Source organism: Mytilus trossulus, chromosome 7 (assembly GCF_036588685.1).
Source record: "Mytilus trossulus isolate FHL-02 chromosome 7, PNRI_Mtr1.1.1.hap1, whole genome shotgun sequence".
NCBI classification, from domain to species: domain Eukaryota; kingdom Metazoa; phylum Mollusca; class Bivalvia; order Mytilida; family Mytilidae; genus Mytilus; species Mytilus trossulus.
The window spans coordinates 16073165-16145253 of NC_086379.1; the positions used below are offsets into that span (position 1 = coordinate 16073165).

General features: G+C 30.5%; 4 protein-coding genes across 5 annotated transcripts; 2 read left to right on the plus strand and 2 right to left on the minus strand.

Moving 5' to 3' along the window:
- Positions 1–4477: 4477 nt before the first annotated feature.
- On the minus strand, positions 4478–9659 carry LOC134726858 (uncharacterized). Its single transcript, XM_063591257.1, has 2 exons — positions 9514–9659; positions 4478–5989 (listed from the first exon to the last, which is right to left on the minus strand). Exon 2 carries the CDS (start codon positions 5978–5980, stop codon positions 5396–5398), a length of 585 nt encoding a protein of 194 aa, XP_063447327.1. The 5' UTR covers positions 5981–5989; positions 9514–9659; the 3' UTR covers positions 4478–5395.
- Positions 9660–11114: 1455 nt separating this feature from the next.
- LOC134724700 (WD repeat domain phosphoinositide-interacting protein 4-like) lies at positions 11115–34855 on the plus strand. Its single transcript, XM_063587875.1, has 11 exons — positions 11115–11220; positions 11872–11946; positions 12453–12557; positions 13003–13102; positions 15301–15395; positions 15993–16066; positions 16389–16511; positions 18304–18389; positions 18816–18917; positions 32172–32290; positions 33312–34855. Exons 1-11 carry the CDS (start codon positions 11175–11177, stop codon positions 33416–33418), a joined length of 1032 nt encoding a protein of 343 aa, XP_063443945.1. The 5' UTR covers positions 11115–11174; the 3' UTR covers positions 33419–34855.
- Positions 34856–37528: 2673 nt separating this feature from the next.
- On the minus strand, positions 37529–52805 carry LOC134724701 (dnaJ homolog subfamily B member 12-like). 2 transcript variants are annotated; one of them, XM_063587876.1, is made up of 10 exons: positions 52654–52805; positions 50549–50729; positions 49732–49877; positions 49191–49301; positions 48603–48659; positions 46747–46770; positions 45459–45538; positions 41801–41910; positions 41295–41458; positions 37529–40405 (listed from the first exon to the last, which is right to left on the minus strand). In XM_063587876.1, exons 1-10 carry the CDS (start codon positions 52784–52786, stop codon positions 40296–40298), a joined length of 1116 nt encoding a protein of 371 aa, XP_063443946.1. In that variant the 5' UTR covers positions 52787–52805; the 3' UTR covers positions 37529–40295. The 2 variants fall into 2 exon arrangements, with proteins under 2 accessions (XP_063443946.1, XP_063443947.1); XM_063587877.1 differs by lacking the exon at positions 46747–46770.
- A 3741-nt stretch (positions 52806–56546) lies between these two features.
- LOC134724702 (alpha-(1,3)-fucosyltransferase 10-like) lies at positions 56547–66025 on the plus strand. The gene is made up of 6 exons (XM_063587878.1): positions 56547–56655; positions 59510–59570; positions 60963–61135; positions 61489–61892; positions 62440–62614; positions 64134–66025. Exons 1-6 carry the CDS (start codon positions 56572–56574, stop codon positions 64647–64649), a joined length of 1413 nt encoding a protein of 470 aa, XP_063443948.1. The 5' UTR covers positions 56547–56571; the 3' UTR covers positions 64650–66025.
- Positions 66026–72089: the final 6064 nt, after the last annotated feature.

Sequence of the window (72089 nt, forward strand, 5' to 3'; positions counted from 1 at the left end):
AAAAATGGTTTTCTTGTCGCTGCTGGACGATTTTTGTCGCTAAAAATCCTTCTTGTCTCCAATTAGTGAGACCGTTTTAATCACTAAAATGTTTGATCAAGGCAGTAATAATGGTAAAGTCAAAGAACAAATTTGACCCAGCTTTGTTTATTTTGAGAAAATACACACACAGAGAACCAAAGAAAAGTAATCTTTTTGGATCAATTTGCTGATCATTTGTTATAAATTTACAAATGTACATTTAGGTAAATAATTGACGTATTTTTAGTTAGAAACAAGTTCGTTCGAAAATACACCAGATGGTGGTCTGAAGTTCTGAACTGATAATTGTTAAATTGATGCTTGGACATATACATGTATAATATGAGGCAGGAATTACCTGTGAATGGGGACGAAGTCTATGATTTTTTTTTTTAATCAACAATGTTAAAAACAGAAACAGAAATACCATAACAATAGATTTATTTACACTTGTATGCAAATTTGTCCGCCATTACATAACATCACACAGGTTCCCGTAAACTTTGACTTCATAATTCAAAACATATGACGTCACAACTAAAAAGTGATTGTTGCTTGACGTCAAAAGGTTATTTGGAGGTGATGTAAGGTCATTTGGAGGCAAGATACAGCTAAATACCAAAAGTGTAAATACGTTTATTCCGATTTGGGTTCTGTTGTTAAGGAGTTTAGTTGTGACGTTATTTAAGTTATGACGTCATATTCAATGTAAACAAAGAAACGCTGTCATCAGGTAATGTTTTTTTAATAACAAACATTTTTTTTAAAATGAATTAGTATGAGTTCCTTTCTTAGACTGATAAAAATATACATTTTGTTCAAAGTCTCATGTAAACAAGACTGGAAACTGAAGTAGATTTCTGCGCCAATCCGGAAATTCAAAAGCCTGACAAAAAAAATTGAACGATTTTGAGTTTATTAGTACAATGAAAAATTTGGGAAATTTTCCCAATTTAAGAAAAATAAAAAATTATTGAATTTTCTACTGTAATAGGGGACTTCGTCCCCATATTAACAGGACTTGACACTACCTGATTTAAGTCGATTTTTTTGTCAGAGCCAAAGTTAATAATGATTCGATACCGAAACAAACATGTGTTTATAACTTCTAATAATATCAATAAAATATAATTCAATCTAGTTTTATCATGTTGCAATATTTGCAAATGTATCAAACTTGTATTCTGCCACTTTAGATTTGATAAAATCGCCAGCATTTCATCACAGATTTGTGTAAAATGCAAACAAGGTAATAAATAAATGGCGGCCATTGCCGTGATCATTTACAAATTCCGAAACTATTAGAAAGCACTTCACATCAAATAAATCAAACTTTTTTTGGTATTTTATATGACAAAATACATCTACTGAATGATTAAAGTTGAACATGTATTTATTTCCGATCAGAGTTATGTGGTTATTTAATGAGCAGTTCCGATAAAATTTCAGTACCTTAAGTAGAAGGTTGGGATATCTTTTTGTGGGTTATTGGGCAAACAGTCTAGGAATAAAGGGCCAAACAAGGGCCAAAAACAAGCATTTTTGTAGTCTCAAGGCAATTAATTGGAGTTATCTTTCTTTTTCCAGAATGGTTGTTGAATCACCTCAAACGAATGCTTTTTTGAAAATTAGAGTTATCTTTCTTTGTCCAGAATAGTAGTTGTATCAACTTAAATCAATGCTATATACAATATACAATGCAATTTTCACTTTACTACCAACTGATAAATTAAAGCAGTCTTTTAGCATTCAGTGATTACAAGTACTTTGATTACCATTCTAGGGTTATGTCCCTTTATAAATGGAAAAATTGAAGAATTTTTTAGTTTCTGTTCTCTTAACTTAAGTTTGTCTCAACTAAATTCAAACTTAAGTTTGTCTCAACTAAATTCAATGAAATATGTTTACAATGCTTATTACCTCTAAACTCAGTTTAAGTTCAATTTTTGGCAGCTTCACTTTTACAGTTCTTGAGTCATGTCCCTTTATACCATTATATGCTAGCAGGGGCATCATTTGTGTCCCCATTTATTTTTTGGCACAATTAACTGTATGATGTGTGTCTCCTTTTTTGAAAACAGGTGTTACATTTTCGAAATTCCAATTAACCATGAGGTACTTTTCCTGTTAGTATTGATTTTGTAAAGATTACAGTGAGTATATCTGTATGTGTGGTAGTGTTGTCTTTTAGCATGTTTAGTACTAATCCAGTAACTGAGTTTCAGCTATGATTTTGAGGGCTTTAGTCACTTTTGAACTTGTTAAAAATCAGCCTTATCTTTTATAATAGCAAGGGGTCTAGGATGTATATTATACTAGCTATACATATATCCAAGTCCTTCAAGGGCTTGTCTAGGATCATTGAAGACTTTTGGACTGCTAATGTAGGCAGTTATTGGCAATATTGCATGAATTGACTGATGTGATGCTTAGATATGAAGATAAGAACAGGGATCTGGTAATATGGTTCACAACTTCACTTCACTTGAAAAAAACACCTGAGGCGAATTCCACACAGAAATGTACTGAGTAATGTTATCTAGCAGGTCCTGTTTTAGGATTAAAATATATTTTTTAATGTTCATCATCATACATGTACATTTTTTTGTAATAACTAATGACTCTAATATTCACATGTATAGTTGCATCAGCAATTCAGCATCCATGTAATTGTTAAGTTGTGATAAAGTACAGTGTTCATGGCATATAATCTTGCCGTCACAAATTCAATGATGATATAAGTTGCAGTTTGGAAATCACTTCCAGGCCAACTGAGAGGGTCATAATGTGGGTACTTCCATGACCATTAATGGTAAGAAATCATGCCAAATTATGTTAAAGATAATTTTTTATAATGCATGCATGACGGGTAAATGCATAAAAGTCATTGTACATTTTAGTGAATTGAATAAAAATATTTGTTATGCCCTACCTACATGACCTATGGCAATATGTTTTTTGGTCTGTGTGTCTTCTGACATCAGACTCAGACTTCTCCTGAACTGAAATAAAAGTGTGTATTGTTATGTGTTTACTTTTCTACATTGGCTAGAAGAAAGAGGGTTGAGATCTCATAATCATGTCAGTCAGGAGCCTCTGGCCTTTGTTAGTCTTGTATTATTTTTAATTTTTGTTTCTTGTGTGCATGTACAATTTGGAATTGGTATGTCGTTCATTATCACTGAACTAGTATATATGTATTTGTTTTGGGGCCAGCTAAAGGATAGTCTGGGTGCTGGAATTTCTTGCTGCATTGAAGACCTATCGGTGACATTCTGCTGTTGTCTGTTCTATGGTCGGGTTGTTGTCTCTTTGACACATTCCCCATTTCCATTCTCAATTTTATGTCTGTTTGCCTGTCCTTCTGACATTTTTCATTCTTCTGTTCTGCTTTAGGTTAAAGTTTTTGGTGAAGATAGTTTTTGATAGAGTTTTAAGTCCAATCAACTTGAAAATTAGTACTTATTTTTCCTATGATGTGATCTTTCTAACTTTAATACCAAATCAGAGTTTTGACCCCAGATTCACTTTTCATTCAACAATGATAAAATTGAGAATGGAAATGGGGAATGTGTCAAAGAGACAACAACCCGACCAAATAAAAAACAACAGCAGAAGGTCACCAACAGGTCTTCAATGTAGCGAGAAATTCCCGCACTGGGAGGCGTCCTTCAGCTGGACCCTAAACAAATATATACTAGTTCAGTGATGATGAACGCCATACTAATTTATACTAACATAGATCTATAATGATAGTGTGAGTGAGGCATCTGTGTACTCAAGTATTTTTCATTTATTTTTAATAAACATGCAAACATTTCTGCAAACAAATAAATCAAAAATGTGTATTATTTATAAAACATATCCCATCATCACCAATTAATAATACAATTTCATTAACACTTCTTAATTTATTTGTTTTGATTATAAATTCCAGATGTTAAAGCCAGTTTACAGTTACAACTGATAAGACAGTTTTCTAAATTATTTTTTTATAAAATCAACATGTGTTTGGAAGTCAATATTACATATTTCTGCCAGATAATTCTTTCTAGCTCTGAATAATCAATTGAATTGACAATGATTTGATATGACCAGATAACAGAAACAACTTATATACATGAATTTGGTTTTAAGAAAATGATTAAGAAAAATTACCTTAGAATTGCAAAATAAAATGTTGTGAATGTAAAATCTTTTATCATTTTTATAAAATAGAAAAATTAACTACCATTTTGCATTATGTTAAAGATACAATTTATTTAGCTATATAGGTCAAGAATAAAATAAATGGTATTTAAATTTCATATTATCTCAGTAAGATAAAAAATAAATGAAAGCATTATCATGATTATGGGAAAGTGTAAAAATGACTATGAATAATGAAAAAAAGTATATAAAACAAATTTATGTATGAAAGATGATAAGATTTGATAAATGTTCATGATGTAAAGTATTGATTTTAATGAAAACAATGTTTCTTGTATGATTTAATTAGTATATTGTTATAGATTTCCTATTTGCATAAGACTAAAACAATTCTAATTTCATCCGTAAAATTTTTACAGAATCTTAAAAAACAATCTGTCAACATCTCAAACATAAAAATTTGAAAAATCTGTTGCAGCCATCATTGAAACAGAGATTTAGCATCCTGATTCAACTTTAAAAAATTCAGTGTCATTGAAATTGTCTATCTAACATGTCTTATTCTGGTAAGATTATTTCTTAATCCACATCAGTTTTGGCAAGATTGTCTGTCACATTTATGTTGGCTGGTAATGATTTGTTATACTCATGGTTTTCAGACGCAAGTTTGAGATACAAATATTTCTTTTCTTTTTGGCAAATTCAATCAATTAACTCTATAATATCCTTTTTCTTTTCTTCTGCAGCTGCAAGTTTTTATGCTTGATGTTTATTATATCCTTTATTGTTTCGTTGGTGGTACTGGTAGTTTGATCAAACTACATAGTCCTTTTTGGTACATGAATAGAAAAGTTTATATTCGTCATTGAAAATTTTCCTATACACAGCCTGACTGACAATGTCTTTCTCTGGAATTAGATCTTTACAGTGTTCTATGTACAATTCATACATTTTTTTCATATTCACGTCTGCTCCAAAATACTTCCTGTTTGAAATTTTGCAAGTGTAATGGCCATCTCCTAACGGACTGGACTCTATGTGGTGTCTTACCAAATCCATTGCAGTATTGGTTGTTTTGTTGTAGGGCACATGTTTACCACGTTTATCTTCTCCAATATAAATGCCATCTTGTTCATTTTTAAACGCATGGTTTGCAAAGGCCTCACCAATCCCTAAAGTTGCCAAAAAAAAACTCTTGCATATTTTGACAGGGTTCCCATCAACGTTAAATGAGTATGATCTGTGAACATTTCTCTTTTTTTTTAACAGGTTCATCATTATCATCTAAATATGTTCTAGTTTTCTTTTGCGTTGCATTAGCAATGATAAAATCTTTCTTTCTGGCGTCTGTATCTAGAGACCAAAATGTTGTGAAAATTTGCTGCCTATGTTCGTCATCTATACCTAAATTACATTTATAAGTGCATTTTGAACAGTCTACAGATTTTACTTTTTTTTCTTCAACAACTTTTCCTTTTGCTGAAATATACTCCTTTCCTGAAAGTCTCAGTTTTTTCCTAATATTCTTCTTCCATGTTTCAGGGTTAGCTTTCCGATTTCTTATTAAAGACTTTTTTGGTGGTGTCATAAAATTCGAAGCTTTTCTCTGTGGTCTTCCTTTTGGTCTGCCTTTTTTCTTTGGTTTAAGTGGAGTGTTACAAGACTCATTAATTCTATCCTCTTTACCTTCTTTTCCCTTTATGAAATTTTCATCAGGAACGGTCAAACCTTCTTGTTGTTTTTTATCATCTTTTAATAGGGGTTCACCTAGGTTTGAGTTTGGAATCTGGACAATATCATTGGACGACATCTTGAGAATCTGAAGAAAAAAAAGAATATGAATGAGATTAATAACTTTAGTACCTCAAACTAATGCTTGCACTTATTTACTTGAGATACAACACCTGAGAGCTCAAACATATCTTGACAAATTGATACTAGTATATAGCATTAAAGGGAGGTAACATTCTATTGAAATGGAAATATCATGCATCTCAATGCTCAAAATAAGTGTTTGTCAAACTGCTTTATATCAAATGAAATTTTTCTGATAATAGGTGTGGTTCAAGTATTTTTAAAAAGTTTTATATTTTTGTCAAAGGGGCAACGTATATATTTTGTCAAAGTTTTATGAAAATTAAACAACCAAATTAATTTAAGGAGGCTCGCGGGTATAAGATTTTCAGAAAAAAATTAAACATTTAATTTTCATTACAAATTTTATAAATTACCTTAAGTAGTTGTTACCTTATCATATGGCACAAAAATCATTTCAAAAAATCAATTCGTGTTGGCCCCAGCTGACTTTTAAAATGTAGATATCATTGAAAAAGCTCGAAATTATCTCCCTTTGGTGCAAAAATGACCTTTTTTGGCATTAAGATTGAAATATCTTTTTTTACTTATCGGTGACCGATATTTTTTATTATTGTTTTCAAATAAGCTATACATAAACTAAATAATTGTAAAATTTAAGCGATTTCTGTAATTAGGTTCTTTTTTTATTTCAATATTACCTTTTTTTCTCCTATTAGTTCAACAGAAAAAGAGTACCTTTTCAAAAATGTATGTTTCTTTCGATCGCAGATTGTGAGCGTAAATGATCGGTGACCCCTCTTTTTTATTTCATTTTTCTAAAAGGTATAAGATAAAGTTCATTTATAGAAAAAATTAGGGAAATCTTATATTAAATAAAAAAAAAATGATTTAGACCCGCGAGCCCCCTTAAGTCAAGGTGTTATGCACCACCTTAACCAGTCAGGGGACTTACTTAATTGAGAGATTTTTTAAATCACTGATTCAAATAACATTGTGTCCTGAAATGTTGGAAGTAAGAGTTGTACTTCTTCAATAATCACCTATTTAAGAGATTTAATTGCTTCAAATATACAATACCAATGATACAGGGACAAAAATTATATAACTCAAACAGTGAAATTTGGATTGCGAACATAATCTGTAAGACAGTCATGTAAGATGAAACCTTGAATTTTACAGGAAAATTACTCCCACTGCTGGGAAAAAAGTATCAGTTCATTAATTAAAGCCTTTATTTTAGCATATTTTTTTTAACAAATAAAGGCACACATCTTGCTATTTATGCTATTTAAATGAAGGAAAGGGTTATTTTTTCCAATTTTATTATCAATAAGATAATATTTTAACTTATAAGTTTAGAATTTTGGTTAAAACTAAAAAGTCACAATTAGTGACAATATTTCGAATTTGCTGCTTGAATTTAATTTTAAAATTTTAATTCACTAATTTCTGTAAATCACCTGACTGTTAATTGTGCATGAATAACAGAAATATCTTTGTACAAGAGTTTGATAACTAGGTCTGCTTAAAAAGGGTATGTTTTTTCGTTCTTTTATTTTACATGATAAATAAGATTATTATACTTCACGTTAAAATGCCATATTTTGATTGGCTAATACAAGGGTGTCATTTTACTCTATCACATAGCTGAGAGGGTGACAATTTTTTTGAATGTTACCCTCTCGTCTCAACCAATCAAAAATCGACAATTTAAAGGACAATGGATTGAATTAACATCAAGTAGATGAATACAATGCTTAAGTTTTACGTTTTGGATCCAATTTTATTATTTAAGGGGGCTCGCGGGTCTAAATCATTTTTTTAATTTAATATAGGATATACCTATATTTTTCTATAAACGAACTTTAACTTATTCTAAATAGAAAAATGAAATAAAAAAATGGGGTCACCGTTCATTTACGCTCACTATCTGCCTTCGAAAGAATCATACATTTTTGTTAATGTCCTTTTTTTCTGTTGAACTAATAGGAGAAATATCGGTAATATCGAAATAAAAAAAGAACTAAATTACAGAAATCGCTTAAATTTTACAATTATTTAGTTTATGTACAGCTTATTCGTAAACAACAATAAAAAATATAGGTCACCGATGAGTAAACAAAGATATTTCAATTTTAATGCCAAAAAATGGCATTTTTGCACCAAAGGGAGATAATTTGGAGCTTTTTCAGTGATATCAACATTTAAAAAGTCACCTAGGGACAACACAAATTAATTTTTCTGAATGAATTTTGGATCATATGATAAAGTAACAACTACTCAAGGTAGGGAATAAAATTTGTAATGAAAAATTAAAGTTTTTTTTTTTTTGGAAAATCTTATACCCCCGAGCCTCCTTAACTGTCAAAATAAAAAAAAAAACATCTTGTTGTTTATTTCTAATACTCGTAACGTTGTTATGTACGTGACGTCATAGAAAATCCTTTTGATATAAAATTAATCTGTAAAAGACAAAAATGGTAGGACATTCAGTATAATAAATTAAATAACACATAGCTGAGAGGGTGATAGAGCAGATTGGTACCCCTTGAAAAAGCATTGTCAACCTTGGCTTCGCCGCGGTTGACAATGTTTTCTCGGGGTACCAATCTGCCCTATCACCCTTTCAGCTATGTGTTATTTATATATTGTTAATTTTCTCGTTTGAATTGTTTTACATTGTCATTTCAGGGCCTTTTAAAAAACTATGCAGTATGGGCTTTGCTAATTGTTGAAAGCTGTACGGTGGCCTATCTTTTAAATTATTGTGACATGTTTATTAATTTTAAGGTTACACAACTAGTATATAGAAACAAAGATAATGTTACAGTAGGCTAACTGTATATGTATTTCAATGTTTTAATGGGAAATAAAAAGCAACACATGAACAAAGAAAATGTGTTGTTGATTATATAATATTCAGACATGGTCATTAATGTCAAAAGTTATTTGGCCTTATAACATTGCTTTATCATGAAATTTATTTAAGGAATGACTGTAATATTTTTTTCGGTCTATGAAGAAATAAAATAGCGTAGCGGGTTATTTAACAGTTTGCACCACATTTTTTATGTTATTTCGAATAGACAGAAAAATATTACAGTCATTTCTTATAATTTAATTATAAATTCCATTTTAAACCGTAGAAAACCATGAAAAAACGTTGATGACGTCATGGTCACATGACCAAATTATTTCTATGGGCTCATAACAAAAAAACGTCAGCCAATCAGAAGACGTGTACGTTACATCCAAAATTAAATTATTAGTGTATATTGCTCAATTATTTAGCATCATATCAAATAAATATAAATTTACATTGTATCATAAAGATTAACAAGCAGAAAAAACAGACAATTAGATTTGACGAGAAATCTTAATTGGATTATTCATTTGATAAAATACAATTACAATTTGATTAGATAATTTTTTTAAAATAACAAAAGCAGTGCATACCATTTTCAGTTCTTCTGTCAGTATTAAGATCAAGAATTTTTATTATAAATATATATCTTCAAAACTTACCACAATAGTTTCTATTTTATGTCAAATATAATTTCAGTTCTAAAACCACTTAAATTTGCTTACACTTCTTTTCACTTTACACATGTATTTAAAATACACATCTGGAACATATCATCTGCTGATATGACCTGAAAGTTCAATTTGCATCAAAATGAATAATGTACAATGAATCATGCAGAGCCAAACACACTTATCAGTTCATACTGGTATATAGTGCAAAATATATATAAAGGCCAAATAAAATAGAATGTGTGGTTCCAGTTACATCTAAAAAAAGTTATGGATTTTATTGTTTTCCACTGAGTCTATGGAAGCAACATTCTTAATTTAACAGTGTTTAAAGAAAAAAGGAAGAAAATCTTTATGAGAGTTAGACTAAAATTAAGGAGCTCAGGTAGGATAACTGAAACCACTCACATCATACCCGGACGAACCCCCCTAATGTAAACAAATAAGCACTGTTAAAGTCAATATTGTTCTGTTCGAATTGTGACTGTTCAAGTTGAGTTTGTGAGTCCAACAAACCCCCCTGGAAATTCCTGGCTACAGGCCTGCATATATATTTTTATTAGACCTTAATTAATCAGAAAAGTTTTTCTAAATCTTAAAAATGATTTATTTCAAGCATTTGACATATAATTTCAATTCAGATAAGACATTTGTATGATATAAAAAATCAATGTGAACATTATCTGATTGATCTGTAATTTGTAGAAATTATTTATAATGCAGTTTTTCCAACAATAAGCACATTATTAACCCATTTTGAGTACATGTGCTGATACAACTCTTTGGCATTAACCCCTAGACAGTGTCTTTCTGACAATAAATAAAATTACTGGTTGTGACCAATCACGTTAATTTCTTTCCAAAAATAACGTTTCGGTATAATTTTTTGAGATCTCAGTGAATCACAATAAGGATAAATTAACAAATTACGTTAAAAGGAGAAGGTTCAGTAAGACCCCTTAATTTTTGGCCCAAAATATAACAGTTTTACAAAATAGTGAAAATGAAATCTTAAGCTATTTATTGGAAAGTAGAATTCTTCTGCTACATAAATATGGGCTGTTTTTACAATACAACGCACATATATCGGGTACTGGCATCATTAACTCATGCTAAATTACTGAAATCTTCACAATTTTAGCATTTTAGTTAAATTTTAGACGTTTTTTTGGTGAAGCTGCATGTCATTTTCACTCAGCTGATTTGTTTTTAATTTTCATTTATAACAAGCTTATATAACCATGCAGTTGAAATATTCCGTATTTGATTATTTAGGTGTAAATTAATTTTATTTACTAAAAAACTTTTCCCTTAATGAATTTTTCTTAATAGGAGTAATTTTGATCACAGGATCATGATGATTTCAATAACATTGACATCGCAGTGAAAATTAAAAAAAATTAGATAAAATTGATATTGAATAACTAGAGTTAAATCTGCACAGCTTTTCATTGTCCTGTCTGGCTGTCATTATAAACTTATATTATTTATTTATGTTGCAAATCATTTACAATTTATATATGACAATAAGTTAGGATATTGCATTATCCACAATATGCTGTTGAATAAAAAAAATATGTCTTCTTTTTTCCAGGCTAGGCTTATAGTGTGAAGTATTAAAACTTAACAGTACATGGATCTGTGAAACAGTGATGTCATCCAATGGAATTCTTTCCTTACACTTTAATCAAGACCATGGTAATTATAAATCAAAAATGATAAGGGAGATACCATTTGACCAGAGATTACAGCTTTAAAAAAAAGCAGGACAAATTATTTCATTGTAGCCCCTAGAATCAGTTTAATTCACTTTAAATTATTGATATATGTGAAAGCAGGAAATTTAACTGTGGTAAGATAAAATAAGATTTATTTATTGGTTTAAAATACAAAATTATAGTATAGCTTAAGTAAGACAATAAACACTGCTTAAACATAAACATACAAACATATACATGTATCCTTTAGTTGAAGCAATAATGTAACTGAAAAAAGAACCTGTATTATTTGCATAAGGGACATATACTTGCTTCCCCATGCTGCTAAAGTTATATTTGCTTAAGAGCAACAAAAAAAACATCTATTTCCAAAGGACGTTAATTTCAAAGAGACAGATAACATACACATGACAAATATGCAGCATCATCATACAAAGGGACACAACTCTCACGACTTAAGTACAAAACACATATGATCATACAATGCATATGCATAACACCAGAAACAAAAATGCCATTAACAAAATAATGTATTGGAGACAACAACGCTTACAAGTTAGAAGACATCTTAGAGTGGAAATTTTGAGTGCAGATTACACATGACTTGTAAATATATCTTTTGTATTTTCAGGTTGTTTTACTGTTTCAACAGAGTCTGGTTTGAGAATTTACAATGTTGAACCATTGACACAAAAGCTCTATTTAGGTAAGACTTTTTTTTTTTTCAAATTAAACTTAAAGACATCCATTCATTTATTTATGTATTTTTAGTGATGTGTTAGTATTGTATTAATGTTAGATGTCTTATGATATTAATACCAATCAAAATAGATACTAAACACTATTTATACATTATGAATATAACCAACACTAAATTAAAAAAAAAACAGGTTTTACTGATATATGCTGATATGGAACATTCTCATTTACTGTGACAACATACAGGGGTTAATTCTGCCAATTTGTTTTTAAATCTTGGATAAAATGGGGGTTCCAACCATAATACATGTGTATGTTCCACATTCAAAAACATTGATCCTAAAAAAAGTGGGAGGTGGTTCCATACACACTGGATCCGCCACAGACATTACATCAACAGATCAGCACTAAGATTACAACCTTTCTTTAATGTTTGCCAACAATATTGACATTTTGATTAGATTTTCATATGCTTTATGCTACAGCCTTGTAACTGTTTTATTTATTTTACAGGCCATGAACAAGTTGGGAGTGTTGCACATGTGGAAATGTTATATAGAACAAACCTCCTGGCAATCATAGGAGGAGGTAGTCTCCCGAGGTTTGATGAAAAAGCAGGTAAAGGAATACATTTTTTGTATAATGATTATTATTTTACTTCATTTGGAAATAGAGAAATAACCTAATTTGTTTTGAAATATCAGTTCTGTGTTGACTAGAAATTTAATGTATTTCAAAAACATGTAGAAATGATATTGTTATACAGTGTACTTAATAAATATTTGATAACTTGTTAAACATATGTTATTTCTATAATACTGAAAAGGAATGGTTGCAGTCTTAACAATTCACATATTCATTACTCTATACAAGCAATAGGACAATTTAATTCTATATACCAAGAAACATTTACTGAAAAATCATCCTACCTAGCTAGAAGAATTCAATAATCTTCAGAATGTAATTATACAACTAATATTGATGTCTTCACAAAAGTCACTTACAATGGGTTTGGATTACTTTTCAAACATGTGTGTATATTAGTTATCTATATTTATTGTAGTTTTAATATGGGATGAATCACAGAAAGATGTACAGAAGAAAGCAGTAATGGATATCACTTTCTCACAGCCTGTTGTTAATGTTAAAATGAAAACAGACAGGTAAAATACATAAAAATGAAAAAAAAAAAAAATTATTTATTGGTACCTCCTTTAGTTTATAAAGTGATTTAATTCACTACATAAAATCTCTCCATGAACTTTGCTGGTACACATTACACAAAACTCGTAGCAATGGAATAGTAATGTAACTGCTGTTCTTTTACTCGATGTTAAAATTTCTATGATCACTTTTTAAGAAAACTTTGTAAATATGTATAAAATGAGGTTCCACTATTGTTGAGGATAATTACAAATACAGTGCAAATGTAGACAAAAAACCAGTGCTTGTTTTCTGGATCAATTGAAGATAATAACAAAAATACTGCTTTTAATTTATGTCAGTAATTATTTTGCAACCTTCTGTATTCATAATGTTCATTCCTGAGATTATATTAAGAATTTACTTCATTTTATCAAATATGTAACTCAACTAAAAACATTGACATTAGATATGCATAACCTCCCCTTATCTTATAAGTATTTATTTTTTTGGCAGTACCTATATATTATATGATATTTCATGCCTGCTTAAGACCTTTAAAAATATTAAATTGACTCAGACCATTTGAAATACTATTTTTTTGCTCAACTTCAGACTTCTTTAACCCAGTCCAATTTGTTCATTTGTTTAATCATAGTAAACTGGTTTTTGGGAAAAGACGGCTTCAAGCAGTCAATCCCCTATGTGGTTGACCAGAGTGACACTCCCTCACATCATTCATTTTGTTTTTATACATGTTATAGTGTGGAAAAAACCCAACAAATCTTACTTAGATTGAAGTGAAGGAGACCCAGAAATGAATAGTTTGACTTTAAACACTTTTTTACACATTTCCCTTCTGTTTCTCACGAAATTATCGTATCTTGAACTCTCCTTTACACTATTTACGTTTATTTTACAATCCGGAAAAATTAGTATGACGAGATATTCTAAATATATCCAACCTACATTGTATTTTATAGTGACGTCATTCTTGGAAGAAGCAGGGATATCCTTCACCAGTTCACTGGTTATTTAAATCATTCTTAGAGATCGTGCACTAATTACAAATTTGTATTTGTTAAATCTAAACATAATATTGTTTACTGTAGATGATTTAAACATCAACATGCAATACTTTAATTTGTAGGTCAACAACTTTCAAAATAAACAAAGATCGTGGGTTTACATGAGACAGGGGAAAGAAACGATTTTATTACTTTTATTGGGTCTCACTAATTAGAGACAAGAAGCGTCAAAAAGTGACACGAAGCGTCAAGAAGACTATTTAGCGACAAGAAAAAAATATTCTTCTTGTCGCTTCTTGTCGCCAAAATTCTTCTTGTCGCTAATTAGTGAGACCACTTTTTTCTGTAAAAATTCTGAGAATCTTCCTCCAATTCAGGAGCATCTCAATTGATGAGGAATTATCCACTAAATAAAAGTTAATGTATTTAAACACTTCAAATGTGACATTTCATTGGATTAGTAGTCTTCTATTAAAACTAAATTTTTGTGTACCTACATAATCATTGTAATGGTAAAAAAAAAAATAATAAAAATTTGCATTTTGTAGTTTAAACATATTTATTATTTACAAATATTTCAAAATTAAGATTTGGAAACCAGCTTCACACAGTTTACATCACTCATATTGTTTTTATTAGTACCTGTTTCCCTGTGATGAGAGTTGTAACTCAGAACTTTAACAATGGAAATTTAAAACTGAATAGATTTTTCAGTCCAAACTTTCTAAAGAAAAAACTTTAAAATCCAAGAGTACTGTCACAAAAAATGGAAAATGGCCCTAGCCTGCAGTTCAGTGGTACACAATCAAGATTTCAAAAAAAATTGTAGTTGTTGTGAAATGACAGAATTCAGTTGAGTTTTAGATAATTAGCTATCAACTTTAATCAAATGTTTAGATTTAGAAGATGCAAATCTCTTCCATTGGTCCAAATTGAATCCTAAACTAAGGAAAGGAAATTACATAAACAACAATTGATTTCAATATTGTCAACCTTTCTACATGTTCTAGCTGTTCTATTTTTCATTCTTCATATGAAAACTATCAAAAGATACCCCCCCCCCCCCCTTTCCAAAAACATAATTAAATAGAAACAAGGTCCGTCTTTCTCCTCAGAGCTATTCAGCTCTTTGATTTTTCACATTCTGTTGAGCAACTTGGTATTGTTCTAACAAAATACTTTTATTGTAGGTTAATAGTGGTTCTGAGGAACCAAGTTCATGTGTTTACTTTCCCTAATAATCCTCATAAACTGGATTCTTTTGATACCAGAGATAATCCTAAAGGTTTGTTCTTTAAATTAATATTGAATAGACAGAATTGTACTAGAAATACATAGTAGAAGTGTTATCCACTTAAACCAGAAAGTAACTCTTAGCTCTCAGCTTATTATGTATTTATTGAACTGAATTTGTTCCTCAACAGTATTATATAATGCTCAGAAACCTGTTAGTATTTAGCTTCTGATATCAACCAATTTAAAATACTGGATTTGGTGTTTCAAGCACACATTTTGTACTCGAAGTACTGAATTAAGCTTCATGACCAAGAGCCTAGGTTTGCTAAAATGCAAGTGATCCTTAATAAGCTTTTTCATCACACAAAATATTTTTGTATAATATGCAGTGGCAAATGTTTCATGAATATTGAAGATGAAAATTGATTGGTTAGTAACTATGAAAAAAATGACTTTTATACGTTTTCCATTTCGATGTTTTGTGTTAATTAAAAACGCATTGATGAAAACTATAATTCACAAAAATTAAACAATAACATCAATTAAAAAGGGGCATTACCATCATATATAGATAAGGTATCCATGGTAAATGAATTACAGTATTCCTGTTTGTGTAAACCTCACATTTAATTGTGTTCTATTGTAGGTCTGTGTGAAGTTAGTTCATTAGGACAGACTCTTGCATTTCCTGGACCAAAATGTGGAAGTGTTCAAATTGTGGTTTGTACTTTAGATATATATAATGACGCTTTGGTGTCTTCTCATGGATAAATTTAAGTATTTCATTCAAATATTGTTTTTATATACAAACTGTGTCCATGCTAAATAGAAAAATGCTAAGATGCTGTATTATTGCCAATTCTGCACAAGACCAGATGAGACCTTTAACAATGAGTAAGACACATAAGTAAAGTATGTATTGTTTTTATTAGAATTGAAATCAAACAGGAATGCAACAATGTGAATTTTCTTGTTTGTTATATATCTTTGTCCATGGAAGTTTTTGTTCAGATCATGATCAGGTCATTGTTTATATTTTCAGAATCTAGACACAGCCCAGCCAGGTCAGTCTACAGCACCTGTGATTATCAGTACCCATCAGACAGAACTGGCATGTTTAGCTCTCAATCAGAGAGGTACTTTACTAGCAACAGCTTCCAAAAAGGTAAAGAAAACTTATATTTACACCTGTGATAATCAGTACCCATCAGACAGAACTGGCATGTTTAGCTCTCAATCAGAGAGGTACTTTATTAGCAACAGCTTCCAAAAAGGTAACAGGAGCATATACTGACTGTTCAAAAATAAACAAAAATAAAAACTTGAATACTGAACATTACTTGTATGCAACTTTACCTGAAAGCGCAATGCTGTAAATTAAGAAGTAATTGTGTTCATTTATTGATGCAGTATTTGTCGAGCCTGCAACTTTTTCACAGAAAGCTCGACATAGGGATAGTGATCCAGCGGCAGCTACGGCAGCAGCGGTGGGGTTAGCTCACTTCTTAAAAGCTTTAAATTTTAGAAGCTGAGAGACCTGGATGCTTCATACTTTGTATATGGATGCCTCATGTTATGAAGTTTACGTCAGTCACATTTCTAATGTCCTTGACCTCATTTTCATGGTTCAGTGACTACATGAAAAAAAATATTTTTGTAATGTTAAATTCTCTCTTATTATAAGTAATAGGATAACTATATTTGGTATGTGCATATCTTGCAAGGTCCTCATGCCCATCAGACAGTTTTCACTTGACCTCATTTCATGGATCAGTGAACAAGGTTAAGTTTTGGTGGTCAAGTCCATATCTGAGATACTATAAGCAATAGGTCTAGTATATTCGGTGTATGGAAGCACTGTAAGGTGTACATGTCCAACTGGCAGGTGTCGTCTGACCTTGACTTATTTTCATGGTTCAGTGGTCAAAGTAAAGTTTTGGAGTTTTGGACTTTTTTTCTGATACTATATGCAATAGGTCAACTATATTTGGTGTATGGAAATATTTCATGATTTCTGTCAGTTGCGCAGGTTTTATTTGACCTTGACCTCATTTTTTATGGTTCATAGCTCAGTGTTAAGCTTTTGTGTTTTGGTCTGGTTTTTTTAAACTATAAGCAATAAGTCAATTTTATTTGTTGTATGGAAGAATTGTTAGCTGTACATGCCTACCTGGCATGGTTCATCTGACCTTGACCTCATTTTCATGGTTCAAAGGTCAATGTTTAGTTTTCTTGATTTATGTTAAGTTTATGAGTCGTTTGTAATAAAGCTTTATTATTAGGACTATTAACATAATATCAATGATTAGTAAAGAAGGCGAGACATTTCAGTGTGTGCACTCTTGTTTAAAAAAGTCTGAAAATTTGGATTTAATGAAATTCTTCATACAGATATATGTATTAAATCAGAATGTAAGTTATACCAGTCAATCATTGCATTGATGACTTTAAAAAAAATTGGCAATAATTTCAGAATTTACAGAAATTAAACTCATATGTGCATCAATTGTCTCTTAATTTCAATAATAAATGTGTGCAACACTTTTTGAATTTATTGTTCTGAACCCAGTGATGAAATCTGAAAAACCACAAAAATACTATTCATACACAGTTTCTCAATATCTAAAATGTTTTCAGTTAAAAAGAGAATAAATGCCAATCAAACAGTAGAAAAGAAGAAATTTATTGGTTTGTTGTTTCCAAAAATGTCCATCGATTCATGTTGTTTATTCTTTAGTTTTCTATGTTGTGTCATGTGTACTATTGTTTGTCTGTTTGTCTTTTTCATTTTTAGCCATGGTGTTGTCAGTTTGTTTTAGATTTATGAGTTTGACTGACCCTTTGGTCTCTTTCGTCCCTCTTTTACATAGCATCATTTAAAACTTGGGTTTGACTAGATAGAGTGATTACATTTATTAGTAAAGTACATTGTTATTTTGGTGTTGTTTAACTTATAGGGTACATTGATCAGAGTGTTTGATATCAATACAAAGAAGAAGATAGCTGAGTTCAGGAGAGGAGCTGATCCTGCAGTAGTATACTGGTTTGTAACAGATTCTATCATTGTAATCAATATAAAACATAAGATATGGTATAATTGCCAATGCGACAACTCTCCACAAGAGACCAAATGATCAACATCATTATACCTATATTAGAGTTTTACCCCTTAAAATTTGTAATGTATACAATTTTTATTGGCCTTCATTTTGTGTTGAACCACTTTCTTTGATTTCTCACAGCATAAGTTGATTAATGTATCATAATGAATTTTTGCATACCTGTTACAGTTTCAGGTTGGACGGTATCAACATTGGAATTTACTAACTTTATTTACACATGCTGTTCACTCTCTTTAAAAACGGTTTTTCTGCGTCTTATGTACAGCTGCAAATTATAATTTTATAGAAAAGTAAAGAGATTATACTTGATAAGTGATGATTATGATATGAGTCTGTTTTTTTTGCAGTATAAATTTCAGTCATGATTCTGAGTTTCTTTGTGCATCGAGTGATAAAGGAACTGTTCATATATTTGCTGTACAAGACATGGAACTTAATAGAAGATCAACGTAAGTTGTAACAAAAGGATGTATTTGGTAATGAAATGAAAATAAAGTTATAAAAACTATACATCATTTCATTTGGGATGTTTTGGGCTTTTTTCTGTTCTTTTGTTGGTTTGTTGTCTCTTTAACACAATCCCTGTTTCTATTCTCATTTGTATTGATTATTGTTTGCTAAATGTCAAATGGGTTTATCTCATGCATATTATTACTCCTATACCTAAATGTTCAACTACAGATCCTAGAGATCCATTATCATATAGAGGTATTACCTTAGCACCTTGTGCATATAAGCTTTATTGTGGCGTTTTAAATAAAAGGTTAACTGAGTGGTTAGACAATAGGGATATAATAAATGATGAACAAAACGGGTTTATTAAAGGTAGAAGTACAATAGATCATATCAGTACATTAACATCTGTTATTGAAACTAGAAAAAAATGTAAGCTGTCAATTTTTGTATCTTTCATTGATTTTAAGAAAGCCTATGATTCTATTGATAGAGTTTTGTTATTTAATAAATTAGGAAAATTGGGTGTTAGTACAAAATTTATGTATGCTTTAAAGGCTATTTATTCTAATGTAGAATGCAGTGTCAGATTAAATGGTAACATGACTGAATGGTTCAATGTAAATACTGGTTTAAAACAAGGCTGTGTATTGTCAACAGTAATGTTTAATATATTTATTAATGATTTAATTGATGATATAAAGTTGTTAGACATTGGTATTAATATTGATGGTGAAAAATTATCTATCTTGCTGTATGCCGATGACATAGTTTTATTAGCAGAAAATGCTGAGGATTTACAAAAATTATTAGATGTTTTAAATGTATGGTGTAATCATAATAGTTTAAAAGTAAATTTGAGAAAATCAAATATTATACATTTTAGAAATCCTTCTATAGCCAGATCAGATTTTCATTTTAGTTTAAATGATGAAAATATTGAGTATGCTTCAAATTACCAATACTTAGGTTTATTGTTAACAGAGTTTTTAGACTACCAATTAATGGCAAAAGCTGTAGCCAGGTCAGCAAGTAGGGCATTAGGTTTACTTATTGTTAAATGTAAAGCACATGGTGGTTTTCAGCACAATATCTACACAAAGCTATTTGATACGATGGTTTGGTCAGTCATAAATTATGGCTCGTCTATTTGGGGCACGAGAGATTTCTCGTGCATCACTGCAGTACAGAATCGCGCCATGCGTTTCTACATGGGTGTGGGTAAATATACCCCAAACGATGCTGTGTCAGGTGACATGGGCTGGAAACCACCATGTGTTAAACAGTGGATAAATATTTTTAGACACTGGTCCAAATGTACAAAAATGGACAATAATAGAATTAATTATAAAGTTTTTAAATGGTCAGTGATGAAAGGTAGTTGTAAATTAAAAAATTGGTGCTACAAAGTTATGGAGATGTTGAAATCATTTGATTTTGAAAGATATTGTAAAATAAATGAAAATTTTCTTGATAGTTATAGTATATCTCAGTTAGAAGAGAAAATGTTTGATAAATATAAAAAAGACTGGTGTACCAGAATTTTTTCATATAGTACCGGTGTCATATGGTATTTTGAACCCCCTAAAAATTTAACCCGGGGTCAAAATACCATGCGGTAAAATGACCCCGGGGTCATTATACCGCATGGTATTTTGACCCCGGGGTCATTTTTCACACATGGTATTTTGAACCCCCCTGCGGTATATTGAACCCCCTGTTTTTGAGAAATAGTATTGCAGATAATCTTATTTACAATTTATTGGCTATTATTTTTTTTAATTAGAGGTTATGAGTAGGGGGTTCAATATACCGCAGGGGGGTCAAAATACCATGGCTATATAAAATTTTGCAAAATATCTTTTCCAGTATGCTAAATACATATAAACTACTTATTGTAGTGTTAAAACTATGTTAAGGAGTTAGAATAGCTTGGATTTTTGAAATTCAAGGTCTATAGTAGGGGGTTCAATATACCACAGGGGGGTCAAATTACCATGGCTAAGTAAAATTTTCAAAATATCTTTTCCAGCATGTTGAATACATACAAATAACAATTTGGAGTATTATTACTATGTTAAGGAGTTAGAATAGCTTGAATTTTTGAAATTCAAGGTCTATGGTAGGGGGTTCAAAATACCGCAGGGGGGTCAAAATACCATGGCTAAGTAAAATTTTCAAAATATCTTTTCCAGCATGTTATATACATACAAACTACTTATTGGAGTATTATTACTATGTTAAGAAGTTAGAATAGCTAGAATTTTTGAAATTTAAGGTCTATAGTAGGGGGGGTCAATATACCATGATCATTATTTTTTTTCAAAACATTTTTTCCAGGATGTTAAATGCATACAAACTACTTATTGAAGTATTATAACTATGTTAAGGAGTTAAAATAGCTAGAATTTTTGAATATTAAGGTCTATGGTAGGGGGTTCAATATACCACAGGGGGGTCAAAATACCATGGCTAAGTAAAATTTTCAAAATATCTTTTCCAGCATGTTGAATACATACAAATTACAATTTGGAGTAATATAACTATGTTAAGGAGTTAGAATAGCTTGAATTTTTGAAATTTAAGGTCTATAGTAGGGGTTCAATATACCGCAGGGGGGGCAAAATACCATGGCTAAGTAAAATTTTCAAAATATCTTTTCCAGTATGTTAAATACATACAAACTACTTATTGAAGTATTATTACTATGTTAAGAAGTTAGAATAGCTAGAATTTTTGAAATTTAAGGTCTATAGTAAGGGGTTCAATATACCGCAGGGGGGTCAATATACCATGGAAATTATTTTTTTTCAAAACATTTTTTCCAGGATGTTAAATGCATACAAACTACTTATTGAAGTATTATTACTAAGTTAAGGAGTTAAAATAGCTAGAATTTTTGAATATTAAGGTCTATGGTAGAGGGTTCAATATACCGCAGGGGGGTCAAAATACCATGGCTAAGAAAAATTTTCAAAATATCTTTTCCAGCATGTTGAATACATACAAATTACAATTTGGAGTATTATAACTATGTTAAGGAGTTAGAATAGCTTGAATTTTTGAAATTTAAGGTCTATAGTAGGGGTTCAATATACCGCAGGGGGGGAAAAATACCATGGCTAAGTAAAATTTTCAAAATATCTTTTCCAGTATGTTAAATACATACAAACTACTTATTGAAGTATTATTACTATGTTAAGAAGTTAGAATAGCTAGAATTTTTGAAATTTAAGGTCTATAGTAAGGGGTTCAATATACCGCAGGGGGTCAATATACCATGGAAATTATTTATTTTCAAAACATTTTTTCCAGGATGTTAAATGCATACAAACTACTTATTGAAGTATTATTACTAAGTTAAAGAGTTAAAATAGCTAGAATTTTTGAATATTAAGGTCTATGGTAGGGGGTTCAATATACCACAGGGGGGGTCAAAATACCATGGCCAAGTAAAATTTTCAAAATATCTTTTCCAGTATGTTAAATACATACAAACTACTTATAGGAGCATTATAACTATGTTAAGGAGATTGAATAGCTAGAATTTTTGAAATTTAAGGTCTATAGTAGGAGGTTCAATATACCGCAGGGGGGTCAAAATACCATGGAAATCATTTTTTTTTCAAAACATTTTTTCCAGGATGTTAAATGCATACAAACTACTTATTGAAGTATTATTAATATGTAAAGGAGTTAGAATAGCTAGAATTTTTGAAATTTAAGGTCTATAGTAGGGGTTCAATATACCGCAGGGGGGTCAATATACCATGGATTTTTTTTTTTTTTTTTTCAAAACATTTTTCCAGGATGTTAAATGCATACAAACTACTTATTGGAGTATTATCACTTTGTTAAGGAGTTAGAATAGCTAGAATTTTTGAAATTTAAGGTCTATAGTAGGGGTTCAATATACCGCAGGGGGGGGCAAAATACCATGGCTAAGTAAAATTTTCAAAATATCTTTTCCAGTATGTTAAATACATACAAACTACTAATTGAAGTATTATTACTATGTTAAGAAGTTAGAATAGCTAGAATTTTTGAAATTTAAGGTCTATAGTAAGGGGTTCAATATACCGCAGGGGGGTCAATATACCATGGAAATTATTTTTTTTCAAAACATTTTTTCCAGGATGTTAAATGCATACAAACTACTTATTGAAGTATTATTACTAAGTTAAAGAGTTAAAATAGCTAGAATTTTTTGAATATTAAGGTCTATGGTAGGGGGTTCAATATACCGCAGGGGGGTCAAAATACCATGGCCAAGTAAAATTTTCAAAATATCTTTTCCAATATGTTAAATACATACAAACTATTTATAGGAGCATTATAACTATGTTAAGGAGTTTGAATAGCTAGAATTTTTGAAATTTAAGGTCTATAGTAGGAGGTTCAATATACTGCAGGGGGGTCAAAATACCATGGAAATCATTTTTTTTTCAAAACATTTTTTCCAGGATGTTAAATGCATACAAACTACTTATTGAAGTATTATTAATATGTAAAGGAGTTAGAATAGCTAGAATTTTTGAAATTTAAGGTCTATAGTAGGGGGTTCAATATACCGCAGGGGGGTCAATATACCATGGAATTTTATTTTTTTCAAAACATTTTTCCAGGATGTTAAATGCATACAAACTACTTATTGAAGTATTATTACTAAGTTAAGGAGTTAGAATAGCTAGAATTTTTTTAATATTAAGGTCTATGGTAGGGGGTTCAATATACAGCAGGGGGGGTCAAAATACCATGGAATATTTTTTCTTTCATCTTTTCCAGCATTTTAAATACATACAAACTACTTATTGGAGTATTATAACTTTGTTAAGGAGTAAGAATTGCAAGAATTTTTGAAATTGAAGGTCTATGGTAGGGGGTTCAATATACCACAGGGGGGATCAAAATACCATGGCTAAGTAAAATTTTCAAAATATCTTTTCCAGTATGTTTAATACATACAAACTACTTGTAGGAGTATCATAACTATGTTAAGGAGTTTGAATAGCTAGATTTTTTTTACATTTAGGGTCTACAGTAGGGGGTTCAATATACCGCAGGGGGGTCAAAATACCATGATAATTATTTTTTTTCAAAACATTTTTTCCAGGATGTTAAATGCATACAAACTACTTATTGAAATACTATTACTATGTTAAGGAGTTAGAATGGCTAGAATTTTTGAAATTTAAGGTCTATAGTAGGGGGTTCAATATACCGCAGGGGGGTCAATATACCATGGAAATTATTTTTTTTCAAAACATTTTTTCCAGGATGTTAAATGCATACAAACTACTTATTGAAGTATTATTACTAAGTTAAAGAGTTAAAATAGCTAGAATTTTTTGAATATTAAGGTCTATGGTAGGGGGTTCAATATACCGCAGGGGGGTCAAAATACCATGGCCAAGTAAAATTTTCAAAATATCTTTTCCAATATGTTAAATACATACAAACTATTTATAGGAGCATTATAACTATGTTAAGGAGTTTGAATAGCTAGAATTTTTGAAATTTAAGGTCTATAGTAGGAGGTTCAATATACTGCAGGGGGGTCAAAATACCATGGAAATCATTTTTTTTTCAAAACATTTTTTCCAGGATGTTAAATGCATACAAACTACTTATTGAAGTATTATTAATATGTAAAGGAGTTAGAATAGCTAGAATTTTTGAAATTTAAGGTCTATAGTAGGGGGTTCAATATACCGCAGGGGGGTCAATATACCATGGAATTTTATTTTTTTCAAAACATTTTTCCAGGATGTTAAATGCATACAAACTACTTATTGAAGTATTATTACTAAGTTAAGGAGTTAGAATAGCTAGAATTTTTTTAATATTAAGGTCTATGGTAGGGGGTTCAATATACAGCAGGGGGGGTCAAAATACCATGGAATATTTTTTCTTTCATCTTTTCCAGCATTTTAAATACATACAAACTACTTATTGGAGTATTATAACTTTGTTAAGGAGTAAGAATTGCAAGAATTTTTGAAATTGAAGGTCTATGGTAGGGGGTTCAATATACCACAGGGGGGATCAAAATACCATGGCTAAGTAAAATTTTCAAAATATCTTTTCCAGTATGTTTAATACATACAAACTACTTGTAGGAGTATCATAACTATGTTAAGGAGTTTGAATAGCTAGATTTTTTTTACATTTAGGGTCTACAGTAGGGGGTTCAATATACCGCAGGGGGGTCAAAATACCATGATAATTATTTTTTTTCAAAACATTTTTTCCAGGATGTTAAATGCATACAAACTACTTATTGAAATACTATTACTATGTTAAGGAGTTAGAATGGCTAGAATTTTTGAAATTTAAGGTCTATAGTAGGGGGTTCAATATACCGCAGGGGGGTCAATATACCATGGAAATTATTTTTTTTCAAAACATTTTTTCCAGGATGTTAAATGCATACAAACTACTTATTGAAGTATTATTACTATGTTAAGGAGTTAGAATAGCTAGAATTTTTTAATATTAAGGTCTATGGTAGGGGGTTTAATATACAGCAGGGGGGTCAAAATACCATGGAAATTTTTTCTTACATCTTTTCCAGCATTTTTAATACATACAAACTACTTATTGGAGTATTATAACTTTGTTAAGGAGTAAGAATTGCAAGAATTTTTGAAATTGAAGGTCTATGGTAGGGGGTTCAATATACCACAGGGGGGATCAAAATACCATGGCTAAGTAAAATTTTCAAAATATCTTTTCCAGTATGTTAAATACATACAAACTACTTGTAGGAGTATCATAACTATGTTAAGGAGTTTGAATAGCTAGAATTTTTGACATTTAGGGTCTATAGTAGGGGGTTCAATATACCGCAGGGGGGTCAATATACCATGGAAATTATTTTTTTTCAAAACATTTTTTTCAGGATGTTAAATGCATACAAACTACTTATTGAAGTATTATTACTAAGTTAAGGAGTTAGAATAGCTAGAATTTTTTAATATTAAGGTCTATGGTAGGGGGTTCAATATACAGCAGGGGGGGTCAAAATACCATGGAATATTTTTTCTTTCATCTTTTCCAGCATTTTAAATACATACAAACTACTTATTGGAGTATTATAACTTTGTTAAGGAGTAAGAATTGCAAGAATTTTTGAAATTGAAGGTCTATGGTAGGGGGTTCAATATACCACAGGGGGGATCAAAATACCATGGCTAAGTAAAATTTTCAAAATATCTTTTCCAGTATGTTTAATACATACAAACTACTTGTAGGAGTATCATAACTATGTTAAGGAGTTTGAATAGCTAGAATTTTTTGACATTTAGGGTCTACAGTAGGGGGTTCAATATACCGCAGGGGGGTCAAAATACCATGATAATTATTTTTTTTCAAAACATTTTTTCCAGGATGTTAAATGCATACAAACTACTTATTGAAATACTATTACTATGTTAAGGAGTTAGAATGGCTAGAATTTTTGAAATTTAAGGTCTATAGTAGGGGGTTCAATATACCGCAGGGGGGTCAATATACCATGGAAATTATTTTTTTTCAAAACATTTTTTCCAGGATGTTAAATGCATACAAACTACTTATTGAAGTATTATTACTATGTTAAGGAGTTAGAATAGCTAGAATTTTTTAATATTAAGGTCTATGGTAGGGGGTTTAATATACAGCAGGGGGGTCAAAATACCATGGAAATTTTTTCTTACATCTTTTCCAGCATTTTTAATACATACAAACTACTTATTGGAGTATTATAACTTTGTTAAGGAGTAAGAATTGCAAGAATTTTTGAAATTGAAGGTCTATGGTAGGGGGTTCAATATACCACAGGGGGGATCAAAATACCATGGCTAAGTAAAATTTTCAAAATATCTTTTCCAGTATGTTAAATACATACAAACTACTTGTAGGAGTATCATAACTATGTTAAGGAGTTTGAATAGCTAGAATTTTTGACATTTAGGGTCTATAGTAGGGGGTTCAATATACCGCAGGGGGGTCAATATACCATGGAAATTATTTTTTTTCAAAACATTTTTTCCAGGATGTTAAATGCATACAAACTACTTATTGAAGTATTATTACTAAGTTAAGGAGTTAGAATAGCTAGAATTTTTTAATATTAAGGTCTATGGTAGGGGGTTCAATATACAGCAGGGGGGGTCAAAATACCATGGAATATTTTTTCTTTCATCTTTTCCAGCATTTTAAATACATACAAACTACTTATTGGAGTATTATAACTTTGTTAAGGAGTAAGAATTGCAAGAATTTTTGAAATTGAAGGTCTATGGTAGGGGGTTCAATATACCACAGGGGGATCAAAATACCATGGCTAAGTAAAATTTTCAAAATATCTTTTCCAGTATGTTTAATACATACAAACTACTTGTAGGAGTATCATAACTATGTTAAGGAGTTTGAATAGCTAGAATTTTTTGACATTTAGGGTCTACAGTAGGGGGTTCAATATACCGCAGGGGGGTCAAAATTCCATGATAATTATTTTTTTTCAAAACATTTTTTCCAGGATGTTAAATGCATACAAACTACTTATTGAAATACTATTACTATGTTAAGGAGTTAGAATAGCAAGAATTTTTGAATATAAAGGTCTATGATAGGGGGTTCAATATACCGCAGGGGGGTCAAAATACCATGGAAATTAATTTTTTTTCTGACATCTTTTCCAGCATTTTAAATACATACAAACTACTTATTGGAATATTATAACTATGTTGAGGAGTATGAATTGCAAGAACTTTTGAAATTGAAGGTCTATGGTAGGGGGTTCAATATACCACAGGGGGGGGGTCAAAATACCATGGATAAGTAAAATTTTCAAAATATCTTTTCCAGTATGTTAAATACATACAAACTACTTGTAGGAGTATTATAACTATGTTAAGGAGTTTGAATAGCTAGAATATTTGAAATTTAAGGTCTATAGTAGGGGTTCAATATAATGCAGAGGTTCAAAATACCATGGAAATTATTTTTTTTCAAAACATATTTTCCAGACCCCAAAGTTCAAAAATTCTTGCTATTCTAACTCCTTTACATAGTAATAATACTCCAATTTGTACTTTGTATGTATTCAACATGCTGGAAAAGATATTTTGAAAATTTTACTTAGCAATGGCATGGTATTTTGCCCTCCTGTGGTATATTGAACCCCCTACAAAAGACCCCAAAGTTCAAAAATTCAAGCTATTTTAACTCCTTAACATAGTAATAATACTTCAATAAGTTGTTTGTATGTATATAACATGCTGGAAAAGATATTTTGAAATTTTACTTAGCCATGCATGGTATTTTGACCCCCTGCCGTATATTGAACCCCCTACCATAGACATTCAATTTCAAAAATTCCAGCTATTCTTAATACTTAACATAGTAATAATACTCCAATTTGTAGTTTGCATGTATTCAACATGCTGGAAAAGATATTTTGAAAATTTTACTTAGCCAGGGTATTTTGCCCCCCTGTGGTATATTGAACCCCCTACTATAGACCTTGAGTTTCAAAAATTCAAGCTATTTTAACTCCTTAACATAGTTACAATACTCCAATTTGTAGTTTGTATGTATTCAACATGCTGGAAAAGATATTTTGAAAATTTTACTTAGCCATGGTATTTTGACCCCCCTGCGGTATATTGAACCCCCTACCATAGACATTCAATTTCAAAAATTCCCGCTATTCTTAATCCTGAACATAGTAATAATACTCCAATAAGTAGTTTGTATGCATTTAACATGCTGGAAAAGATATTTTGAAGAAAAAATATTTTCATGGCATTTTGACCCCCCTACCATGGTATATTGAACCCCCTACTATAGACCTTGAATTTCAAAAAACCCAAGCTATTCTAACTCCTTAACATAGTAATAATACTCCAATAAGTAGTTTGAATGTATTTAACAAACTGGCAAAGATATTTTGAAAATTATACGCAGCCATGGTATTTTGACCCCCTGCGGTATATTGAACCCCCTACTTTAAACCTTGAATTTCAAAAACCCAAGCTTTTCTAACTCCATAACATAGTTGTTATACTCCAATTTGTATTTTGAATGCATTTTTAAAACATGCTTGAAAAGATATTTTGAAGAAGAAAAAAAATTCCATTGTATTTTGACCCCCTCCTCCTTCCATGGTATATTGAACCCCCTCCTATAGACCTTGAATTTTAAAAATCCAAGTTTTTCTAACTCCTTAACATTGTTTTAATACTCCAATAAGTAGTTTGCTTGTATTTAACATGCTGGAAAAGATATTTTGAAAATTTTACTTAGCCATGTTATTGTACCATGGTATATTGAACCCCCTACTATACATCTAAAGACCTTTCATGTTAAAATATCTTGCTACTGTTACTCCTTAACATATTTATTATACTCCAATTAGTAGTTTGTATTTATTTTATTAGTTTGAAAAGATGTTTTGAAAATTCTACTTTTAGAAATCAAGTGAGCCATGGTAATTTGACCCCCTCCCCCTTTTTTACCTTGGAGAATTAAAACTTAAAAGTCTTACCATTCTATATAAATATTTAAATTTCAAAGAATTATAGTGTCCAAGCTACATGGTGTAGTTTTAATGCTTTAAGAAGTTTTTTGAATGAAATTTTGTTGGTAAAGACTTCACGAGCACTTATACCAAGCAGATATTTTTCTTTTAACCAATCATTGAAAATTGACCTCCCCTTCTTGTATAAATGATTTTTAATATTTGATTAGCTTTTATATAATGTTAAATGTTTTATTAATCATCTAAAATGAAAAAAACAGGGGGGGTTCAATTTACCATGGGGGTTCAATTTTTCATACAGGGGGGGTTCCATTTACCATGGGGGGGTTCAATTTACCATAGCGGTATTTTGACCCCGGGGTCATTTTACCATGGGGTTCAAAATACCATATGACACCGGTTGTAAATTGAGAACATATAAACTTTTTAAACATACTTTTAACACTGAGCAATATTTGCTACAAAAAATGCCACTGCGCCATCGTAGTGCTTTTTCAAAGTTTAGATGTGGTGTAGCACCATTAAAAATTGAAACTGGTCGATATGAAAGAAAAAATCTAGACGAAAGAGTCTGTTTTAACTGCAATATTTTAGAGGATGAAAAACATGTACTTTTAAATTGTCCCTTGTATGAAGATCTAAGACATGCTCTTTTTATTGATATATTGTGTCATAATGATATGTTTTTAAACTTGTCTGATGAAGAAAAATTTATATATATGTTTAAAAATACCAATATTTGTAATATTGTTGCCAAAACCTGCAATAACATTTTAACAAGGAGAAACAGTATTTTATATCATTAACTACTGTATTTGTAGTATTTTATAAAATGAATAAGTATTATTTGTATTTTAATAGTCTCTCATAATTCTTTTAAGAATGGCACATACATGTATTTAATTGTTTTAACTATGTTTACTGTATAATTAATTTTATAATTGTATCTTGTTTTGATCATGTTGTATGTGGTGAGACTTTAATAAACTATTGAATCTGAAATCTGCATATTCAGCCTTCTGGATTATGTATACATCTTATTAAATCATTTGATTTATATGGCAATAAAGTATTTGAAACTAAAATAAAACGAAATTGAACTTCAATTTCTAAAATCCATGTGTGACAAGCAAAGTTGAATGAGACTCAGACTGTAAAAACAAACCATTCCTTTGACTAATAAAATGATTTTATTGATACAAACGCATTTTAGGTAAAGATCGTATGAACTGACTTGATAACTTAATGTGCCAAGGCTTATCACTACCTTTTTTTGATACAAAAAATATAGTGCATTGATCATAACATTCTATACATCCTATCCATGAACATTTCAATAAATTTATCCATGTTATACATGCTCAGACATTCAAGGCACAAAATGATGTTTGTTACGGCCAGAAATCGCCTTTAAATTGTAGCCAACAAAAGACACAAATCAATAGTAAAATTTAACAATATTTAATATACAAAAGTTTACAAAAGGTATTACACAAATATTACTGTTAACTTAACTGTCAAAATATGAGTCCAATCTGTTATCTTTATCTGTATCCAGAAATCTTTCGGAATCCAATTTGAATATTACGTTCACTACTAATGTCACAATCCAGTATGATGTTGTTTGTAGAATAAAAGTGTCAATCCAAATGCTGTGAATACTAATGTCTATCAAAGTCTATGTCCAAGTTTAATTATGAGAGTTTAACTTTAGTGTCTGTATATATATAGTTGTGACGGATTATTCTAGAACACGCTAGAACGGAACATTGTGGAAAATCCTGGAAAGTTACAACGGAAGTGTCTGGAATAACGTAGAAGTTTAAATTACGCATCTTTTATAAGGATCATTCTAGAAAGTTCTAATCATTCTGTGATTGTTCCAGTGATTCCTAAACTGCACAGTTATAAGATTATTTGGTAAACAACTATCAGGCCATACAACACAAATTAGGCCAACATAAATAAACATAATAATTACAATATCATAACATGTTACACTTGTCAAGAAAATTACATTACTTTTGCAAGATGCAGGAATTTTATATCTGTTCTAAAACTTTTGGTGTTATCTTCCTTTGTCTAGAATTGCTGTTAAATCAACTACATGTACAACCAATGCAATGTAATTTTGTTACTTGATTAATTTCACTTGACTGGGTGGGGTTTAACCTGTTCGCTCATAATAAACCAGTCCATCTATAGATAGGTGTTTAAGGATAAAATCATCAATGAAGTGTCTAGTCATTCTTTTGTAAATTCTTTTGATGACACTAAAAGGTGATTAGAAATCAAAAATAATTATAACGGCAATCATCCTCATCGTAAACATTTTCAAATAGACTGGCCTAATGCAAATTAAAAGGTAAGCGCTGCCCGATCAGTTGAAATAACATTGGTAAAACTTCCCACTGATATATTAAAGCAATCTTTACTATTCAGTGCTTGCAATCACTTTGATTAATCCCTGTGGTTTGTTATGGTTTGAACATTACTTCATGTGATGATGTCTTGTTCAAACTTAGTTTTGAGGCAGCTTTTTACACCATTTTGCTTCATTTTCTATTTATTCATGTAACTTTTAATAGATGAGAATAAGTTTAAATGTGTGAAATGCCTATAAAACATAAATATTGTATTCAAGTAACATTTTTGAAAAGGTACAACAAGTGTATTATCAATGCTAAATATTTGTAAGTTAATTTTTTTCATTTTTCTCTTGTAGATTTAAGACAATGGGTTTTCTGGGTACATATGTGGAATCACAATGGGGGTTGGCTAATTTCACTGTAGCTGCTGAATGTGCATGTATTTGTGCATTTGGGCCTAGCCATTCTGTGATAGGTAAGTTTTTTAATTTGTTTGAAATGGGTCAGTGTAATATTAAATGGCCTTTAGTATTATATTGAAATCTGAATAGGAGATGTTCGTCATCATTATAAGTTATAAGTCAATGAGGCGACTAACAAATAACATAAGAATGGAAAAAAAATAGGTCAACTTACAATCCTCAAATTTTATTCCATATATCAAGCATATGTGAGAAAATAAAATTCAAGCACCACCATTACCAAGAAATATATTTTATTCTCATTAACATGTTTGAATATAACATCTTGTTTTTATGCCCCACCTACGATAGAAGAGGGGCATTATGTTTTCTGGTCTGTGGCTCTGTTCGTTCGTTCGTTCGTCCATCCGTTCATTTGTTCATCCGCAGGTTAAAGTTTTTGGTCAAGGTAGTTTTTGATGAAGCTGAAGTCGAATCAACTAGAAACTTAGTACACTTGTTGCTTATGATATGATCTTTCTAATTTTAAAGCCAAATTAGACTTTTGACCCTAATTTCACGGTCAACTGAACATAGAAAATGAAAATAGGAGTTTCAGGTTAAAGTTTTTGGTCCAGGTAGTTTTTGATGAAGCTGAAGTCCAATCAACTTGAAACTTAGTACACTTACTGCTTATGATATGATCTTTTTAATTTTAAAGCCAAATTAGACTTTTGACAAAATTTCACGGTCCATTGAACAAGGAAAATAATAGTGCCAGTGGGGCATCTGTGTACTTTGGACACATTCTTGTTCAAAAAATAATTTGACCAAGGTCTCATAGTGAGACTTCAATTAGATATTCTAGTATTCAATTTTGCAGTTTTTACTTACATGCTAGATCTAGACCTAAAGAAATAAAAATACAAATATCAGACAAACTATAAATTAATTTTGAAGGAAACTATTTTCTTTATAATAATTATTTACTTTTAAATTCAAGGGACACAAAAGTTATCTTTTAAAAGTTTCTACATTCATAATAACTGCATTCAAATATTGGATTTATTATCATTTCTATAATTGTATTTTCAGCAATTTGTGTTGACGGGACATTTCATAAATATGTGTTCACTACAGGCGGTAATTGTAACAGAGAGGCTTATGACAATTTCCTGGAGATGGGAGACGATTTGGAATAGTCTATTGTTGTTAATGCAGTCAGATTTTATGTTTATGAATATGTGATTTGTTATATTAATTTTTCCTAAACTGTTATTTCTTTATGTAGAAGATTGTTATCTGACTTGTAATGCTACATGAGCTATTGTTATCACGATTTTACCCCTTATATGAAATATAGTTTAGAGGTGTAAAGGTCTATAGGAAACCTATCTGTTTGTAAATTATAAAAGTTCAAATTTCTGGTATTTGAACAACATATGAAGATCATACATGTTGAAGGGGGGATGACTTAACATCATTTGAAAGATAAAGGAGTAGGTTCAGTAAGATCCCTTTTTGGCCCCAAAATGTAGCTGTTTTACAAAATTGTAAAATTGTAATCTTTTAGCTATTTATTGGAAAGTAGAATGTTGCTGCTACATAAATACAGGCAGTTTTTGACAATACTATGCACATATATCAGCTACTAGCATCATTAAGTCATGCTAAATTTCTAAAATCTTCCAAATTTTGGCATTTTAGTTAAATTTTATACAGTTTCCGTCTTAAACAAAAGTGGTCACATTCGTGTTCATTCATAATATTGAAATGTAAGTTGTATTTGATGATAATACATAACATATATAAAGGTTGAGGATGAACACGGATGTGGCCACTTTCATTTTTGACAAAAACCATCTGCAAAGTTATGTTTTTTGGCATATTTGATAGATTTTTCATATTTAAGCTTGAATCAGAGCATTTTTAATGACACAATCAGTTTTCACATAAACTAATCAAATCAATTGAAATAGACACTTAAGTGTTTAAAAAGTGTCAAAAATCTTCCGTTAGATGAACTTGAAATTTGAGGCCAAAATCGGTCCTAACTGGACCTACTCCTTTGAATGGGAAGTGATAATTTTTTAGCTTGGTCAAAGTTCTTTTATTTAGGGCTTTTCTATTTAAATTGAAGTTAAATGGTAGAAGATACTTCTAAAGTCTTCCCACAATCAGCATACCTTCAGTGAGAAAATTTGCATACATAAAATTGACACACAACCATAAATGACCCACATCTCATGTCCAAAAATAAAATTTCCCTTCCTACCCTAAAATATTCATATAAATGGAATAGCCATCATTATTACTATTGTTTCCCATTTTCCCAGCAAAATGTTTTCAGTTTGAATCAGTGTTGATATGTATTCCTTAGTATTTATTTTATACAAATAATGAATTTCTTTAAAGGAATAATTGATTACTTGCATACATGTTGCATTTAAACTTGAGGCTAGTTATTATTTGACCTTGATGATTGTATATTGACCTTTAGATTATGTAATTTGCATTCAATATTTGGTTGCTTTGTCATTTTTTCAACGATATTTATCTCACATTTATTCTCATCATAAAAGAAGTATATAAAGTTCATCATTTATATAGTATAATCATATTGTTGCCATTCATATTTTAAAGATGAAATAAAAATTTAAATAAGTTATATAGTTGTTTTGTATGTTTTGTATGAAAAAAACATGTATTTTGCACACTTTTATACATGTGATTTTAAAGAATCATATACTTACTGTATTTTATAAGATTTTTAAGACTAAAAGAACATGTGGGATACACATCAATAAAACAGCAACCAATAACACTATAACTGATGGATTGTTGTTTCACTAAAAACCATAAAACATCCAATATGTATTATTCATGGGCTATCAATTTTCGTAGAATATTGTGAGTAAGGGTGACACAAATTTAAATTTCAACTGAGTACACATTTCTATAGGCAGTTATACAGACTTGACAAACCAAGAAATCAAATATCCATGAAAATACAGTTTCTCCAATCCAAGAAAAATAAATAAACAAAATATAAAAATAAATCCACCGTATGAGATGAGTTACAACAAAACTGGATTACATTCAAAATTTGATTCAATTTCTTCATTGATTTATTCAGACCACAAGGTGGAAAACAGTGGCGGATCCAGGGGGACTGTTCCAGGGGTTGGAACCCCCCCTTTTTATTGGCCGATCAATGCATTTGAATGGGGACATATGGTTGGAACCCCCCTTTATCCTGGGTTGGGAACCCTCCTTTATCTGGGTTGGGAACCCCTCTTTTTAAAATGGCTGGATCCACCTCTGGGAAATAACACCTGAGCAATTAAATAAATTTTAAAGATATTTTAACCTAATGATGAATTCTTAGAAGACTCTGCAAATCTTAAGACTGGTTGTTTCAATGCTGTTTTCCTAGCATTCAGAAAGTATTAAAGCTGTGTAATCCATATCTTCAGCATTTTTTTGTTGTCCCTGAACCAATTTGTGAGCCATCTAAAGATTTGTTTATCATCTGTTTTTCAGTAGTTACATATATTAAATTAAAGTTGATATATAGAATTATTGACGGTATACATGACTGTCATACAGTGGTCACTAAGCCTGGCCTTATTTCACAGTTCGTTGGTTGGTGTCATTTTTTAATTGTCTGTCAGAATAAACCTTTGTTGGAAAACTCATATTAGAAAGCTGTAGATTTATAAGCAGTTGTGAGGTCCATGTTGAAATGCCTTGAAGACCTCAATAGGAGTTAGATTATGAACAGCAAAATAAGTGTGGCTATTTGCACCTTTTTTATGAATGCCAAGTGATTTTGTATCATGATTTGATGTCCTATAACCATATTTCCCCCAATAATATTCATCTAGAGTGTGTGCTCTATAGAAAAAAAAACTTCAATCCAGACACTTTTGCAGACCTTGAGTTTTAAAGTCCATAGAGTTTTGTTTTATTTCAAAAATGTAATAAGGTAAAATTGGATCACAGGTCCTAGAGCTCCTACTTGAGCTTAATATTTGTCAGGGTTCCTGAGAAACAAGTGTCTTGCTTTCTCTTGCTGTTAGTCGCAGGCTCAACAAAAAAGGTAGAAATCCAGGATAGTTTAAGAAAGTTATTAAAATTTCAAAAACTTTAACCACAAGGCAAATATTTGTGGATGCCGACTATGGAATGTAGGATCCCCATGTCTCGCTTTTGTGACAAAAGTAGCAGGCTCGTCACAAATTATGTTTATGCTGTAATAAGTAAGAATAAGACAACATGGTGAGATTGTTTATTTACAGTTGCTATCAAAGGAATAAAAACTTTCCAAAATCTGCTGAACACATTACAACTTCAATACAGAAGAATTTGGAGAATAAATTGTTTTTGTTTAAATATATTTAAAATTGTTAAGTTTCCATATTCAGAAGTATACACAAAAATCTGTTTATAAATATGCAACAAGAAAATTTATACATTTGAATCTTCCTCGAAAAAAAAATTGAAGATTTTTTCAACACATATATTTCATCACCATGAAAATCTAAGACGAAGTAATGATATTTTTTTTCTGGACACACACGACTCCCAGAGCCAACATTATATGTCTCCTCATTTTAAGAAGTTATCGTACATATATCATAAATACAACAAAACAATGTAACATTCATATGATGTGTTCATTTGTTTATCATAAAAGGTGAGGTAATAATATTACACATCATATGATATATATTATAGCAAAGGTCACTCAAGCATGATAAAGAGGTTTGCAATCATTATTCTCATGTACTGTAAATTCAGAAATTATTGCGAGGTTTTTATAATTGCGAAAAATGTGACAGAGTTGTAAACGCAATAATTTAAACTCGCATTTTGAAACATTTTATATGAATTAACAGGATTTGTCTCAAAATCGTAAAAAATCAAATCCCATTTAAGTCTAAACTGACAAAATTGCAATAATAAATGCATGCAATAATTTCTGAATTACAGTATAACATTTTATTGTATAGCAATATAATATATCCTACAGAAAGTAACCAAAAGTTAGCGTGCAATAAATTCTATTATTGCACTAGTGAAATAAGTCTCAATAAGTCTTCAAATTTCATGACGTCATCAACAACAAAATCTTAGTTTAAACCAATTTCTACTTTCAAATATTATATTGCTATACAATAAAAGGGTTATTGCATGAATATTGGGGAATATAGTCCCTCGTAGAACATATATTGCACTCGCAAGCTCGTGCAATATAAAATTCTACTCGGGACAATATTCCCTAATATTCATGCAATAACCCTATATTATTAAGTAAATTTATCTTAGATAGGTTTGACTTGGCACTTCAGCAATCAATTAGTCTTGTTTTTTTGAAAAATCAATAATAAAATAAGTAAATTTCATGTGTATTGCCAATGAATGATTTAGAATCTGCCACAAGGATGATATTGATAACGGTCATGGTTGTCAACTTTATTTAAAGACCTAATTTTTTTTACTGTGTATTCATTATTATTTTTGGATACCAATTTTTGTGGATTTCGTTGGTTCAGAAATTAAATGTTCTTCAAATGAATTTTTTAACTTGGCTTGTATGCAGACATTTCGACAAAACCATAAAATTTAAATAACCACATATCTGTAAGTTTTCCTCAATCATCTAAAAAATTGATATCCACGAAAATAATTAAATCCACAGTATTTTTCACCTCCTTCATTTCATCAAAAGTAGGTGAATAGTAAAGTGTATAAGATATAGATTTTTTCAGTATTTAACAATGCATCAACCCTCAATATAATTCCTCAAGCAGGTTGATACAGACGGTATATTGAAAAGCCATAACTATTCCCTATCTAATATTTTTTGAAACAAACAGAAAACAAGTGACCACTTGCAAGACAATAGGTAAATAGTGAGTGACCCATGCTATAAACTTCTATAAATTGCTGAATGCATACATATATAAATATACAATTTAACAATATGTCACACACTATTTCATCCATCTTATGCTTTAAAACATTTATATCTACACACGTCATATAAAAACACACTCTTCACAACATACATACAATTACAAAATACACAACAATCCTTGGAATCAGAAATCAAGGAATAAATTATCATATTTATCCTTCTGTTTTATAAATAAGATCTGTTTATTTGTAAATGAAGAAATTTATAATGATTTAGTTAAGCACATAGCCACACAAAATTTTATTTAGAAGTAATTCATACAAAGTATTGTTCTTTTTATATTTTTAAAATTATAAGACTATTTAACATTCTCATAAATGATAAATCAATTTACTAAAATTTATTTGTGATTTTTTAAAACTTTTTAAATAACAACTTTTTCTTGTGCAATAGGATTGTCTGCAGTTATGAAAATTAAAAGTTTAATATTTCTCAAAGGTTTCCACAACATTAAATACTTTATAAGTTACTGTGAGGTCTACTCAAGGTTTATATTTACATTCTTGTATAATGACAAGATGTCTGTAGGTTTTTTTGTTAGGTTGCTGTCTCATTGGTATACACACATTTCCTTCTGTTTAAATACAATATTACAATTTTGATATCAAAATTTCAACTTCCAATTCAAGTCTTTGAGATTGATTAGGATATTTTACAATGTTACATATATATACATAATTCTTTCCTGAAACTCAAACATGTCATTTGAGGAAAAATAACACTGTGTCTGGTGTTTAAACTTTTCTCATGAATATCATGACTTTTTGAAGCAGATTAAGTTTCCTGAAATGTCTTCTTCACGATCGAGATGGTAACTTTAACAGAAAATCTCCCTAGTAACAGTTTTAATTCTAACTACACCAAATAGGATAAATGCTTTAAAATTGTTTTCTGAACATGAAATATTTGCAAAATTGAAATTGATCTTAATTAAAACTAAGTATTATCTATATAGCTGCATCTTTCAAAACAGACTATCATTTCTAAAAAATAACTTGAAAGTCAAAATCCTACTTTTTTGTTCATATGAACAGTTGTTTGTTTTTGCTATAAATCATAAGCTCAATATTTTTCACAACATGAAAACAAGATAAGGAACTAATCCCAATGTATTTTCTACACAATTCAGTTATAAATCAAACAGCAATAAAGTACAGTTTTAAAATCTAACCAATAGACAATACAAATCACACTAACATTTATAATATTAATGCATTCTTTTAAGTTCATTTCAAAAAATCATATGCAATATATAAACATGATTGATGTCTTTATGAAAATGAATATACATATAGAAATGAAGAAAACAAAATAATGACTTCTCAATATCATACATCATCACATTTGTTCAACAAAAACAGCACTACATTTACGTTAAATATCTGAGAATTAACAAATTATATTAAAAACAAAACTGTCAAATTACATCGCAAAAATTACTAAGCTACAGAAAAAAAATCTTGTTTCTGAAGTAACTTTTCTAACAAAAGACCATATATAAATAAGTTGCAACTTAAAGATCATTCATTTTGTAATACCTTTGAGCATAGAAATATCAAGGAATGAACAATTTGAAAAACTTGAAAGAATGTTCAAACATATTCAAATTTACTGCCCTTTGGAAAATGTTTTATTTAAGTGAGGATACACAAATTTCAAAAGGGATTTCTATAATTAAAAAAACTTGGAACAAGTGCACGATTATAATATTTCTGTGTTAATTATGACATACAATTTACTTTGACTGCTTATTATTATAACAATAGACTTATATACTCTTTTGGGTATTTGGCTTAACTTGCTTTTAATAACTCAAAATCTAGCATGTCTAGCTTCAAATAACCTGATGCAATGAAAAATATCACTTTTTAATTATGATGCAAAAATTTTCAGAAATGTTTTTATAAATGGCAGACGAAATTGCATGTGTTAGTACCTTTAAAATATGAAAGCAGAAGCTTCTTAAATATAACTTTTATTTATGTTTGAATGAATCTAAATCAGCTACAGAAGCTTTGACAAACAATTAGAAAAAAAAATTATAAATAAAAGATTGATATCACATAATAATTAAACAACTATTAATCCAATTATAATCATGCATATATCTCTTGTAGTCTGTCACATGAAGGTGTCTCCATTTTTGAAGCTTTATCATATAATCTAGCATCTGCATAATTTCTGGCTTTCCATAACATATTTTCTTCTGCAAATAGAAAGAATATTCAAATTAAAGTAAAAATCTAAGAAACATTAAATTAACTTGGCAGTAATCATTTGTTAAAGGTTCAATTTAAATTCATATATGTTTCTCTTTAATCATTTTTTTTAATATAGATTAGATTGTTGGTTTTTCTGTTCGAATGGTTTTACACAAGTCATTGTTTGCGCTCTAAAAAGCTTGCTGTTCAGTGTGAGAAAAGGAAAGGCTCTGTGTTGAAGACCGTAATTTGACCTACAACGGTTTTATTTTTTACATATTGCAACTTGGATGGAGAGTTGTTTCATTGGCACTCATACCACATCTTCTTATATCTTTTCAAGTAAAATTTGGTGCAAATATTGAATATCTCATTCAATACTTGAACACAACATAAAGACATAATTTCATGTACCGGGGTATTTTTGGTGGAATAAGCTTATACAACTCCATGAGCATTATATATGGTCAGTAATTTTCAATTTGAGACGAAGAAAATACTGTGAGAACTTAAATGTTATTAAATAAAAACATATTGATAATCTTGTAGCCTGTTTTTATACAGGTTGAACTGATTTATTTATTTCTTCTGTATACAAAAAGCATTCATAAATTCAACAAATATGTACATGTTTCCCTGTTTGAATGGTTTTACACTAGTAATGTTTTGGTGCCCTTTACAGCTTGCTGTTCGGTGTGAGCCAAGCATCCAGGTTGAAGACCGCACCTTGACCTATAATGGTTTACTTTTATAACTTGTGACTTAGATGGAAAGATGTCTCATTGGCACTCATACCACATATTCCTATGTACATGTAATAATTCATTTCACTTCACAGATGTTCTGATATTTCTGCCGTCAGACACCAAGTTAGATAGACCCAAATTAACTTACTATAACTCCTTTCTCTCCAACAACTGTTACGTAAATTTGAAATATATTCTTCCTCTACTTGTCGTTCTATCCTCCGTAACTCTGCACGACTTTCCATTTGATAGTCTTTTTTAAGGAAATATGGAACATTTAAATTACTTGTTTTTCTACTGATCGGATGTTTACTGAAATATAAGAAATACAACTTGTTATTTATCATATTTATATTGATTTTTAAGGTAAAACAGTAAAAATGAATCATTTCTAAGGATTAATCTCATTTAAATTCCATAACAAATTGAATTATTTACATGAACAAGTTTTCATTTGAAAATTTCCAGAAATAAACAAAGAGGGGGGTCAGAAGACATTTTGTATCTTACACTACCCTGACTCTTAAGTTGATATTTTTTTTACTGCCCTAAATAAAATTAATCAGAATTTACAACTTATAAGATCTCGGCTAACAAAAGAAAGGTTTTTCCATTTGCTACAAAAAATAACGATGATCTATATTTTCGACTTACTCTGACTGTTGTAAACTGTACAAAGGTTCTCCAACCAGGAAACTACTCAGAACTGAGAGAAAGACTAATAGTAATATTGGTGCAAGCTGTAGTAACAATGTATAACTCGCCTGAAATATAATCAAAATCAATAGATATTATTCAGTATTAAACATGACTTTAGTTAACAGAATTAAAAAAAAACAAGAGGCTCTCAAGAGCCTGAATCGCTCACCTTAATTTTTTTGGTTAAATCTCTCATCAATGATTATTTTTGCTTTTCAATTTATTTAAATGTTCTTTGAATCGTCCTATTTTCTTCAAAAGCAAAAAAAAAATAATCATTTTCTCCTATGTTCTATTTTAGCCATAGGAGCTATGTTTCTTGACATACAAGAATAAAATATAAAATTTATACTAGATACTCTGAAACTCATTTAGCCTAAGTTTGGCTGAAATTGATACAGCAGTTTCAAAGGAGAAGATTTTTTAAAGTAAGTCAACATGATGAACAAATTGTGTAAAAAGTCTTTAAAGGGCAATAACTGCTTAAGGGATCAATTGACAATTTTGGTCAAATTGACTTATTTGTAGATCTTACTTTCCTGATCATTTTTGCTATTAACAGTTTATCTGTATCTATAATAATATTCAAGATAATAACCAACCAGATGCTCCGCAGGGCGTAGCTTTATACGACCGCAGAGGTTGAACCCTGAACGGTTGGGGCAAGTATGGACACAACATTCAAGCTGGATTCCGCTCTAAATTTGGATTGTGATTAAATAGTTGACACAGCATAGGTTTCTGACACAGAATGAATGTATTCAAATGAACTTAAAATTTTTGTTTTCTCTTAGAGCAATTCACTATGCTGTTGAATATTAATCCTCTCAAAAAAATGTTTGAAGAAATTTTCTTTTTATTTATGAAATTTCAAATGAGAAAAATTGAACCCAATTTTTTAATCACATCCCCCTTTCCCTTATTCCAAAACTAATTTCAATTAAAATATTCTAATGGAGTTTGCAACAATTACTACTCATTTAAATACATCATAAAATATTAGATGTAAAAAAACTGCTTGTTATCACTGAATGTAACAAAGATTTAAGTTGATTCTGGACAAAGAAAGATAACTCCAATGACAAAGAAAGATAACTCTTAATTTAAAAAAATTTTGCTATTTCACAATATTGTGAAATTAGATATTTCTTGCCATTGCACAATACTGTGCAATTGAAAAGACTTGCTTTTGCACAATACTTAATATAATAATTTTAGATCCTGATTTGGACCAACTTGAAAACTGGGCCCATAATCAAAAATCTAAGTACATGTTTAGATTCAGCATATCAAAAAGGCCCAAGAATTTGATTTTTGTTAAAATCAAACTAAGTTTAATTTTGGACCCTTTGCACTTAAATTTAGACCAATTTTTAAACTGGACCAAAAATTAAGAATCTACATACACAGTTAGATTTGGCATATCAAAGAACCCCAATTAATCAATTTTTTATGAAATCAAACAATGTTTAATGTTGGACCTCGATTTGGGCCAACTTGAAAACTGGGCCAATAATCAAAAATCTAAGTACATTTTTAAATTCAGCATATCAAATAACCCCAAGGTTTCAATTTTTGTTAAAATCAAACTAAGTTTAATTTTGGACCCTTTGGACCTTAATGTAGACCAATTTGAAAACGGGACCAAAAATTAAGAATCTACATACACAGTTAGATTCGGCATATTAAAGAACCCCAATTATTCAATTTTGATGAAATCAAACAAAGTTTAATTTTGGACCCTTTGGGCCCCTTTTTCCTTAACTGTTGGGACCAAAACTCCCAAAATCAATACCAACTTTCCTTTTATAGTCATAAACCTTGTGTTTAAATTTCATAGATTTCTATTTACTTATACTAACGCTATGGTGCGAAAACCAAGAAAAATGCTTATTTGGGTCCCTTTTTGGCCCCTAATTCCTAAACTGTTGGGACCAAAACTCCCAAAATCAATACCAACCTTCCTTTTGTGGTCATAAACATTGTGTTTAAATTTCATTGATTTCTATTTACTTCAACTAAAGTTATTGTGCGAAAACCAAGAATAATGCTTATTTGGGCCCTTTTTTGGCCCCTAATTCCTAAACTGTTGAAACCAAAACTCCCAAAATCAATCCCAACCTTTCTTTTGTGGTCATAAACCTTGTGTCAAAATTTCATAGATTTCTATTAACTTAAACTAAAGTTATAGTGCGAAAACCAAGAAAGTGCTTATTTGGGCCCTTTTTGGCCCCTAATTCCTAAAATATTGGGACCAAAACTCCCAAAATCAATACCAGCCTTCCTTTTATGGTCATAAACCTTGTGTTAAAATTTCATAGATTTCTATTCACTTTTACTAAAGTTAGAGTGCGAAAACTAAAAGTATTCGGACGACGACGACCACGACGACGACGACGACAACGACGACAACGACGACGCCAACGAGATAGCAATATACGACGAAAATTTTTTCATAATTTGCGGTCGTATAAAAACTGCAAAATTTCCAAAAAATTACCAATTAAGTGGCAGCAACCCAACAATGGGTTGTTTGATTCATCTGAAAATTTCAGGGCTGATAGATCTTCACCTAATGAACATTTTACCTCATGTCAGATTTGCTCTAAATGCTTTCGTTTTTGAGATATAAGCCAAAAACTGCATTTGACCCCTATGTTCTATTTTTAGCAATGGTGACCATGTTTGCTGATAGATCAAAACTTCAGATACAATTATTAACTAGATACCCTAAGGAACATTCAGTTAAACTTTGGAAATATTTAGCCTAGCAGTTTCAGAGGAGAAGATTCTTGAAATAGTTTACGACGACAGATGACGACGACTACAGACGACAACGGACGCCAAGTGATGGCAAAACCTCACTTGGCCCTTTGGGCCAGGTGAGCTAAAAATAACATAAATTTGTAGGTTAACTTTTTTTATTACTTTTCACAAAAATTGAATTCAGTTATATGTCAGTAATGACTTGATGCAGAATTTTTTGCAAATCCTTTTATTTTTCTATGATACAAAAAGCTTCATATTGTTTAACAGTTTTAATATGGAGAAAACTAGAAAATAAGTAGCACTAGGCATTCTGAACATTTATGCACAATCTGTTGTTCTATCTATTATGGTTTTCAAGGTACTATTTCATTAGTTTTACCATGATGATATATCTGGAATCTGTTAGTATAAAAATAAATGAGCAAACTTAAACATAAATAAAACCTGAGGATCAACCATGTGAAGTTTTATTCGAATGTGCACAGTGGTTTTGGAGAAGATCTCTTTAGAAAATTGCAGACTATTATCAAGAGTTAGCAAAGCATTTATAAAGCTTTAACTAATTCAGCTAAAATCACTTACATAATCAATTTTAAAGTCTTTAAAATTTTGACAGAGTTTTACATCATGCTTTGAAACTATTCAGACTACTCTGTAGAAATCCCTACCAACTAGATTTGTAAATGCATTTCATCTAGCAAGCAAAATATCAAATTTCAAAATGATTCAAACTTATTGAGAAACAGTGACAAATGAATGGACAGAAATTGAAAACCGACATACACTTAGAACTACTCTTATGCATTGGTATGCTGAGCCATTATACAATGAATTATGTACTTACATCATTACTGACATTTTCCTGTCTCTGGAAATGATAGGCATTTCTGTTGTGATGATGGTTGTGATGTCTGTATACATTATCTATGGAAAAAAGAAAGTAATCTCTATTGTGAAAAGAGTTCACACAGAAAATTATTTGGCCTTGGTTTATGTGTAAGTTTGCATGGTATACAATAAATTAGCATATTTTCGAGACTAGATTTTGGTTTGTTCCCATTTGCGAAAAAAAAACATTTAAAAAAATGCATCATACAATTTAAGTAATGAAGGCACTTTCAATACAACATTAACTTTATCAGAACTTTTATGACCATATCAGGAACAAAAATACCTTCTAAGAATTTAAAATGTTCATGTACTTCCCCACTGACTGAATCACCAAATTTAAAAATCTACTTAAAAAATAAGACAAGTAAAAGTATAGGCAAAGAAAGAGCTGATAGTTTAAGACATTTGATACTCTTGTGTGTTATGTATGCATACACAAAATCCAAGTTGGTTTGAAAGAACAAGATGAAAATCATATTCTACACACAAATAAAATCTGTAATAACTTCTAAAATGTTCAGAAACTGCTAAATGTCATAGATAGTTTTAAGTGATCAGTACAGATACTTTTTATCAGTAATAAAACAAAAGAGGTATGTGTCTGAGGTCACAAATGTCCTCTCTCAAGCTTTGCAATTAAAAAAGAAAATAAAACAGGACATAAATCTAGAATGCTAAGCACTGCCTAAATTTTAACTTTGTCTAGATTCAGTTCTGAGCGTTGTGTATGGTTTCTTAAAAATTGGATGAGAACAACTTAAATTAGAGTGCCAAAACAAAAATGGAACTGACTGTCAAGAGTAACACTTAATAATCTCTTGCTGGGGGGTATAAAAATTTAGCACATCATCATAAGTTGCTTTCCATAAATTTTTTACAAGCACATATCTACTAGCAGGAATCCTTCTTAATTAATCCTATTTGTCAACAGAAAAAGGGAAAAGATATACTGGTAACTAAGTACTGAATCATATGAAGTAATTCCTTATAGATACTTAACTTTTTAACATATTTAAGCATGATGAATGTTTTCTTTTAATTAATTAGATTAGGGATTAATAAATTAAGCTTCATAAAAACCTAAGAACATGGATTGAAGAGCCAGTGTTATATAAAGAATGATGGCAAAAATCTGACTTAGAGCATTACAATGATTTTGTTGTGTAGGAGGTTAATCATTCCAACTAACTAATGTTAAAAAATGTTATTTGGGTAGCTATAGTTTCTATATAAATGCTAACCTCGATGAGTTCTGTATACATTATCTGAAAAACAGAGAAAGACAGGTGTATACTTCTCAGATAAGAATTCAACTTCTAGAGAAAACTAGATTACTGATGAAATGCCAGAAAGGGCCCCCTTCATGCATTATGGAATTTTAGGCGTAGAAATAACAAGCATTCTGAGAGTATTGAATGGTAATACATAGTTTCTAACTGCTAACAATTTTTTGTACTGGAACGAAATGCTAACTTGCTCTATCACTTGTCATGTCATTATCTTTATACCAAATTTAGAATTTAATATCTTCATGCATGATGAAAAAATTTTGAACTTTTGAAGTCTAAGGACAAAAACTCAGCACAAAATTATCAGACCAGAACAACATTTAAATTTGATCTGTAACTTGTCATGATAAAACAATTTACCAATTATCAAATCAGTATCTTCAAGCATGAAGGAAAAAGTGTGGAAAACTTAATTGACAGACTGACCATTTACCAGAGTGTAAAACTAAAGTCAGTTGGAGACTATAACTCAAAACTGATGCAAACATCAAAATTTGTTTAATTGAGGTAATATTTTTCATGGATTTCATGCTATAAGAAAAACATGCAATTAAATATAAGTGTCTAGTGAAATAATATGTTTTCTTTAGTTCAAGCATGTCTGTCTTTTGATGGCCATTTTGACAACTGACAGATAATTTTAGACACCAGAAATCAATGTGGGATCATGGTGATAGCATGTTATGTCTATACATCAAGTTTCTTTTTCTGTCATTGCACAAAAAGATGTATCTCCATATTTCAAGATTTTTTCACAAAAAGAATACTTTCTGTATAAAAAGCACAACAAAATTAAGATCCAGACCCTATCATACTTTTGGAGATAACTAAAAATTTTGTATTTTACAAAAACATTTTTTTGGGTGTAAAAATACACTCATAATTTTTTACACTGTGAGTTAATTTGAAATGTATTAAATATACTGACATATCAACTTTTCTAAAAAAAGATATTTTTTTGTTTTTAACAAATAGTTTATAAGCAAAATCCCCCCTATCTCTGCAAATTACATATGTATGATGGATTACAACTGTACAAATTTTTACTGTTCCTATCTATAGTTTTGTTTTAAACAAAAACTTAGGGTTTTCCCAAGATTTATTTGCCAATTTCTAACATATTTTGCTGACAACTGTGCAAAAGTTTCATCGCAACCTACTCAGACTATAATATTTAAAGATTTTGCAATTACAAATTGTTTTTTAATGGTCAGCTGTAATTACTATGGACACACGTTTTAATGTTTGTCTTCTTCCCTGAACAATGATTTTATGAAAAGTATTTGGTTTGAAATTGTGTCATAAATGATTGTTAACTTTTTATCTATTGTCATATCTGTTGGATGAAAACAAGTTGTATGTGACACAAAAATAATATCCATTCCTGTGCATAAGGTTTATCAGAAGTTTAATTTTGGTATACTTATTCAATGAATAGTGCTGGACCAACTTTCTGTGTATGGAAAGAAACACACTAATAATGGAAATTATTGTACAATGTTTGTCAACTCTTTAAAAAAATCATGAAATTTTCCCAACAAGAAATTGATCAAATGACAAAAGATAATTATTTGTATATAAGATTTTTTACAAATACTATGCTATTTGATGCTTTTTCAGACCATATCTTTTCCTTTCTGTGGATTACTCTTTTCTATTGATTTCTGTAGACGTGTCTCCATTATTTCTTGTCTGAATACATCTTTTTTTTTCATTTCACAGGTGCATGAACAAATGTTCAAATACACTCATTAATACTTTTGCATTTTGCTTCTTTTGAACACCCAAATATCTATAATTATACTTACTCGTAGGAAAACCACCACCAAAGAACATGTTAAATAATTCTTCTGGTGATACTTCAGCTGAAATGTAAAATATAAATTGTTATCACCTTGAAAAAAAAAGAGTGGATCAATTACACTTTTGCTACTAAAACAATGACAAAAAAGCAAAATTGTTAAATTTATTCTGACCATTAACAAGAGGCTCCCAGATGTATGAATTGATCTCTTTATCAAAACTATAAAAAGTAATATGTATCTAAACTTGACAACAAGTGTGTAAAAGATGTCTACACTGTTTCTTAATTTCTAAAAAAAATCAATATACTTTTTAACAGCTTTAATACCTTTCAGATGCTACTCCTACAAAAACAGGTTTTTTTTGAGAAATTCAAATAAAGAAATTCCTAAATTGTTGTTTTCTTAATTATTTTTTTTACTTAACATTTTTGTTATACAGGAAAACAAATATATATTGAAACATGTTGCATGTCTCCCGTCTGATCTTTAATCACTAGATTTTATTCCTTTTACTAGAAGACAGAAAACAAACACAGTTTTTTACCTCATGTTGAAATAGAACTGTAAATCATATGTACCAATGGTACTTACTTTCGTAATATTGTTGATGATTATGTTGACTAGATTCTTCTTCTGGTCCATGTACATCGTATTTCCTTCTTTTATCTGCATCACTCAGGACAGCAAAAGCTTTACCAATAGCTGAAAATTATAACATACAGATGAATGATTCCTTTAAATGAATACTGTAAATTCAGAAATTAATGCATGCATGTATCATTGGATTTTATGGAGAATGGACAAAAATGCAAATTTTTTTTTGGTGATTTCAGACATATGTATCAGACATTAGAATGCAATGCTAAGTCTCATTATTAGCAACTCTGAACCAGTTGCATTTCTCGCATTAACAAACACTTCGCAATAATTTCTGGATTTACAGAATAATAAAATCTTTAGATGTTAGTATCTAAGGAATAAATATGCTTGGTTTTTTTTTAAAAGAATCTTTTTATAAACGAGTGAAACTCTTACATGTCTAATTTCCATTGTAAAACAACAACATAACATCAAATTATATGTTTTGATGAATCATCGTCATGCAGGCTCCTGAAATGTTCCCTTTTCTTACCTTTAAAAGCTTCTGTGGCTCCTGGAGCCTTGTTTTTGTCAGGATGCATCTGTAAAGCCAACCTTCTGTAGGCTTTTTTCAGATCATTCTCTGTTGCATCTTTTTCAACATTGAGGATCTCGTAGTAACATTTTACTTTTTTTATTCTGAAAATACAACTTGGTATTAAATAGCTATTCACATTTCAAAGGTTTTGTTGAACTCATTCACATTGTGTATCACTTCATGTACAATGTTCTTTGTGCACTGACTTAATCATTAATATCATGTAAAAGTTACATGAGAAATCTGTAATTATTCTACAAACATGTCAGCATTTATAAAAAGAAGGTTTCGGCTTTTTTGGCAATTATACTTCAGAACTTTATTGATGCCATGTTTTCATATTAGGTTATACGATGAAGCAAATTAATGGTAATGTCATATTGCCGATTTACCTTATTTAAGAAAAAATGCAATATTATGTTGTAGCCCACAGATTCAAGATAATACATGTACATGATGTAATCCGTCAAATATAAGAAAACTAGTTAAACAGTTAATATAAGATCCAATTTGGCCAAAAATGGCATCTTCCCCTTTAAAGGAAGTAAGAATCTTCTATATTTTATTTCTATCTGTTTATCATTGTTTAAATATGTTAAAAATGTGAATGTTTGTGTCATTTTGGTCTTTTGTGGATAGTTGTCTCATTTGCAATCATACCACATCTTCTTTTTTTATACATTTCTTTTTTAAAAATAAATTGTCAGAATCAATTTAAGTTATGAAGAATCACATCTAAAAAGAACTACAAATCACACAATATGCCACACACCTTTTGACTGCTTCTAGATTTTCTTTTGTGTATTCTATTTCTTTCTTTTCTGGTTCATTTTTTTCCTCTTTCAACCTGCTTTGGCTGCCTTTTCTTTGACGGACACCTTCAGGGTTATTTGGTTCACTTTGATTTTCTTTCTCAGCTGTATCATTTATTTCAGTTAAACTTTCAATTAAATCTGTGAATTATAAATTTGCATATTTTCATTACTTCTATAAATAAAAAAATAAATTAAAAATGGAAACAGGAAATTGACTTTTAAATAACAATACATATCTATTTAAATCTTTTTTCCACTTCATACATGTCATTACAAATTTAAGTAAACAATGTACCATATTTATTTATTTCCTAATTGTTACCATTTGAATCAATGATAGTATATTGTTCTACAGTGTAGCTTACATATATAATATGAAAAAAAAAAATATTATGCTTTAGTCAACCACAATTCTAAATTGGCAGAGGAGCAATTACATTTTGTTAAGTGCACTTCGTACATTTTGTAAGTAAAATCTGTATTTTGCTACATGGGAATCAGATCCAGATTTACATACCAATAACTTGAACAATGTTGTATTTTTCATTGTGTGTACTCCTTATTTCTGATCCCTCTGCGAATTTTGAATTAAAAAGTTGTGTGGCCAATAAAAGCAAAATATTTCTTAGGTTGGCAATGTTCTTGATGTTTCACTTTGAAATAAAGATTTTTTTTCTATACACATGATACACAAGACTAAAACCTTTTCTCATATTTATATACATTTTTGTAAGTTCAAGTAATTCTAAAATGAATAATCTTTTGTACTAGCAATGACTGTCGACTTGGCCCAGTCAAAATGGTCAATTTATAAAATTTGGAAAGAGTGCTTTGTTTAATCAGTTCAAACATTGTGTCTCAAAATCATCTGAATATACATGTAAATTCCAAAGAAAACTTTAGTATGATATCACACAAGACCAATTCAGGAATAACAAATAAGACCCTTTGTAACCTATATTGATCATTCATATAAAACTATTATATATTTTTCTGGTAGCCTACATGTAGCTTTAGACATGTTAGATTAGCCGTAGCATGCTAAGTGAGAACCCTTTAAGGACTGGAAATTAAAAGAACAGATTGTTGAATCTAGGCCATTTACATTAGTCATTACTTCTCAGAAAGTCATATAAAATTAAACTTATTCACCAACTGAGTTAGTTACACCATTCATGCCATTACTACTCATGGGTAATTAATCCAATACAGATACTGATAGGTTCTGATATTACACAACTTAATCATTCAATTGAAGCTACATGTACATGTATATTGGGTCTTGCTAAAACAATGCATAATGCTTAAAACTTTTCAAAGAGACATGTTTAAAGCAACACAATCACTTCAAACCAAATATTTGTGTGACTTTAATTTGTGTTTTAAAAAAGTAGATCATACAATCAATAAAAGTTTAAAATGTCTGCTTTCTACATATTTCCCTCCCTAAGCTCGTTATTGATGACCTTTGTTTTAGGAAACAGTTGAGCGGAACCGTGATTAGTTGTTTTTTCAAAATTAAACTAAATAACGCTAAGGAGTATTTGCTCCTTGACACATACATGAATTATCCTTCCTGACAATCACATATAACTTTTTTTACACTGTACATGGTTATCACAATTATGATAGTCTATCTGTTTCCCCGACTCAACTTATGCCACAGATGATGGATAAATTGGTTCAGGTTGGGAACCAAATTTTTAGTCTTAACCAAAATAACCCTCTGTAGAGCGAGCATTTTATCCCTCTTAAAAAGGATTATCCCTCTATAAAGGTATAAACACCATATATATAGGGTCCCAACCTGTTTAACCAGGATCTGCAAGCCCTTCCAGAGCACTTGACATCATCATGTTACTACCATCCTTAGATGCAGTTACTGTTGATCAGTTTCTTAGTTTTCTAAATAATGTTTGAAGGGTTGTTTTTTTTTGTTTTTTTTTTAAAGTGCTTCTTCGTCGAGTAATAATATATTGTTTTGTCAATTTGGTATCATCGCCTTCGGACTCGGTCTGTTTTTGTATTTGTAATTCAAATACACTTCATTTTATTTCTGTACCTTTCGCTTTTTGGGTAGGATATAAACGTTCAGCTTTGTGTAAAAATTTCAGGGCCTTTTCTCTGTCTCCTAGCTTGGAATATTTAATTGCAAGTGATATACATCGCTCGCTTTCGTCTTTATTCCCATCCATTTTGTTTTTGTCATTCCGAAGTCGATTTGAGAGAAACATTCCGATTGGACAATAGTGAAAGAGGTCTCGAGTATATTTTAATTAGAAAGTATTTAATTTTGACTTAATAAAACACTCAAAACCACAAAACTTGTCATAATAATGAAATAATTAATCCAAACATGGGTTATATGTTTTAAAAAACTGTCACTTTCCTTATACCAAGAAAGGAACGAAATGCAGACGAAATAATAATAACCAATCGAAACATCGTTAACATACCAAACAAGGATGACGTTTACATTAAAAGATTGCAAAGCAATCACTTAATCATTCCCCCTTTTTAGCTCACCTTGCCCGAAAGGCCAAGTCAGCTTTTCTAATCATTTGGCGTCCGTCGTCGTTAACTTTTCAAAAATCTTCTCCTCTGAAAACTACTGAGCCAAATTAAACCAAACTTGACCACAATCATCATTGGCCGGTATGTAGTTTAAAAAATGTGACCGGTGTCGCGGGTGACCCGGCCAACCAACCAAGATGGCCACCATGGCTAAAACAGAACTTAAGAGTAAAATGTAGATTTTGGCTTTAATATATCTGTGAAACCAAAGGATTCAGAGCAAATTTGACCTTGGGTAAAAAAAAATCAGGACAAGTTCTATCTGCCCTGAAATTTTCAGATGGCACGTTGATCGGAACCGGTTTTTTGGGTTGCTGCCCCTAAATTTATAATAAGAAGGAAACTTGGTCGTTTTTGGTTATTATCTTGAATATTATTATAAATAGTGAAAAACTGTAAACAGCAGTAATGTTCAGCAAATTAAGATCTACAAATAAGTCAACATGACAGACCAAAATTTTAAAGGAGTAATTCCCCTTGTGGTATTTTTTTATATAAATAGTAATAATGTACAGCGAAGTAAGAGCTACAAATCAGTCAACATGACTGAAGTGGTCAATTTACCCCTAAAGAAGTTATCATTGCCCTTTATAGTCATTTTTTTAACAATTTTCATATATATATATATTTTTTTAAGTTTTCCCCTGTCACTTCGGGCCAAGTTCATTATAGATAGAGATAGTTGTAAGCAGCAATATTGTTCAGTAAACTGAGTAAGATCTACAAACACATCACCAACACAAAAAAACACTGATTTGTCAGGAATCCCGGCATCTGTGTCCTATGTTTACTATGCACATATACCAAGGTGAGCGACACAGGTTCTTTAGAGCCTGTAGTTTTATTTATTATCCTTATTTTATATGATATATTCTTTCTAGATTTTCTACTAATTTCTATTCAGTATAAACGTATATTTTGCTCTAATACAAGTACACAGAAAAAGGACCCGGGTTCATCATGACCGTTTTGATGATTAGGATTTATCTAACTAGATATATATCAAACAATCAAGTTAAATACTCTCAAAAATCCAGGTTTAATCACATAAATTTGTATATTTGTTTATCTCTTTCTCTCTATGATATCAATTTGATATCCTGAACTCTTGTCTTTTAATCTTTGGTGGATATAGATCTATATCCTGGAACAGGGGCGGATCCTTTTTTTTTTAAACCTAGTAAAAAAGGGGGGTTCCAACTATATGTGACATTTGTCCCCATTCAAATGCATTGATCGTCCAAAAAAGGGTGGATTTACGATCAATATTCTTAGTCTAGTTTAGATTTTATGTGAAACTGACTTGGACAGTCGTGAGTGAGTCCTGATCACATATTGAAAAAATACAGAATGGTTGTCATGCAGATGGCAAACAAATGTTCTGTTTCATCCCTCCCCCTCTTTTTTTAAGTTAACATGTTGCTCCTTAAATTTCACTAGAACACACCCGCGAAATCGCGGGCATTTAGAGCGTGGTTGAAAGTATGTAAAGTGTTGTAGGAAGAATTTTGTAAAATATTTACTGATTTGTGAATTTCAGGATAAGTATCAGCTCAGAAGTAATAGGTACTTGGGGACAGGGAAATGTTTTTTTTAACCCTCCTTCTTTTTTCAAATTCCTATTTTTTTGTTTTCAATTAATTTCATTATTAACATACATGTAGTATAAAAAAATTATTATGAACATTCAAGTCAGGGGCCTATATTTCAGTGGTTGTCGTTTGTTTATGTGTTTCATATTTGTTTTTCGTACTTTTTTTGTAAATAAATAAGGCTGTTAGTATTCTCATTTGAATTGTGTTACATTGTCATTTCGGGGCCTTTTATATCAGACTATGCAGTATCGGCTTTGCACATTGTTGAAGGGCGTTAGGTGACCTTTAAATGTTAATTTCGGTGTCATTTTGGTCTCTTGCGGATTGCTGTCTCATTGGCATTCATACCTCATCTTCTTTTTTTGTAAAAAACTTAATGACTGGAAAAATTTCAGAAAAGGTATCAAAAGTCATAGGTAGTTTGGGACAGGATAATTGTTTTTCTATCCCGGCTCCTCCTTTTCCACAAAAAAATCCTTTTGTTGTGTTAGTTCTCCGTCTATGAATTTTAATGACACATGGATAATTTTAGCGCTTATCTGTATACAATGTATTATGCACATTCATAAAAGGGGGGATCGCATCGGGAGGGGTCCTGATCCCGATATCCCGGGCTTAAGAACATGCAATCCCGATGTTCCGAATTTAATATAAATTAAATATCTCGTGACAACCTGAAATTCGAAAAAAGAAATCCCGTATCCCGAAATGGTCAATCATGAAATTTCGATCTTAAAACACCCGTTCCCGATGTCCCGAAAAGGTCCTGCTTCATTTATTACTATAAATAAAGTGTATTTTCTTTAAAATTCTATTCTCAGTTTAATAATCGATCCACGGTGGTCATTGATATATTATACAGACACTCTCTATTTAATAAACTCTGTGACCGCCGTGGATAGTAAACTTGAAAATGGTATCAGACAAAAAAATACACTTTATTCCTAGTATATGTTTTCAAAGTATACAATAAACGCAAGCCGGAGGTCTAATCTGAATTAAAATTTCGTCCAATGACGGATATCAGACAGAAAATACACTTTATTCGTAGTATATGTATGATAAAGGTATACAGAAAACGCAAACCGGAAGTCTTATCTGACTTAAAATTTCAGACAGAAAATACACTTTATTCCTAGTATATGTTTTCAAAGTATACAATAAACGCAAGCCGGAGGTCTAATCTGAAGTAAAATTTCGTCCAATGACGGATATCAGACAGAAAATACACTTTATTCGTAGTATATGTATGATAAAAGTATACAGAAAACGCAAACCGGAGGTCTAATCTGACTTAAAATTTTGTCCAATGACGGAAACATATCCGGACGCCTTTTTTTCTCGTTTTTCTCCCAAAATAACTCAATCTGTATAATCATATGAATGGATGACAAATGCGATTATGCACTGTACATATAGGACACAGAGACATGAAGATTAATTTATTGTGGAAAGAAGAGAAGCGACACCCAAAATGAGGTCTTCTCGTTTAATAGTATAAATAGATGACTGAAACCAAGGACTTAAAATAGACGTCCCTGCTGAAACCAAATAAATTTTAACATGCCTTAAATTTTTTTTAAAGACCAGCACTTTATATTTCAACTTGGACTATTATACTAACCATATATATTCTGTCCCAGAAAATGATAATAGTAGCTTGCAGAGGAATTAGAGTAAACAGTACGTCAGTGTTTTGATTTTTACTGTACATTGTTGTGCGTTGTTATCATGAGGTATTTAGCTGATTGAAATAAGTCTCTAGACTTTTCTTACAGTCCGAAATCTTACGAAAATTTGTCAACAAAAACATGCGAAAATTGTTCAGATGCTTCCTTATTTTGTTTTTGGTGTTATTTTGCACAATTTTATTGTTTTTGGTGATAATGAATGATGTAAGTTTGTCCAAGAGACACGTATTTCCGGGATCCCCGTATTTCCTCCTCCTCGGACAGCACCCAATGACATATTTGCCGGCTTGTTTCGTTTTTTCGATCTAATAAATTTATTTTACCGGGTCGTTATACTCTGTGTCGATCAGCCCATAAAAAATAGTCCTTTCCTCACAATTTATATAAAAATATAAATACAATTTTTTTCCAAATTTGGATCTCCTGTATCCCCAAATTTTAATTTGTTTTAATATAAAAGTTTTAATTCATTTTTTTCTGACTTACAGACATGACTTTATGACTTATTGTAGGTATCGAGATCATTCGCCCTGATTACATGTTCGCCCTAGGTTTGTTCGCACTGAGTTTGTTCGCCCTGATAGTACGTTCGCCCTGGGTTTGTTCGCCCTATATTCATTTATGCGGTCCTACTAAAAAGCGTCCGGGAGCGCCCGGGAAAAGAGAAAGCGCCCGGTAAAAAGAAAAAGCGCCCGGGAAAGGAAAATTAGCACCCGGGTGAATAAAATAATAATATTATATAACAATATTTTTTTATGCTAGTACATCTAAAGTGCCGGTTGTTGCACTTTTTCATTTTAGATTTCAAAATTGTATATAAATATGTTAATAAATATAAATGAGAGTATATAGAAGATTCATGAACGATATTGCCCTCTATTAAAACGTATATTTTTTTACTTAAAAATAATCAGTGCCTGAGATGTAATATTTTAGCAACTGCATGGTGAACACCCTTTTTTTATGCAGATGCTAATAAAGATACATGATTATAAAACTACAACTGTTTTAATGGGAATGCTTATCAGGGTTTTAATGCACAGTTTTAAATTTAAACCAAACTCCTGCTCCCCCCTTAATTGTTTAGTATGTAGCTTTGTTTGCTGATTTATTATGTGCAACTCTTTTGATTTTAATTTTGATTATATTAATATTTATCTGTGAAATTTAAGTTGTTTTATTACATTTTTCATTTTGATATCGTTTTTTTTGAAAACATGTCTTTTGATGTCTTACATTTTATAAATCTTCCGCATAAATTGTGATCCATTATTATCTGTCTTTCGAAATAGTATATTATTGTTAAAATTGAAACATTTATACTTGCATTTTGTTTTATTACACATGTCTGTTATCATAATTTGCAAATTACTTTACTAATTTTTTTTAAAAATCAATGTGTATAACTTATTTCATCGCCGGACACAAAGTTGTCTCATGCCTATAAAATATCTATATAATTTCCCTTGCGGCCTTTTCTTTTCCAATGGTGCTATTTTTCTTCCCCGGGCGCTTTTTCTTTTCCCCGGGCGCTATTTTTTGTTCCCCGGGCGCTATTTCTCTTCCCCAGGCGCTTTTTCTTCACCCGGGCGCTACCGGGCGCATTTTAGTAGGACCCCATTTATGATATGTATATATGTTACATTAATAAACGAAATTTAAATATATACTGTATATATATATATATATATATATTGAAATTTATGTACAACTCGTCTAAACATCAACCCAACAATGTTAGATCTGTAAATTTGTACATGTATATCTATTAAAAGTTAAATACAGAATATTTGCCAAATTTATATTAATTAAATAAAATTCTTGGCTGCATTGAAGGATTGTTACACTTTATTTTATAATTACTTTTAATTACTGTTGATTGAATTTTGATTGCTGATAGGGTATCATTTGAAATCGTTGATATCACTGATTGTTATATGAATTTTCTTTGATTGATTAATAATGAAAATAACATTTTTCTCAAATAAAATAGTCAGCTTGGATGGGTAAAAACACTGATGACAAGCGATCAATGTACAGCAGTGTGACTGTGTTTTTGGTATTTGTTTTACTAATAGTAATTCAATTTAATAGTGAATGTACAGAAACTTATAACCTAGTCCTAGTAGCAGCTAGCTATAAACAACATGATACATCGTAAATATTCGTTCAAATTGTAGACCGACTTCAACACATCCAATTATATACACACAACACAACACTATATACTAAAAAATAAAATCAGGGCTAACGGACTCAGGGCAAACAGAAACTAGGACGAACCAGAATCAGGGTGGACGGACCCGGATTCCTTATTGTATTCCAAAGAATAAAGATAAATGGTATATAAACCAATCTTGAGTTTTTAACTCACCTGGCCCATAGGGCTAATTGAGCTAAAGTTTTTAGCTCACCTGGTCCAAAGGGTTGGCAGTTAAGTTAGTCCTAGATTACTCTGAATTCCAACGGCTGTTTTGCTCGTCAGAGCTCGTTCCATATAAAAAAAATGATATTTGCCTGTCGAAATGGATGCACTGCTTTGTTGCTTCTTGGGCCCGCCTGATGGCATTGGAATTCTATCAACCTGGCACCAATATGTTCATTTTTTCATTTATCTCTTCATTTTTTTATAAGTTTCATCTACATGTACCTGCCACCCTTTAATAGTGTCTCATATCAAGGCATTTTTTGCAGTGACCCATTAATTCAGACATGTTTACTTTTATTTTCAAAAGTTACAAGATACTTTGCGGCCTTGAGACTGAAGTATGCAAATATTTATGCTAATTTCAGCATTCTGTATATTTATTCAACCCCTTAATAGGAGATCAGTATTGAGCACCTAGTAGCCAACCATCGGAAACACTTGGACATTTACCTTACTTGCATCGTAAATGAACGAGGTGTTAGATTATGTATTCATATTGACCTAGGGTCATGTGCATAAATCAGCTCCCATAATCCATTCTGACTAACTTTTCTCGTTGATCACATGATCATCTTTCAAAATGACCTATGAAGACCTACTTTAAATAAATTTATTAATTATCTTTTGCAGACATTTGAAGATGTAAGAGATGATTTTCTACTGAATGATTATTTGAATAATAATGATGAGGGTAAGTTTATATATACAAAATCAGTCACCTGTTACCTGCTTCCATATTAAGCAATTAGAAATATGGATATTTCTTTCTGGGTAAAAGTTGACTTTGGGGTCCTGTTCGCGTATCATGTATGTTAAAATCATTTTGGAAGCCACGCTTTTATTCCTGTTTCTAAAGTTGTACTCATAATTTATATTTTCCAACAATGTACATGTACATATTATAAATATATATTCTAAGTATATTATGTGTTAGAATTTCTAAGACAATGGTCTTGTACAATGCATGCAGTTCACATAGCATTTCTAGGGAACTACATATACAGTCAGGGGCATTACTTAAACAAGTAACAACTAAAATTACCTATACAAGTAATGTTGAAAACGAGGCTATTTTAAATATTACTTATATAAGAAACTTTTCTGAATTGTGAATTTTTAGGTGTCCAACAATACAGATTTTACTATCTTTAACAAATTTTCACAGTCCTCTGGTTATTTTCCCCATGAAATATAACATATAATCCTTCTGAAACACTAATTAACTTTCTGATGCACTTATCTTTCATACCAATGCTTCTGGGTCAAAGATTGGTCTCTTTAATATAGGACTATTGAATTATCATTTTCCTCCAAAATCTTTAACATGTTTAAGGTAGATGAAAATAAATAGATAGATACTTGTTAATTAATTAAGATTTGAAGTTATTTATAGTTTGTAACCCAATTCATTTAAATATGTTCCTTAAATTAGTGTTATTACTAATCTTTACAAAAATGTATAAAATAACTTATTCAAGTAATATTTTTGACATTATTTTTAAAGTAACCCTTTACCTCTATACTCCTCTCTAATCTAATAAATTCGGTATTAAATGATATAAAATGATGTAAAAATTCAAGTTAACAACATTCAGCCTATGCTTCTATTGAAATTTAAAATAACTCTTTCAAGTAATTTTATTATTTTTAAAAACGAAAATAACTTATAAAAGTAACTAAAAAAAATTACTTGTTTAAGTAATGCCCCTGACTGATATAGGAGCTTTCTGAAATGAGTTGTCAGGTTTCATGTGAACTTACTTTACTTTGTGGTGTGTTATATACATTTATGTATCATCAAATTCCTTTTTACCAAGTGAAATATATCTATATTTTCTAATACATAATGGTCAAGAGACTGATTTTTTTTGTCAGAATAATAGTATGATGCTTAACTAAGTGAAAAGATTTCAGATTTATCCTTCATCAACTTCCTGTTTTCAAACTCTTCAGATGATCATGGGGTATGGTTAATGATCAGTAGCTCATAGTTTCACTAGTTTTGTTAATATTTAGCCTGAATAGTCAAATTGTTTTCGACATTTGAGTCTTTATATCAAAATGTATATTTATCAACTTCCAGAAAATAAGCCTAGATATGAACAGAAAGATTCCATTCCAAATGAAACTGTAACAGAACCAATTATCCTGTGGTGGACCCCCTTTACAGGGGATGCAGGAAGTTACAAAAAATGTGGGGATGTTAAATGTTTCTTTACAAATAACAGACGGTACAAAGATCATGATAAATTACAGGTATGTATTTAATAATGGAATTATGATTGTCACATAAAATGATGAGAGGAGACTACCTAAAAAGCTCAGAGCTACCTCTAAGCATGCTTAGAATTCCCCATAAGAATAAATCTATAGATTCTTTTAAAACTGTATAAAGAACTTAATAAACCTTGAACTTGTTCAACAATTGGAAAAATATGTGATTATTTTTTTCTGTAAGAGGGAGTGGGGAATGTAAGTAAACATATTTTATACTAATTCTTTCTGGCTGGATAGCTCCTTTAGTTATATGCCAATAGTGGTGAAACCAGTCACTCAATCATTCATTTTTAACCTAATCTATTTATGTTCTTAAATTTTAATCTTTTCAGGCTTTTATGTTTTATGGAACAGACTTCAAGCCATTTGATTTACCTGTTCCTCGGAAGCCGAACCATGATTGGGGACTATTACATGAGGAATCGCCAAAAAACAATTACTTATTCTCACATGAAGAAATCATGGAATTGTTCAATTACACGTCAACATTCCGTAGAGAATCATCCTACCCGATATCTACACAATATGTGGATAGTATAAAATGGTTAGAAGATAAAACATACATTGTTCCAGTTAAAGAAAAGAATAAATTCTTATCAGAGTTATCTCCCATTATTTATACACAAAGTGACTGTGAGGTTCCATCAGGGAGAGACCAGTACACCAAGATGTTGATGGAGTATATAAATGTTGATTCTTATGGAACCTGTCTTCACAATAAAGATTTACCAACAAAGTAAGTATCACTGCAAGAGTGAGAAAGACAAACGTGATATAATATCTGAACACACTATTTATATATATACTTCATCAGATTCATATCCAACACAATAAAAAAGGAAAGATATAGACAAAAAAAAAATCACTTGCAGCAATATTATAACCAAATGGAAATAACAAAAAAAACACAGGTATATAACAAAATTGTTCAAAATCTTCACAATTTGCCTAATACTTTGCAGCTCAATCCTTGCTAAAAAAAGAATTTGCACAGGTTTTGACTCTGTGTTTTGTAATAATCAACACACTGACAAAAATTATTATGGGCTGTGTTGAGCTGGATATGATTTTAACCAGATTCAGCAAAATGTTCCTAAAACGGGTCTGGCTGGTGCTTTATTCTGCCAAATCTCTTGTTACTTTAATTGAATCATATTCAGATGGCATCATGGAGTCTTGGCTTGTGGTAACAATTTCTAAAACAGTTCTTCAGATTTTTAAAAAGCATGAATTTGAATGATATCTTGTGATTTTGTGCTTCAGTTTATAGGATTCCATTTCAGCTTAAGAGACCCTATTGAAGGAATGGATCACAAGGAATTCTACAAGCTGAATGCTAAATATAAATTCTCCCTGGCCATGGAGAATGGTTTGTGTCCTGACTATATGACAGAAAAATTATGGAGGCCATTTCATCTTGGATCTGTGCCCATAATTTTAGGATCACCTAAAGTAAAGGTAAGTATTTTCAAGAACAAATATAGTTTCTCATCATTTGATGTAATAAAATATTTTTTTTTCTTATTTTATGTAGATATACATTTCATCAATTTTTGTACACATTAAAAAATAAATTCAAATTTTTTTAGGTCACCATACTTATATTTAGCTCACTTGGCCAAAAGAACCAAATAAGCCTTTGTCATGTGACATCGTTGTTGTACTTTGTCCATTACTAACCTTTACAAAAATCTTTTCCTCTGAAACACTGAAAAAAATAATAATAAAACTTGGCCACAATCATCATTTGTGTATCTTTTTTAAAGATATGTCTGTGACCGCAAACACTGTAATAGATGGAGAAAAAATTCTGGTTGAAAATTTATCATCAAGTCAAGTTCTATGAATAATTATGGCATGGTAAAATTGTCAGTTGACTCCTAATTAGGGTTATTGCCCTTGGATGACAATTTTACCAGGTTTATTTTGGTACTTTTGCCTTTCATCTTATAAATTATATATTGAGAGATAGATAGAAGCTTATAATTTGGTAGATATTTGATTTTATATTGTTGCCAAATTCAACATAAAAGCCTATACAAAATTTTAAGTCACGTTAGTAAATCTTGCACAATATTATTTTATTTTAGAGAAAAAACTTCTTTTTATCTTCCATTACTATGACAGAAAATGAAAAGAATTTCTAAGTCTTCCTGTCAAATTAATATAGGAAGCAGAAATTTACTGTCAAAGCTAATCTAATTATTCAGTTGAATATAGTGCAATCTTTTAGGCTTTGATAGGATTGACTAGACAAGGATTGGTATAAAAAAAAAACAGCAGAAGACTTATTGCTTCAGATAATTAAACATTTTATTTTTATCTTTTTTACATCAAATTTAAGTTAACTTTTTTTCTACAATTTAAAGAGAGATAATATTTTCACTGAAGGATGATAGGATCTTTTTTTTTCTTCAAATACTGGTGAAATTTTGATATCTGTCTGCACAGGCACTTGTTTTCTATCCATGGGAAGATCTACTATCCCTCGTAATATATAGGGATAGTCGATCTTCCCATGGATAGAAAACAAGTGCCTGTGTCTGTCTGGCCTGATTGTATAATGTTGATCTCATTTTGATGGTTCATGGTCAGTGCTAAGGTTTCTTGGTCAGGTCAGTTTTAGCTTAAGATCAACTATATTCAGTAAGAAATAACTATATTTTGTGCATAGTGTACATCTGCAACTGGCAATGTTCATCTGACTGTGATCTTATTTCTATGGTCTTGTTAGGTTTTCATGGTCAGGTCCATTTGTCATACACTCAGTGACTGTAAGCAGGAGGTCAGCTATATTTGTTGTATGGAATGATTGTAAGTTACACATGTTTGTTTATTTCTAAAGTTTCATCTTAGAAATTTTAGTCCATTTTCTTGCATCACTAATAATGCTTATATTTATGTATCTGTAGTTAAAAATACTGCTTATTGATAACACTGGAAATTTTTAATGATGAAGTCTTTGTTATTTTTATAGGAGTTTTTGCCATCAAATCATTCAGCAATAATCGTAGAAGATTTCAAAACAGTGAAAGAACTAGCAGATTATATAAAATACTTGAACGACAATGATGAGGAATATGCAAAATATCTAGACTGGAAGTCCAAGGGTGTCTCAAATCAGTATTTTAAGAAATTATTATCAGAACGAGAGTGGTCAGTTCAAAGTAACTGGGAAGAGGAGACAATCAATTTCATAGAAGGTTTTCAGTGCCATGTTTGTAAAAAGATTCATGAAAAAAATGAGCGAGTCAGAAATAAAAAAGAACCTGTGAAATATCAGGCAATGAAAGATCATTACGGTTGCCCAGGTCCTGTGAGTTATCATAACGATGGCAGGCGAAAGGAGGGAGGAAGCTCTTCCTGGGACTATGAGTTTAAGAAATCAAAATATTTAGCAGTAGCTGTGAATAGACTTATAACATTAGGACAAAACTTTTCTAAAAAAGATCTTTTTCAATTAGCTAAAACAATTAAGGATGAACTAAGATGACGTTAACCAAATTAGATTACATATACAGTCTAGTATTTTAACATTGGAGTGAGTTAATTCATTTGGTAAAAGTTTAAAATAATCCCTATTCAAAAAAACATTTTATTTTGTTGGGCATTTCCATCAAAACTTTAAAAACTGGGCAAGTTGGCCTTGAATTTGACATATAGAATGTTTTCTTTTTGGAATAAATTCAAATTTTGTTATTATTGGGCCTTTCTTAGCATTAGAGTTTTGTTTTGCTATTAAAGAACTGAGTTACTTACCATGACTCAAGTCTTTGTAATGTATGTAAGGAGGGCAATTTGTTTGTAACTGTCTCAACTTTGATGTCTATAACTTATACATGTAGTTCCTTTTTCTGTCACATATATCATTCTTATGCATAGATGAAATTTATTGAGAGATCATGGAAAAACTCAGGAATTGTTTGTTGCATAACAAGTGGGAACCATGTAGCTTTCTTATTATACATAATTATATAAGTCGACCTGTTGTTATATCCTTGTTATTTAGTCCTTGGTGGTTAGTTGTCTTAATTGACATGCACTCACTTGGCCTTATTCTTATGCATTCTGAAAAACACCATGAAAATATTTTTTATGATTTTGAGGGGAAAATTCATTTTTATTTTGTGACAGAAAATTCTATCAGTACTATATATATATCAGTATTTTTTAATATATATTTTTTATAATCTTTAATTTTATTCCTGCAAAGTTGCCATATGTCTTTCGGTTAGTGCTATATTTGCACAGTTCTATGTAGAGGAGTCCCTCAACTAGTTATTTACAAATTTTACCTTCCATGCATGAAATACTACATAAAATTGTATAATTCTATGCTGTTGAGTGAAAGAGTTTGTTTTTTTTGCTTTATTTATTTTATGGCCAAAATGTTATATATATATTTTATTTGTTTCCATGACTCTTGGCAGCAAACAATTGGGGAGACAGGTACAGTGTACAGACATATAAAATATCTTTCATGTAGATTTTTTTGTAAAACTAAATCAAAACATTTTTATATTATATTATAGCCATGAACTGTTAGTTAAATGATGTTATTGATTTTTTTTGTTTTAGTGTACCAGCACTATAAAGGGAAATATTCTGTACTAATTTTTCAAGTCAGACTTTTATAAATTCTAAATCAAAATTTAGTCCTGGTGTCTATGATGAGTTTATTTACAACCACTGGGTCGATGCCACTGCTGGTGGAGATTTATTTCCCCGAGGGTATAACCAGCCCAGAAGTCAGCACTTTTTAGGCTGACATATTTATCATTGATATGGTTATTTTTATAAATCAACTGTTTACAACATTTTGAAATTTTTGAAATACTAAGGCTTTTCTACATCAGGAATAGATTGCCTTTATAGATCTTTATAGTTGTATTTGGCAAAACTTTTGGGAATTTTGGTCCTCAATGCTCTTCAACGTCATACTTTATTTGGCCTTTTTAATTATTTTGGATTTGAGCGTCACTGATGAGTCTTTTGTAGACGAAACGTGTGTCTGGCGTATATACAAAATTTAGTCCTGGTATCTATGATGAGTTTATTTATTCTAAATCAAAATTAGTGTGTTTTGTCTATTTTTTATGATATACATGTTTAATGTATAATGTTTATGTTTTTAAATATATATAATTTTTTATTTTTTATTGATTGTAAATCCAGCAAGTTCATCGTGATTCAATATTTATTAATTAGTAGAAATCCATGTACTATGACTCAATATTTATATGTGTATATCCGGTATTTTTTTGTTACTTGATATTTTAAAATGTGTTGAAATTGGTATAATTTGGTGCAAATGCATGATGTAGAAATATGTTGTGTATACTAGTCAGAATATAATTACATGTATATATTATTAACTAAAAACAAATACCTGTCTTATAAATTTTTTTACATTGCAAAGTTGAAGTTTATTGATACTGTGGATATATTATTATTTGTTGGATATCAATTTAAGTGGATTTAGTGTGTAAAGATGAACCACAAAATCAATGTTAAGTACATATATAGTATAAATTTATCCTAGGATCGCATGCAAAACAGTCAAATCAAGTATCGAAAAATATATATTTTTTCTTCAATTCCCTAAAGATCGTACCCACAAAAATAAAAAAATCCACAATACCAAAATATTAGAATCAGAACATTCTTATCATAGATAATTATTAGTTGAAAAATAGTGCAGTGATTTTTTTCCTTCAAGTTCATGGTAGAGTAAAAAAAAGTCTCTATAAAAATCAGAGAAATCGTATAATTTTTTGCATGTAATTTATTCAATTCTTTCTGAATGCGTGACATTTATGATTATTTAATGTACAAACTAACATGTTCCATTACTTCTCTTTATGGAAATAATATAATTATTTCTCTGACATATGAAATAAAATTTAAAAGATAAATAGAGTTATCTCTCTTTACTTATATGTAGCAATTTCGTGACAAGTGTGATGCACTACAACTATTTTATCATGATTCGGAACTAAACACATTTATTCTAAAAACAGTTGTTGGCATGACACAGGTTATGTTCTTCTCATATATGTTATGATGGTATGATACTAAAACCCTAACGGGAAGGATTGTGCCTGATGTTCATATGATGAAATCATAATCTTTCAGTCAATTTATTTGAAGTCTGGAGCTGGCATGTCAGTTAACTGCTAGTAGTCTGTTGTTATTTATGTATTATTGTCATTTTGTTTATTTTCTTTGGTTACATCTTCTGACATCAGACTCAGACTTCTCTTGAACTGAATTTTAATGTGCGTATTGTTATGCGTTTACTTTTCTACATTGGTTAGAGGTATAGGGGGAGGGTTGAGATCTCACAAACATGTTTAACCCCGCCACATTTTTGCGCCTGTCCCAAGTCAGGAGCCTCTGGCCTTTGTTAGTCTTGTATTATTTTAATTTTAGTTTCTTGTGTACAATTTGGAAATTAGTATGGCGTTCATTATCACTGAACTAGTATATATTTGTTTAGGGGCCAGCTGAAGGACGCCTCCGGGTGCGGGAAATTCTCGCTACATTGAAGACCTGTTGGTGATCTTCTGCTGTTGGTTTTTTTTATTTGGTCGGGTTGTTGTCTCTTTGACACATTCCCCATTTCCATTCTCAATTTTATTGTTATAAATTTGATTTTAAATTGGATTTTTTGCAAGTCCTGTCTTCATTAGTCCCCAGACGATGTAGTCATAGAGGATTACGCTCAGTCCATCTATGTGTCTGTCTGTCGTGCTTGAATATATTGATTTGATATTTGATATATATAGAATAACCATACATTGTCTCGAAATATCAATGTTATTTGTACAAGGCTTAGAAACAGATAGAAAGCGAGGCTGTGCCGAGCATTTCTACCTGTTTCGAGACGAGTACAAATAATATTGATATTTCAAGACAGTGTATGGTTATTCTTTATATACTGCAACTCTTAAAACTGTTTTAAATGAAGTATTTTGGGTAAAAAACATAATTTCTTAATTTGAAGCGAACGACGATAAATTTCCGCGAACCTGTATGTTTTATTGACGTCATAAATAAAACTCTACGGAAACATATTGTCAACATCATAAACAAGGTGATATACCGTCAGTGACTGTATATCACATATGAGTATACGGTCAATGCAATTTGACTGCTCAAATAGCACAGCTGCAGTACATATTGTTTTATCATGACAAGTTACAGATCAAGTTTGTATTTGGTTTTGGTCTGATAATTTTGTGCAGAGTTATGGTCCTTGGACTTTGAAAATTCATTCAAATATTCAGTTATCCACATCTTTTTTGTCATGCTTGAAGATAATAATTTGATATTCATAATTCAATTTACACCAATACAAGTTACAGATCAAGTAAGCATTTTGTTCTAGTACAATTAATATTTAACTGCAGTGGGGCTATGTATTCCCATGCAATACTCTTAGAATGCCTGTTGATCAGGGTTGTATGTCACGCTGTTGGGCCAGCAGCTCCAGTTGTTTCTGAACTAATAGACAATCCAACCAATACTTTTTTTAAATTTTTGATATGTTTTACTGATGACAAAATAGAGATTCAATATGTTTATTTATTTATATTTGCTATTCAGGAGTAAAAGTCCTTGATTGTTTGAAAAAATAACTCGCTTCAAATGTCATTGTCATACCATAATCCAGATTGCAGGATACCCTGGTATTGCTTGACTTTATCCTAAGGCTTATAGATAAAACAAAAGTTGTCAAAAGGATAAGCAAATAAACTGAAGCCTGTGTATACTGAATACAAGTCTCATCAAAACATTAAAGATAAATAATCTTTATTATTATAAAATTAAAGAGATGTGGTATGATTGCCAATGAGACTATCCACCAGAGACCAAATGATCAGATGTTAGTTACTATAGATCACAATCAACATTTATTACTTCATGTATATTGTGTAGTGTGTCAATCCTAGAGATGAAACATGAAACAGAGATACCTGACAAATAATTCTATATGAAAATAAGGGATATAGTCTGATATTATGTGTTCAAATGACATGGATATAAGCAATTATCAGTACAGCCTTTAACAATCCAAAACACCCTTCAGAATAGTAAGATATAAAAGGGCCAGACATGAAAAAACAATAAAACATGTCCTAATTTATAACTACTTTTTACACACAAAAATATGCCAGACATGCATTAAACTTTAATGTTCATAGAACACTCCTGTCTAGTCTAAACAACCTCATTGTAACTTTAAAAATGCTCTGATAATTTATGAAAAAAATGTACCATTTTTGCTCTATATGGATCTGCGATTGACATTACAAAACTATTCCACATCAATCTATTATCACATCCCTCGAACAGACCTTCCTTTGACCTTGAACCTCATTGACAAAGGTCACATTTATCTTTGGTCTATTACATAACAACTGTATGCATTGACATTTGTCTGGATAGAATAAATGAATTTGGAAATGATAAGGTCAAATATAACATATGGTTGATCAAAATCAATTCTCATTGTTCATTTTTGGAGGGAAAACCAGATGTTACCAGCATGGGAATACATCACACCACAAAGGCTACATCAGCAATGCCAATAGATTTTTTTTTAGATGTTGATTTGACAATTGGTTTAAATTGAAATGCAAACTGTGTTCATGTCTTAATGTATTTCTTGGTTGTTTATAGGCAACTTAATAAAACTGATTATTGCAGTACAATTTGACTTTTCAAAAAAGTATCTGGTAAACTGTATTCAAAATATACAATGAATATTGTCTTGACTTCATTGTTTGACGAAAAAATTACGTTTGAAGGTTGTTTCACTGATATGGAAAAAAAATAATAATTTGCTGGAAATTGTTTTGGAAATTTGTTGAAAAGTCATGTGCATAAAAAATCTAACCTCTACACATACATTCATTTTCTGAGTACGGTATTCTAAAAAAAAAAAAATTATGTGTGGTAATGTTTGATTATTGAAGCAAAATATTTTTCTAATTATGTTTATCTGTTATAAGATTTTTATGTTTTAAGCCCACCTTTGATAGTAAATATGCATTAATTTTTTGAGCCTGTTTGTCTATCTGTTTTTCTGTCAGTCCTGTAATTTATATCTGGTAATACTTTTCATTTGGTGTAGGTTACAGATTGGTTAAAGGAAGTTTTAAGTTCTTTGTTTTGTATAGTTTGGGTCTGTAGTACTCTATTTGCAAAGTGTAAATCATCTTTTTTAGTTCCCTGCTGACAAAGTCCATCTGTCTGTCTGTCAATCAAATCAGTTTTCCAGACTTGTGTTCTTCATGCTTTAAGGTATGGATTTTATAATTGGTATAAAGTGTTATCATGACAATTACAGATCATATTTAATTTTGTTCCAATCTAATGATTTTTTGGTCCTTGGACTAGAAAATAATCCCAAAACAACAGTTTTTATCAGAATGATTATTAGGTGTACATGTCTAGCTGGCAGGTGTCATCTACCCTTGACCTCATTTTTATGGTTCAGTTGTCAAAGTTAGTTTTTTGATTTTTTGATTTTTTTTTACTACAACTATATACAATAGATCAACTATATTAAGTGTGTGGAAATATCTTATAATGTACATGTCAGTCTTGTAGGTTTTATTTGACCTTGACCTCATTTTTACGGTTCATTGCTCAGTGTAAAGTTTTTGTGTTTTTCTTAAATTATAAGCAGTAGGTCAACTATGTTTGTTGTATCGAAGGATTGTAAGCTGTACTTATCTGCCTGGCATAGTTCATCTGACCTCCACCTCATTTTCATGGTTCATTGGTCAATATGCACATGTCAGTCTTGTAGGTTTTATTTGACCTTGACCTCATTTTTACGGTTCATTGTTCAGTTTAAAGTTTTTGTGTTTTTCTTAAATTATAAACATTAGGTCAACTATGTTTGTTGTACTGAAGGATTGTAAGCTGTACATGTCTGCCTGGCATGGTTCATCTGACCTTCACCTCATTTTCATGGTTCATTGTTCAATTATTAGTTTTCTTGGTTAAGTCATTTTCATAGAAACTATAAGCAATAGGTCAGTTATACCTAGTGTATCAAAGAATGATTGTAAACTGTTTATGTATTTCTTATTTGGTATATGACCTTGTCCTCATTTTCTTGGATCATGTTGAGTTTATATGATAGTTGTAGTAAAGCTTTATATTTAGGACTATCAACATAATATCATTGATTAGTAAGGAAGGCGAGACATTTCAGCATGTACACTCTTGTTTTAAATTCAATCTAGGGTTCTTAAATCATCAATAATCTTCTTAAAGACCATCATGAAATTCGGTAGACTTTTTACAAGAGCTTCTTTATAACATAATCTAGAGAATTTTGAATTTTTCCATAATTTAATAAGAATTTGACATAGTTCTGTTTCTGCAATCAACATTTTAGTACTTTCTGTCGTTAAAGATAATTACCTAAAACTTATATAAACTATGTCAAAACTGGACAAAAGCTTGCATTCATAGTCATGATATAGAAACTGGAGCAAAATGTATTACCATTTACACTGAGAACAGCAGTTACTGGGTCAATTTTCTTTCATTTCTGAAAATGTTTTTGTATGGTGATTTTACTACATACATTCCAATATTGTTTTTTTGTTTGGTTCTGCCTACACAGGAGAAACAGTAAAGTTCTTCCATTAGATCATGTATGTCATATACCAACAATGTACAAAAGAAAATGTGGTGTGATTGCTAATAAGACAACTCTTTACAAGAGACAAAATGACACAGATAATAACAACTATAGGTCACTGTAAGTCCATCAACAATGAGCAAAGCCCATACTGCATAATCAGCTATATAAGAGGGAGGAAATGAGGGGTCCTGATCACGAAATCCAGAGATCTTGAAATTTGAAAAAATAATTCCCAGATCATGAAAGGATAAATCCTGAAATCTG

Coding starts and splice junctions, on each gene's coding strand:
- LOC134726858 (XM_063591257.1), bottom strand. CDS start 5,980: ATGTCGTCCAATGATATTGTCCAGATTCCAAACTCAAACCTAGGTGAA.
- LOC134724700 (XM_063587875.1), top strand. CDS start 11,175: ATGTCATCCAATGGAATTCTTTCCTTACACTTTAATCAAGACCATG. Junction 11,221..11,871: donor ACACTTTAATCAAGACCATG/GTAATTATAAAT, acceptor TTGTATTTTCAG/GTTGTTTTACTGTTTCAACA. Junction 18,390..18,815: donor GATCCTGCAGTAGTATACTG/GTTTGTAACAGA, acceptor TTTTTTTTGCAG/TATAAATTTCAGTCATGATT.
- LOC134724701 (XM_063587876.1), bottom strand. CDS start 52,786: ATGGATGGGAATAAAGACGAAAGCGAGCGATGTATATCACTTGCAATT. Junction 45,539..46,746: donor TGTATACAGAACTCATCGAG/GTTAGCATTTAT, acceptor TTTTTTCCATAG/ATAATGTATACAGACATCAC. Junction 41,911..45,458: donor AGGAAAATGTCAGTAATGAT/GTAAGTACATAA, acceptor ATTATATTTCAG/GCGAGTTATACATTGTTACT.
- LOC134724702 (XM_063587878.1), top strand. CDS start 56,572: ATGCGAAAATTGTTCAGATGCTTCCTTATTTTGTTTTTGGTGTTATTT. Junction 61,136..61,488: donor AAGATCATGATAAATTACAG/GTATGTATTTAA, acceptor TAATCTTTTCAG/GCTTTTATGTTTTATGGAAC. Junction 61,893..62,439: donor AATAAAGATTTACCAACAAA/GTAAGTATCACT, acceptor ATTCCATTTCAG/CTTAAGAGACCCTATTGAAG.